Below are 67,179 nucleotides of genomic sequence, written 5' to 3'. Positions count from 1 at the left end.
CGGCACTTGAGATTTTATTCCTTGGAAACTGTCCAGAGCTGAATTCATTGCCAGAGAGTATCCAACATCTCACTTCTCTCCAATCTCTAATAATTAGGGGTTGTCCAAATTTGGAGAAAAGGTGTGAGAAAGATTTAGGAGAGGACTGGCCTAAGATAGCTCACATTCCTAAGATTAATATCAGTAAAAGTACTTACTATAAAAGATTTAGGAGAATAGTTGATATGCAAAATTTGTAATGAGAATAAAATATATATTTGTTCGTAGTTTTAATTTGTTGTAATTGTTTAAATAATTTTTTCAAATTGATTGTTGTTTTATTCTTGATATAAATGTGTAAAAATGATTGGTTCATTATTTGTTTTAATTGAGACTTGTTTTACTAGTACTGTAATAAGTTTTTTTTGTTACTTGAAAACAAAACTTGCATAAGAAAATCAACGGTTGAGGTTTCTCAACTAAAATATCAATCTCATAAACATCCTTTTAGCCTTTATGAAGACGTTATTAATTGAAACTAATAATATTTTGTGTGTTTTGCCATTCAAGATCGCCGTGAACAAATAAGGATTTATATAAAAAAAAATTTGAAAAAAAATCAATCAGATCACTAATTGAAAAAATAATATTACAATCCAATTAACAAAATCCCTTAACTTAAATAAAGGGCACATCACATTAAATCAATAATTGAAAAAAAACATAAAATCAATCAACAAAATAACCATCAACCAAAAAAACAATAACTAAAACTTAATATATATATATATATATATATATATATATATAAATAAAGGAAAATCCAGATTCATCTATATTTTTTATTTTTAAAAAATTATTTTTAACATTAGCATATCAAAACAATTTAAAAATATTAAAAAAAATTTGAAGTATAAAAAAATTTCAATTTAAATTTTTTTTTTTTTAAATACAAAAACAAATAGGGTATTAATCTTCGTACATTAACTTCTGGTTCCCTTCTTCTATTTTTCTTTGTTCAACATCTATGAAATTATAAATTATATTATGTTCAAGTTTTCCTGGTCAGATTATGTTCCTTAAACAGTGTTTAAAAGTTCATTAATGGTAATGTGCTAATGAAACTACAGGTGAAGTGGTCTATTTTCATAAAAGTACCCATTATATTGATAGTTTGAAACTAAATCCATTTCATCATCTTTTGCAATGTCTTGCAAAAGGAAACTTATCGTATTTCCATGGAAATATATTTTGATCTTTCCGCAATGAAAACTGCGTGTTTGTATAAAAAAAAAGTATTTTAATTTATATTATTTTTTAAAATATAGTTTTTATGATTAATTAATTTTAATTTGAACAGAAAATAAAAATAGTGAGATTTAATCTTTACATTAAAGCTTTAACTTAATATTAAATAATTATCTAAACAAAAGAATTTATACCATTAAATAATACTTTAAAATATTATTTATATTATTTTTTAAAATTTTTCAGCCACACGATCGAAAGCTTGCAATAGAAAATAATTCTAGTGGGCCACACATTACCCATCCATGTTCTAAAGGTTCTAGCCGCAAGTTTCATGTCTTGCAAGTTTCATTCTGAATTTCTTTTTAAAAAAGCTTTATTTTATTTTGTTTTTATTTTTTTAAGAAAAGATTATAATGTAAAACTTGATGGAACTTCTATTGGATAAAAAATAATAGGAAAAAACTTCATCCTTAATACAATTTTTATTTAATAAAATGTTGTTGTTTTGGGCAAGATTTCTGTAAAAAAAAAAAACAGAGAGTATATTTTGGATAGTAAATCAATTAAAGAATGCTGGGCACTTTAGTAACCTAATTGAAAAAGATATTTAGTTTCAGGTCCTGGGGTGGTTAAAATTGTGGTGTATAGTAATTTTTAAAGTATTTTTTTTGCTTGAAAATATATTAAAATAATATTTTTTATATTAACAAATAAAGTTAATAAAAAATACTAAAAAAATATTAAATTGAAGCTTTTAAAATAAATTTAAAATTTTTAAAAAGTTCTGTTCATCAATTGATAGGTGGTGAACTAATTAAAGCTAAGAAAATTCAAGTTCCAAATCCCTTTAATCTTAAAATAAAATATATTCTGGCTAAAATAAAATAAAATAAAATAAAATTCCTAGTCAATTCTACCATATAAGTAGGCCTTCAATGGAGAAGGACCACAGGCTTTGATGGTGGCTCCGTTTTCTCCCTTTTAAAATTGCTCGGCCCAGCCCAACTATCACCAACACCATGTAACTAACTTATTTCGCGCCAATCCTCAACATCAACGGCCCCCCTAGTCTCAGTTCCCGCCGTCCAGTTCTCCACACCAAATCTGTCCAAGGTCACTCGCTGTTCCCCTCAATCTCTCATGCACATTCATATGCTTGGATGGAATTAGGGTTTAGGCCGCTGTAACATTTTCGTTTTCAAGCTGAAATGTAAAAAAGACCGATTTGATTTCTCTTTCATGTATTAGAAACTCATTTGACTTGTACCTCTAAACTCATTTCTTCAGAATCAAATATATCCATTAAACTATCATAAAAGGAATCAATGCTAATAACCAAATCTTCGACAGCACATTGTGGGATCAACTTATAAAGCAAAGAAATCGCACACTTCAATTTCTCTTCAAAATCAGAATCAGAATCAGAACCAGAACCAATAGATACATAAACAAACTCAAGAAGCTCAGGCCATTCATTTCCAAGTCTTACTTCTTTAGTAGCAATGGTGACGACAAAATCGAGAATTTTATGCAAGATCTTTATTGAACTCTCTGTATTCAAACAATCAAGAAGTGCAGATTTGAGTTCTTTATTCATGAAGGAGGTTTTCTGCCAAAGACCATGCTCATTTTCTGTAAGAATCTGGCATAGGACATCAAAGGCACATTCCTTGCAATTCACAAATTCAATGGCGCAAAATTTTAAGTAAGAAACAAGGCAAAGACAGAAGGAAGTAAGGTAGTTCTTTTTAAGGTAATTCAAGAGTTTTCGAGCATTCATTAAATCAATGGAGTTTTCAGAGAAGTTAAGTTCATTAAGAAAAAAAGTAAGAGGTAAAGCATCTGGTGACTCCAGGATTTGTATGGCTTTACTTCTGAGATAATCCCTGGTTGAATACGGGGATGATCGCGACAGTGGAGAAACTAAGGGTAATGGTGACTCCTGTGAGCTCAATGATGATGGTCCTAGTCTTGATGGTGATGGCCGTGACCAGTTTCTTGATTTACTCGGGTTTCCGCGGCCTGGAAGTAGTTTGGCCTTGAAGCGCAAAGGCAGAAGGGAGCGTGATGGTGGCCTAGCTGAAACTCGACGCGGTGGTGGTGATGATGAAGTAGTGGATACCATTCTTGAAAACGGAGAGTTTCTTGAGGAAGAGGTGATGTGAATCTTTTGAGAGGGAGAGAAGGAAGGGAAGCACAGAAACTGGAAAGGCGGGCTTTCAGGTTTTAGTTAGTTGGTTATTGTATTTAACAGAAAGTGATTTCAGGGGTTAAACTAAAACATTTGCGTTAATGAGATGGTCAAATTAGAAAAATTAGAATAATTAGAGGGCTTCTCAGAGAATTGAGGCTTGTTTTTGTCCTGATGATTTGGTAAAGTCTCATGAATTCTATCAGAAATTTTAGTTGTTCAAGATACAAGCTTCATGTGGGAGACAGTCCTGTTAAAGGAAGATTTGAGATTGACTTTTTCTTTTTTTTCACTGTTTATTATAAATATTATAGTGATTTTACTTGAAAATATATTAAAATAATATATATATATTTAAAAATTTATTTTTGATATTTAACATATTAATATTAAAATGTTAAAAAAAATTTTAAATATAATTGGATCATAAAAATAAGGAGATGTATGAGAATCTGATAGTTGTTTTTTAAAATGATTTTTAATAAAAATATTTTAAAATAACTTTTTTTATTTTTTAAATTTTATTTTTAATAATATCATATTAAAATAATAATAAAAAATATATATAAAAATTAATCACGTATTTTGTTGTACCTAATTTTCAAAAGTAAAAGAACAAACAGTCAAAACACTTCCCAGGAGAATTTTAGCCTTATCAACGTCCTAAGGTCTAAAGCATGCCACGACTTCTTCTCATCCAAACATCATTTCCTCGCACAACATCCCTCTCCAAGAAATTATCGAACACGAACAGTAGCCAAATCCAAATATAAAACCACATATGGCTGAAAATCCAGTAAATTTTGGTATCCTAGGATGTGCCAAAATAGCAATTAAATTGGCAAGAGCCATAAACTTAGCACCCAATTCAATTCTTTATGCTATCGCAAGTCGCTCCCTAGAAAAGGCCAAGCAATTTGCCATACAAAATGGATTGCCAGAGACAATCAAGATTTATGGTAGCTATGAAGAATTACTTGATGATCCATCTATCGAAGTTGTTTACTTGCCATTGCCAACTAGTCTTCATGTTCAGTGGGCAGTCTTGGCTGCCCAAAAGAAGAAGCATGTGCTGTTAGAGAAGCCAGCTGCACTTGATGTGGGAGATTTGGACAAGATTCTGGAAGCTTGTGTATCAAATGGTGTGCAATTCTTGGACGGCTCAATGTGGTTGCATCATCCAAGAACTATGAAGATGAAGGAGCTACTCTTTGATTCCAATCTTGTTGGACAAGTGGACTTTGTAAGTTGTGTTCTTGTGTTCATCTCTTTCTTTTTTCTTGGACAACAATTTCTCAAAGAAAATGCTTTAGAGATTCCACTTTTTAGCTATAAGATATGTGACTTTTCCCAACAAGTTTGAACATAGGTTTGGGGTTTGGTGTAAAGTAAAAATTAATTACTCCATTTGTAGTTGTTCACTAGATATTCGACTCTAACTGTGTTTATGATACTGATCAGATTCATAGCACGTCAACAGCTAAAATGCCTCCTGAATTCTTCGAGAACAATATTAGAGTGAAGCAGGATATGGATGCTCTTGGTGTACTTGGTGATTTGGGTTGGTATTGCGTCGGAGCGGTCTTGTGGGCAAAAAATTACCGATTACCAAATGTTGTATCTGCTTTACCAGCTGGTGTGACCAAGAACTCAGCTGGAATCGTATTATCATGCACAGCCTGCTTGAACTACGATCAAGATCACAAGACAGTCGCAATCATTCACTGCTCTTTCTTCTCTTATACATCCATGGACTTGTCGATCACCGGTACTAAAGGATCCTTGCATCTCAAGGATTTTGTCATTCCTTATCAAGAGGGTTCTGCTTTTTTTGACCTGGGATCACCAGCAACGTTCATGGATGATCAAACTGAATGGAATGTGAAAACTGAAAAAGTGGTGGTGGATAATGAAACTCCTCAAGAGGCCTTGATGGTTCAAGAGCTTGCTAGGCTAGCGCAGGGCATTAAGAAATGCGGGTTCCCGCCGGATAACAGATGGCCTGAAATCAGCAGAAAGACTCAGATAGTGGTGGATGCAATTAAGAAATCTATTGATCTTAATTGCAAACCTGTGTACCTGTGATCATATATTCAAGTCTTAGATTAATTTTGGAGGCATGTTGAGTTTTGAGCCATCTTACTAGAAATGGTACTCTCCAATTATAACAATCAAATAAATTGTTACTAAAATTTGCAGGAAAACATGCTGGTTTTCCATTGGTTTGAGTAGCTTGAGTTCATCTTTTCTGATTGTAAAATATTTTATATTGATAAATTCCTCGAAATTTTAATCCGAGCAAATTACGGATGGTGATTCTTTAAGAGATTAAGGTCTATCTCTCGATCGACAAGTTTAGAGGTGAATTATTCTTTAGTCCCTAGATTTAGATTGAAGTTATAACTTAGCCCTTTATATTTCAAAGTATGTGAGTTAGTCCCTTAACTCTTGTTGATTGCTGTCATTTAAAAATATCAATTAGCTTTTCTCTAACCTCTAACCATGTTGGTTTAGCTCTAAGAATTTAAATGGTTAAATTGTATATTTTGGTTTAAGAAAAGCCAAAGAAATATTTTCAAACGACAATGTGTTCTATTAAAAAAGAGCAAAAGAAAAAATCATCATAATAAATAAATTTCATATTTCAATTAATTTTTATTTTATTTTTGGGTTTTTATCACTATTATAAAATGAGGACCCAAAATTTATATTAATTCGAGTTAAAAAAATTAATATGATCTGAATCAGTCAAAAATTTAGTTTCAACGTCGTGGTCATCCAAGATAAATCCCATTCACTCTTTTTTGAAAATAATTTTTTGTTCAAATAATATTGTTTTTTGATAAATATATTTTCTTTAAATAATTAACTTAGGTTAATCATAAACTATATTTTTTAGTTAAAAAGATTTTTGGGCTCGGCCTGAAATCACACTTTTATCCAAATTTCTAAACTCAAACCCATCTACTCATGGCCCAGCCTACCCTATATGATCTCTCTCTAAAAACTACACAGACTGGCCAAACGACAACTACCACCTTCCGATAATGATTCCCGCCATTTCCGTCTTAACTAACACCCCAATCCCAACCAACTTAACTGTCATTTCATGCCCTAAATCCCAAAAACCACCCTCCAAAAACCCTCAAAATCTCAATCAAACCCTCAAATATCTAACAAAATCTGGCAATCTCGACGAGGCGATTCGCTTGATAGAATCCTCGCCGTCCAAATTTACTGATCCTGAGACTTACAGTCAGCTCTTACATTCTTGTATTTCCCAAAAATCGTTACCTCATGGCCAAAGAGTATATAAACAGCTCCTTAAACAAGAATACAGCGAAAAATTTCTTGAAAATCATAACTTAAAAAGCAAGCTAATTACCCTTTTCTCTGTATGTGGCGAACTTGATGAGGCACGCGTAATTTTTGAAAATGCGGTTGAAAATGAAGGGGTGCCGGAGTCAGTTTGGGTGGCAATGGCAATTGGGTATTCAAAAAAGGGGTTCTTGAGAGAGGCTTTGCTTGTTTATGTTGAGATGTTGTGGAATTGTATGGAGCCGGGCAATTTTGCGTTCTCCACAGCGTTGAAAGCGTGTGCGGATTTGAGGGAATTGTGGGTTGGTAGAGGAGTTCATGCACAAGTGGTAAAGTCTAGTGAAGGGCCTGATCAAGTGGTGAATAACGGTCTGCTGAGGTTGTATACACAGTGCGAGTGTTTTGATGAAGTTTTGAAGGTGTTTGATCAAATGCCTGAAAGAAATGTTGCTTCTTGGAATTCTTTGATTTCTGGTTTTGTTAAAGAAGATAAATTGGGCGAGGCACTTGATGTGTTTAGAAGGATGCAAAGAGAGGGAATGGGGTTTAGTTGGGTTACACTAACTACAATTTTGCCAATTTGTGCGCGCGTGACAGCTCTTCTCAGTGGAAAAGAGATACATGCGCAAATTGTTAAATCAGCGAGAAGGCCAGATGTCCTAGTGCTAAATTCCCTTGTGGATATGTATGTGAAATGTGGAGTTGTTGATTATGGTAGGAGATTGTTTGATGGGATGAGAAGTAAAGACTTGACATCATGGAATACTATGTTGACTGGATATGCAATCAATGGTTATATGAGGGTGGCGATGGATTTTTTCAATGAGATGGCTTCATGTGGGATAAGGCCGGATGATGTCACATTTATTGCACTGCTATCAGGTTGTAGCCATGCTGGGCTAACAGAAGATGGGCAGAAATTGTTTCATAGAATGGAAATGGATTTTGGGGTCTCTCCAAGTTTAGAGCATTATGCTTGTTTGGTGGATATGTTAGGCAGAGCTGGAAGAATTGATGATGCATTGGTGGTGGTGAAAAACATGCCCATGAAGACAAGTGGTAGCATATGGGGATCATTGCTCAACTCATGCCGCCTACATAATGAGGTCCCTCTTGCAGAGGCTATTGCAAACCGGTTGTTTGAGCTTGAGCCATATAATCCTGGGAACTATGTGATGCTCTCAAACATTTATGCAAATGCAGGGATGTGGGACTCTGTAAATATGGTTAGAGAGATGATGCAAACAAGAAGAATCAGAAAAGAGGCTGGATGTAGTTGGATACAGGTAAAGAATAAAATCCACTCTTTTGTAGCTGGTGGAGGCTTCGAGTTTCGTAATTCTGATGAATATAAGAAGATATGGAACAAATTAAGGGAAGCCATGGAAGAATTTGGTTATATACCCAACACAGATGTGGTGCTTCATGATGTAAATGAAGAAACAAAGGCAATGTGGGTGTGTGGGCACAGTGAGCGCTTAGCAACTGTTTTTTCTCTCATACATTCTGCTGCCGGAATGCCAATCAGGATCACGAAGAACCTTCGTGTTTGTGTAGATTGTCACTCTTGGATCAAGATAGTTTCAAGAGTGACAGGGAGGGTCATTGTTTTGAGAGATACAAACCGCTTCCACCATTTCAAAGAAGGTGCATGCTCTTGTAATGATTACTGGTGAAACCATTATACCAGAGCATAATTCTTTGAACCTTTCTTTATTTCTTCTTTGATGAGTCCATCGCATGATTCATACTACAAATCCATTCTAGAATTACTTTAAGCATAGTGCTCCAAGTAATTTTGGTTTACATTTTATTAAGAACTATCCTCCCCTTAAGTACAAGCCCCAGACTATATTTATGCCATATTGAAACTTTACAGTAGGTTCAAAATGCTTGGATCAGAGTACTGATCAACTCTCTTGCTAGACATTGAAAGTTTAGATGAGAATCTTTTAGAACCATGCAAATTAGATAGAAATGAACTGCATTTTTAGAATCATGTAAAAGTGCACTCCTTGTCTTCAGAAGCACAGGAGAGCAATAATAATATTTTGAGTCCTCTGCTGTTGGTTTTATTCATTCATTCATTTTCGAAGAGTAACTTCTGGTGATGTCATGTAAAACGGACTTTCAGTTTGCTCTTTAGATGCAAGCAGAGCAAGAGTATGCCTATAAAATTCCATTTATGCATCTTCTTGCTCCACAGTAAGAAAAAAGTACCACTATCGGAGCTAATACTAACCAACAACTTCAAGAAACGTTAGCCATGTAAATCTGTGTTAAAAAAACAAGCATCTTAGTTAACAAAATAAAGTTAAATATGTTGCATTTGCAAACATAATTATACCATCTTTACAGAGATGTGTTCAAGTAAAGAAAAGGATAAAAATAACCAGGAATTGATGGGGAAGAAAACATTAGTCATGAACTATTAGTAGAAATCGAGAAATTTTCACCGACGCTGGCGGCAGCGAAGATCATACTTTCTTGTCATGGAAGCAGTAATTGAATTCTCTGCAACTTCTTCTGGAACCATAAAGTCAGGGTCTTCCAAATTGTCACCCCCTTCTGCTAACTCAGTTTGAATCCATGAAGACCAGTCAACATCACTATCTGTTTCCCATGATAACTCTCTAGTTTTTTGCATGACATTAATCTTATCCATTAGGTTTAATATCAAGTGATGATTCAAAACTTCATAATCCCTGCATAATTTGTAAAGGAATCTATTAGATGTGGGAAATCTAAATGCTGTTTAACCCAATTGATATAAATCTAACTTTTACCAACCTGTATGTGAAAATGGCATGTAGAAACTGAATAGAGGCAAGAATCCCATAGAGTAACCTGAACACATTGATTAGCCATGTTTGTCGTTCTATACTATTTGTTGTGAGCCGAAGCATTGCTACTTCTACCAGAAACGTGGCAGCAAGACCTGTGAACCAAAATCAGATTTAAACTAGTTATAGACCTATTTAAACCTTCAATACTTGATTTAAATACCAAAAAAACAGGAAGACAAAATAGAAAATAAGAGAAATACAAGACATACGTACCAACATAAAGCCTCGCTCTTATGGTATATGTTTGCTTTGTACTGGTGAACATGTAAACGATAAAGATTGATGCAGTGTAGAGGATGAAAGCTTTAATTATTCGTGATTCAAGCAACATAGCGTTTTGCAAAGCAAACAGCTTCTCCAGAGCAATGAACATGCTTGCTTGCTTTGATTCGAAAGCTTCCTGAAAAATGGGAAAACCATGTCTCATATAATCCTTGTCTCAACAAAAACTATCATGGAAATCATAAGCCTCAATGAAAACACTAACCTGAGTGGCCAATATTGAATTTGAATTTTCTACCAAATGGTCATGGACCTTTTGAAGTTGTTCTTGTTGCTGAAGAAGCTCTTCCTGCTGTTTATGGCCATATTCAGCAAAGTGTTGCAGCGTACTCCTGTAATTCGGTAATAATTTCAATTAAGCTCTCTAATTATTTACTTGTAATTACAGTAATTTTGTTTTCCTACTTACCTGCTCTCTTCTAGTGCTTCTGATTGAAATTGAGTTAGGAGTTGAAGACCCTTAAGTGCATTGGATTGCCCATCTAGAAGTTGTTTCTGTTTATCCAAGGACTTCCCAGCCATGTTCTCAATGTCATCAGCTGAGTTTTGTAAAGTTTCCATCTTTGAAGACATTGTGTCTCCAACTCTGCCAATCTGCTTCTCTATTTCCACAGCTTCGTTTCTCACATTGTCTACTTCTTGGCCCAGATTGGTGTAAGCATCATGAAGCATCGACATCCCTTCCTTCAAATTTTCATTCATTTTTGCTTGTCCCTCTTGCAGCTCTGATTGAGAATGTGCAATTTCCTTGGAATGTTTATAAACAGCTTCAGAGTGCTTAGATAAAACATCCATGTGATCCTTTGCATCTTTCGTTGTTTGAGCTACATTTTCAACCTGAATATCAATAGAAATCAATGAATCCTGAATTTGATTCGATCTCTGCAACAGGACATGTGTTTTTCCTTCAATAATTTCTAACTGTTCTTCCGTGTATTCTGCTGAATTTTTAAGATCATTCACCAGTCTCTCCATTTTATGGTTGAAGGCATGGGCCCTGTAGGCAATAGCACATAAAAAAATCCTTGTTAGTTTCTGTCACATCGTATAAAACAAGAGAAGAACGGTCAGAACAGTGAAAGAAACTATACTTAACTGTAACTGATAGCAGATAGAATTGGTTTCCAGTGAGAATTCAAGATAAACCTTGTGCTCATTGTCATTCAACCTTTCGAGACAATTAACCATGGCAGATTTTGTGTCACAATAAGGGAAAGCTGGCCGTCCAGAGTCCTTTTGAAAGCAATCACTAAGGTGCCAAGCAAATCTCCACCGCTTCTCCTCGACGGCGAGAATCTGCGAGCAGCCGGCAAAGAGATTCTGGTAAGCATTCTGCCAACAAGAATTCGTGCCAACCATTTTCCTTTCGGCTTTTTCGACCAGTTTCATCCCCTTCCCATCACTAAGACCATTCATAGAAAATTCCACCACAGAACCACGGGGCAAACCGTTTGTCTGTGAATTATCAGTGGAGAGAGTCTCTGTTGAAGAAGAGAACCAACCCCATGATTGACATCTTAATGTAAGTGAGATTAAAATTACGAGAAACAAAATCTGACTATAAGAAGCCATTAATTATATTTTCTTTTCTTCCTGATTTTGTTACTCTACTTTCTGTATCTTCCACCAGAAGACTGAAACCTGCAGTACACAGTTCAACAAAATTAGCAGATGCTTCCGATGCTAAAGAGCATACACACAAGCCTTATATTTATGTATAAACAAAGAGGTGGAGAAACTTGGAGTGCAAGAAAAGGAAAAGGGCATGATTTTTAGCATGAAAAGGACTGTTTGAAAGTGAAATTAAAAGAGAAGAAAATAGAAAAGAGACAGAGACTTCCGAAGATTAAAAAAAGAAAAGAGAAGAAAAGGTAGAAATGGTCAAATTGTCTCTTAAAACATTCTACGATATTCCAATAAATCAAAGATGAGATAACTTCAAGAATTCTAAGGAAATCAAAACAGGACATAGTTTCATCTTCCCATTAAAATTAGCAACATATCAACTATTTTAAGAAAATTAAGTCAAAATTAAGAAAATTCTTTAAAATCATAACCGTTTCAATTAACCGTTTCTTTGTTTTTTCTCTTTTTCTAATTTCCTTTTACAATTAATTACTTATATGATGGATTAAACAAATGGAAAGAAAGAAACCATAAGTAGCAAAAAGGGATCCTCTCTTTATCTTCTATCACTTGATTTCTTTTCTTAACTTCTTCTCCAGCTACCCCTCCCTCCTTTTCTCATATACAAAGCTTCTGCTGCCTTTTTTATCCTTTAAAAAAGCAAAAAACCGGGCCATGTTCATGTTTAGAGTTTTGACACGATTATCCTTGGAGCCTAAACCTGAATTATACGTAAAAAACGAAGAAAAGAAAATCCATGAATGAGAGAGAGAGAGAGAGAGAGATCATACATACTTGTTTGTGAATGATCACCGGGTGGGGTTGGGGGTGGTGGTGGTATTAAGAGGATATGTATTTATATATATATAAAGTGAATTGTGAAGAGACATGATGCTTTGATTAATTAGGAAAATTAATGATGTTTCGAAAAGTCACTTCTTCCATGACCGACATTAATCTTTCCTTTCCATGTTACACCAGGTTTTATATTTTTTCCTTTTACGTTTAATTCGTTTTCAAAATTAACCCAAGATTTCAGAACGTTGCAATATTAAACCTCAACGTCACAAATGATCTACTGTAATTTAATTTTAAGGCCTGATTAAATACCAAGTTATTAAAACACACTTGTTCCCAGCAGAACACAATGTTAAAGGGAGAGAGAGATCATCTTGCATGCATAAAATCGAAGACGTGAACTGTAACAAATATATTGTTGTGTTGCAAACAGATTTCATGGTTTTATATAAATCCAAGAACTTTTTACGAACCAGCTGATGATATAATTATAAGTTAGAGTAATTATTGAAACCCTCCCATAATTATTGGATTTTGTTCCTTCACTTCCACCTAACGGATTCATCATTCTGCTACTTCCAAATCCATTCAAGAAATCTCAAAAGTCCATTTGAAATGAACAAAGGATACATTAACCGGTTGAGATGAAAATCTCTCAACTAGAATGAAAAGATCCTTATACCTCCAAGGTCTGATACTCGGTTTATTCCTACCACCTGTATTACCAGAATGGAATGCGCTAGTTCTAAGATGCAGAGTCTGTGTTCGAACAATGATTTATGGAAGCATAGGTACGTGGAGGAGATTGGAAATGCGTCCGAAACACAAAGTTTTGGCAACTGGAAAACTAGATCAATTCTCTAGATATCGATGTTTTCTGCTAAATCTTATGGCAGCATGAAGTCCACTAATTTTGTCTGTGATTGTAACTATTTGGATTGTTAATTTTTTTTAAATAGTTTATGTTCATAAAACGCCGGTCTTGCAAATTGATAAACTTTTGTTTGAATGATATCGTAGATTAAAAGGCTTGAAGGAAATCTTTGTTTGTGTTGCATATATTAAGAGAGTTCTTGATGCCGGACAAAGAGAGATTTGAGGAGAAGGCGAGAAGGGAGAGAAAGAACGAAGAGAAGAAGAAGAAAAAGAAAAAGAAAAAGAAAGAAAAGCTAGGGAAGAAGGGGGAAGAAGAAGAAGCTGGGAAGAAGAAGAGGAGAGGAGAGAAGGGAAGGGAAGAGGAGAATTGAACACTACAATTTTTCTTTAATTCATCTATAAACTGTTAAATCAAATAAAGCCCAATCACATAGGTTTAAAGCCAAAACAGAGGGGTGGAACTGGAGTGTCTTATGAAAGAAAACTCTATAAGGTAGCGTGGAATGCTCTTTCAAAGCCAAGACAGATGGATGGAACTGGTTTGGGTTCTCGCAGAAGGTTTCGGTCTTGGGGTGATTGCTTTTCCAAATTTGGACCAATCAGCTCTGCATCAGCTAGCAATGATTTCGAAAATGGGAGCTTGACAAGCTTCAGAGCGGACCAGGGCTTTATCCATGAGAGAAAGAGGATGAAACTCGTCCTCAGTCAATGCTTTCAGCACCATATTTACACCAAGATAGGGATGATAAACTAATATGGATGCTTGACAGTAGGGGTGGTTATACTGTGAAATCTTGTAGCGCAGCTGTGGCTGGGTTTTTGCTTCCATGTCAGACCATGAACATCCCCAATGTATGGAAACCTACCGCTCTCCCAAAGGTAGAATTCTTCACTTGGCTGGCTGTTCTTGATAGACTGAACACTAAAGAGTTTTTTGCAGCACCATGGAATAATTACACCAGTAGAAAATGTATGTTGCTGCTGTCAAACTGAGGAAGAATCACTCCACCATCAACTACAACACTGCCAGCAAGTTGGAATCATGCATGTGTTCAGTTGGCGAGGATCAACTTGGACCCTTCCTAAATCAGTAAGTGGTTTGTTTCAGCAATGAAGGTTCTTTGCAAGAGGTGGAAAACAAGGTATTTCCCACATCATTTTCTCTCTTTCTTCATTTTGATATTTCAATTATTAAAATAAAGTAAGTAATAATATTACTCACACAATACCATAAAATTCCTCGGAATTTTAAATTTTTTATTTAGAAATTTTGGCCATGCATGATCTACAACCGTGAAACAGGTCCCAGAAAAACACAAGTCCAAAGCTAGTTGGACTTCTCCATAAATCAAAAGGAAAATTGATAGATCAGCAGGAAAACTAACGTAGCATTTCGTTAAAAATAAACTCTATTTTCGGCTATTCCTCAAACAGTGTTTTAAGATTGTAAGGCTTCGCGATGTCAAGACTTCCACTCCACATTAGCTTCGCAAATTGATTGTTGGCACTCTCAGTTGGATGAGCCGAATCAAAGAAGAAATATTCACTTGCATTGTCGCATAATTGATATCCTTTCTGACCACAAGTAGGGAAGCTTCTGTAAGGACCACTGCCACAACATGCCTCTTGAACCTCCTTGAAACCTTCATATATGGAGAAATCACATTTAAATTCATAACAAGGATAGGAAATCTATATAGGGACCTTGATTTTTAATTATTTAATGCTTATAGACAGGAATTACCATATTTTGAAGGGTTATTAATTCTCTCCCTTCCTGCAACGTAGGCATCAAAAATTGAGTATCTAAATCCTTCTAGCTGTCCCTCAAGCTCTTTGAGTGCTTTAGGGAGTGCTCTGTTGTGTAGCTTTGCAAACATTGTAGCTTCATCCAAGCAGCCTGACACACCTGTTCTTTCCTGTTTAGCTGCTCTCAAGGATGGTAGACAACCCAAAGCAATCAACGTTGACAATCCAAATCTCCTTCCTCCTATCTTGTATATTTCCTGGAACAGTACAATTACGCAATCATAATCCTTGATCAACTTGGAAAGAAGAGAAAGAATGGTTCTTTAGCATGCTAAATTACTTGGATCACTGTTGTTATATTGCCAATGACCATCCCAACATACTCTTCTCTTGAATAGAATTGAAGCAAACTGTGCGTTGGTGTTAGAGCTGCAAAGTAGTCATTGCCTCCAATGCTGAAAATGTAAACCGCTGTGGACAGCAATTTTTTAGCTTCTGCTTCACCTAGTTGAAGCCTTAACTGCCTTTTCATATGCTTGAAATAGCTTAGTTGAGTGCTAAGGTTTATCACCTTCCAAGAAATGGGAAAAAAATGAAAAACCAAAAAAAAAAGTTATGGAACATATCTAAGACAGTAAACTTTGTATTCTTGACATACCCATCCATGATGAGTTTCAACAAGAGCACCAGCTCCAGATGATGCAAAGTTCACTCCATTTATAAATCGATGACTACTGGATTGTAGATGTTGTATTTCAGAGCTTATCACCTTGAAAAAAATCATTGAATCTCATTATTCCTTTAGAAGATTTAAGAGAGATCTCGAGTTTAATTAATTTATAAAAAGACGAAAAGTGGTGGGGATCAATAACATTGAAGACCCCACCAAGAAAAAAACAACATGATGACAGACATACCATTCCTTGGAGATTTTCAGCGAGAACAAGATCCCCTTTTGACTCAAAGTTTTCTCCATCCATAAATTGATGGTCACCAGGTTGTAGATATGGCGGAATTAAAGGTAGATTTGCAGATTGAGCTGTCACAAAACATTTCATAAAAATAAGAAAAGAAAGAACAAAAAAGAATGAATTAAGGTGCTCTTAACTGTAATGAACTTACCAATAAAATCTGGAATTAATCGACCATCACAAGGCCTTCCTGTGGGATGCTTAAAGAAGGTTTCTCCATATGGCCAGAAATCTGAAAAGATAGGAGCATCTTCGATGTACTTATTGTTTCCAGCATCATATAATGAATCTCCAAAGATAAATAAGGCAACATGCTTAGAACCATGGCAGCTTCTTGCAACCAGAAGGCTTGCACAAAATACCAAGAAACAATTCTTAATATTGGACCTTGAAATTCTCATCTCTCCAGGAGCTCACCTTCTGTTGATTCTCTCAGCGCTCTCCTTTACAGGTAAGAACAAGATGAGCAATGCTAACCAAACTGATAAAGACCACCCCAGATGCTTATTTCTTGTCGTTATCAGACGTCACTGTTGATGACATGGCTAGCACTGAAGTTAGTGTGTCTGAGTTTGTGGGAGAACAACAAGTAGTTTAACAGGTTGACTTTAAGGTGGTAGGAGACTATAATGATTGTCCAACCGATCCGATACAGCATGTATACACTGTCTTTATGATAATAAAAAAATATTAGTGGCCGGTGCTTTATGAAATAGTACCCGAGCTCCTACATGCTATACTAAAAAATTTATATTTAAAAAAAATTGTATAAGGATTGATAATATATTTTTTAGTTAGAAAGAAAAATTTATTTGAAAATTTAAAATTTAATGTATATATTTAATAAAATAAATTAAAAATTATAAGTGCTAATAAATATTAAAAAATAAGTTGTCAAGCTGGAAACAAATACAAATTAATATATTCGATTTTATATTACAAAGAACCCTTTAATTATTTATATTTAATTATATAACAATATTTTAATTATAAGAAATAATAATTTAAATTTTGTTTAAACAAACTAATTTTCTATTATATTTCCTTCTTTTATTAATATTTTTAATTTCAGTAAAAAAAACATTAACTTTTTGTTGCATGTCTTTCATTTAATAAAAGTTAAAAGAAATTAGAATACATATCCAAAAGAATTTGAATGATTTAAAATAAAGAAAAAAATATCTCTAATTAGAATCTCTTTGCCTAGCTGACACGCTCATTTAAAAAAAATAAAAGTCTTTATCAGAATATTTAGTTTTTAGGCAACACTTTATTATTATTCTAAAAGCAAGTTTGAATTATATATATATAAAAAATATTTTAATAACTTAGACACGAATGTATTAAAAAAATATAACAATAACGCAGTGTTTGGATATTGTCACAAAGAACTCTTTGATAATATTATTAAATTTGGCCCATACAATTCAATTTAAAAATCTTCCAACCTAACTTTTTATCTATCTAAAATTTTTAATATAATTATGTGTAGGTTGATATGATATAACCTAGATGACTTGATGGGATTATCAACCGTAAAACTTAGTTTGACTTCAATAAAAATTTCAAAATAATATTTTTTTTTTAATATTGAGTCGAGGACATCTCAGATCGGAACTATCTAACCATGATTAACATACTAAACTAGCGATCCAAGTCATGAATCTAATTAAATTTAATAATTTTATTTTTTTGTAATTTTATATAATTATACGATAAAAAATACACTCTCACAATAAAAACAACATATTAATTTTGCTTAAGAAAAAAATATATGATAGGTGTATAAAAAGAATGCTTGCTAATAAAATAAAATAAAAGAGTACAATGTCATTCGAAAACATGATAAAAAATGATCGACTTACAACTAAAATAATATCTAAATATATACTTAATCATTTTAAGAATCTAATAAAATAATATAACTAATAAATATTTGATTAATTAAAATTTAAGAAATCACAGTAAAAGTATTTGAAATTGTTTTTTAAAAAAAATGTGAGGCACACAGGACCCGTGCACCTCGAGGTGTTTTTTTTTTTTTTTTTACACTTGTCATCTTTCTAATTTTTTTTAAGAAACAAATGATGTGTCGCTTCCACATCTAAATTCTAGTAAAAATGACTAAAAATTGAGAGATGTTCTTTTATTTAAAATTTTATTTTCATAATTTTCACTAATTGTTTTTTTAATAAACACCCTTAAAACTTACAAAAAATAATAATTTATTAGCCCAAAAAAACCTAAAAAAATTATCCAAAAATACAAAACTAAAATGAAAATAAATTATTTCTCGACTGCAACCTACTTTTTTTTTTGTACAAGATAATGGTATTTAGTTCTCATTGGTGCAATAACTCTTGTTATAAGTTTTTAAGTTAATTTTTAAAGCAAGTAAAAAAATATAGAGAGAACTTTGTTTAATTGAAAAACAAAAGGAAGTTATTTACGTTAAACACTAGCAGAAAATTAAGGAATGCTAAAAGAGTATTTAGAGAGAATTTTGTTATTATTAGAAATTATTGATGGAATTGCTAATGGAAAATCATCTTTCGAAAGTTGCTCATTGGCTTTTTTTGTTCTGTTGGTGATTTCTAATACCAATAAAAATATCAATGGAATTACTAATGAAATATTATCTTTAAAAAGTTGCTCATTTAATTTTTTTTTTATCCCGTTAATGATTTCTAATACCTATAAAAGTATCAATGAAATATATATTTTGCTAGCATTAAAAATTGTTGTCGGAATAAAAATAATCTAAAAAATTCGAGCCATCTTTACTGTAAAAAAAACTAGCAGATTCCATTAATGATCTTTAATTTATAATAATAATAAAAACTAATAGTAAGAACACCGGCCTTCTTTATTGTAAAAAAAAAAACATATGATGTATCTGCCACCGCCGGCATTGTGTAAACAAGAGTCGGGGGTATTAGAAATATTGAGGATAACTTAATCAGATTTTAAATTTAATTTTTTAATAATTATGAGTTGAATTCACATGATTATTTACTTTAAAGCTTATAAAATAAAATTAATTAAAATATATATAAACCGATTCAAAAACCCGTATTAACTTAAAAAAAATGAAATTTTTAAGATAAAGTCAGGGTCATAGGTCTCCCATACATTGGCTTCACTGCAGCGAAGAACTTTGTCTGTATATGTCTGCAGAGAAAAATATATTACTTCTCTTTTGGTGGTTGGATGAAGTATATAGCATCCATGGAGAGAAATGGCTGCCTTCGTCTATATATGTCTTCTACCACTACAAAGGAAAAAATGAGAATCAATCAATTAATTACTTGGTGAATGCAGCGATTGAAATGCTCTTCACAGTAATTTTGTAACCATGCGGACAGCCAGTGGAGGGTTAAAGAGAAGCATGACTTCATATTTCGTTTTATATCATTGAAAACCAAATTATTTCCGGTTAACCGGATACTCCAAGCAATACCCATAAAGGAGGAGCTGCCATGTCTTTCTCTGAAACCTAGCCATTGACAGCAACTCATCAAGTATAGCTTATTTGTTATGTAGTTTAGATGTGATTGTGTATTTATTATTAGCATACAATCTTAGCAATAATCATGGGAGAAAATATACACAAGATTGTCTTTTGCAAGTTTTTTTCACTTTATATATACACATGTACATCATAAGAAAGAGGTATGAATAAATAATTCTGTTTCGCTACTGCATTGTCTCACGTCTCTTTATTACTCTGCTTCAAATTTCTACAGGAACACTCCAAAAAACACCCCACCGGCACCATAAAATAAATTTTATCCATAGAAAAATTGCATTGTAGCAACATATGATCTAATGACTCTAATTTAGAAATGATTATAATTAAAGTAGTTGAGGAATGAAATTGATATAAAAATAGTTTAAATATAAATTCAATATTGTCCTAATAGCTTGAAGTTTATTATAGAATTAAACCATAAAAAATGAGGGAGGGAGGGAGGTTTCTCGGCGATGGAAGCTTATATTTTTTTTTATGTGAGTTATGGAGCTTGTCTCATGCCTAGTTTTTTTTTTTCTAATGCTTGAGTGAGATGTTGGAGGTTGATGGTGACTAGATCACTTGGAGCAGCTGATATAGCTTTTTTATAATGTATAAATATGAGCGTTACTTGCTTTCATATTTTTTTTTTTTTTTTTGAAATTGGAATTGTTCGTTGCATCCTAATGTTTAAGTTAATTTTGAATGTTTGTTTATTTAAGGATAAACAAGTAAAAATCATGAAAAGAAGTTTTCTTCCTTTTTTGAGTGGTTTTTAATATCTTGAGCTATGCCTCACTTGTCTCTGATGATTATTTATTATAAAAATTTTATATGGCTCACAATTTCCAAGATTATAGTCTGAGGCGACAATGCAAGTGGCTGTGTTTTTTCAAAAATACCAGTAAGACACGTTTATGCTGAAAAAATTCTTGTGGTATGCTTTGGTTAGTTTAGAAAAATATACTTATTCACCACGTTTCTCCACCCATTTAATAATTATTATTAACATATATTAAAAAAAACTTTGATATTTTATTATAGCAATAAACAATTAAATGTGAAATGTGTTAGTCTTTTATAATTTGAACCTCAAAGTTTACTAAAAGAACTTACCATTTCATTATTTACTCAACTTTTTTTTTGTTCTTTTTTAAAAAAATTCAACTTCATCCTTCAGTATTGAGTTGATTGAGAATTTGATTTGATTTTTTCTATTTGCTTTCTATAGGGTTATCATGGTCTCGTGACCAAGATCGCAAATTTTACGGGTTAGCCAATTTGATTCGAATTTTTTTAGGTCCTTTGTTCTTTTTAATTGATTTTTTTCAATTTCATTATCCAAATTAAAAATTTGACTTCATAATTTTTTTTATTTCTATAGAGTTATCTCGGTCTCATGATTCAAGTTTTACAAGTTAACCGAGTTTGAATCAAGATTTTTTTTGTTTCTTTAATTGATTTTTTTTTTCAAATTAATCCTTCAACATTGGGTTAATTGAGAATTGTGCTTCATAATTTGTTTTCATTTATTTTTTATGGGTTATCATGGTTTCATGACCCAAGTTGTGAGTTGCCTGATTGCCTCGAGTTTTTTTTCTATTTTTTCAATTTCATCATTCAATATTGAGTTGATTAAGTATTATATTTCATAATTTATTTCGGTTTGTTTACATGAAGTTATGCCAGCCTCATGACTCAAGTCACAAGTTTGGTAGGTTAACTCGATTTGACTCGAATGGTTTTTTCGTGTTCTTTTTTTAATTGATTTTTTATTCAATTTCATCCTTTAAAATTGGATTGATTGAGAATTGAGTTTCATAATTTATTTCAAATTTTTTCTATGTGGTTATATCGGTATCATGACTAAGTTTTTACAGGTTAACTAGGGTTTACTCGACCTATTTTTCTAATTGATTTTTTTTTCAATTTCATTATTCAATATTGGATTGATTGAAAAATAAATTTAATAATTTTTTTTATTTACTTCTACAGGTTAGCAAGGTCTTATGACATGAATTGGAGATTTGACAGGATAACCTTAGTTGATTCGAGGGAATCCAAATAGATTTGAGTAAATTTAAGTAGATCCAATATATTATCATCTTACTATTAAAAAAATAATATCGTCTTAAGTAAATCTAAGTAGATCCAATATATTATCATCTTACTATTTAAAAAATAATATTGTCTTAATTTTTTTTATGAAGCTATATTTTTACCTGTTATTTAAGTTGTTTTTAGACCTATAAAATTGACTATGTTTAGCTTCCAAATAATTTAATTTTTTTTGGTTAGAAAATATAAAGTGAATGACAGCCAATAAAAATAAAAACATGATAGGTTCGAATCATTTTCCATTTATTAAAGTGTTTAGATATGTGAATGACCTCATCAACTTTGCTATTAAAAACATAATACGGGTAACCGTGTGATTATGGTTTGGATCGAGGTCGGGACAAGTGCTGGAGTTCATGATCGTGACCACCTAGCTTGTTCGAATAATTCTCTTCTATCACCCTTTTTTTTTTAATGTTTGTTTCGAACAAGTTTTTGAGATTAGTTGTGATTATGATGTCATTCTACTGTCATTAAGAATAAATTAACTCTAACCGAGGATTAAAACACATTTATCTAAAACTTTTTGCACTGTGTCTAGCTAATGGAGAATATATTGAAAAGAAAAATACCCTTGAGAATTCACAGCCAAAAGCGTTAATCACGTTTCTGTTACAAATATAGGAAGGATTCTCAGTAGGTCCAGGTTTCATACAGGAAAAGGCATGCAATAATTGACAAATGTTGCTTGAAATCACAGCTATGTTCCTCCTCTGAAACTTCAATTGCTTTATTATATTATTATAGGCATAGCCAAGTCAAGCCTGCACCGTGTGGAGCCTAATCAAAATAATCAGAGACTGCTGTTTGCCTTATCCATTTTTCATCTCATACTGCTGTCTTCTCAATATTTACTTGCCATTTCTTTCTCACCTCCCCTGCTTTTAGTTTTCCTTGCACCTTTTCTACTTCTTCTTTTCCATTCCAAAACAAGCCATGGCTGATGCAATTCTTTCTGCTCTCGCGAGTACAATCATGGGGAACTTGAATTCCCCAATTCTTCAAGAGCTTGGACTTGCTGGGGGCCTAACGACCGAGCTTGAAAATCTCAAGCGCACGTTCAGAACCATTCAAGCTGTGCTGCAAGATGCAGAGGAGAAGCAGTGGAAGAGTGAGCCTATCAAGGTGTGGCTCAGCGACCTCAAGGATGCAGCTTATGTTGTTGATGATGTACTGGATGACTTTGCAATTGAAGCTAAGTTGCTTCTGCAGCGAAGAGATCTCAAAAATCGAGTAAGATCCTTCTTTTCTAGCAAACATAATCCACTTGTTTTTCGACAAAGGATGGCTCATAAATTGATGAATGTTAGAGAAAAACTGGATGCCATTGCCAAGGAGAGACAAAATTTCCACCTAACAGAGGGGGCTGTGGAGATGGAAGCAGATGGTTTTGTTCAGCGTCAGACTTGGTCTTCGGTGAATGAATCAGAAATTTATGGAAGAGGCAAGGAGAAAGAGGAACTAATCAACTTGCTGCTCACTACTTCAGGTGATCTCCCTATTTATGCTATATGGGGGATGGGGGGGCTGGGTAAAACAACACTTGTTCAACTGGTCTTCAATGAAGAAAGTGTTAAACAGCAATTCAGTTTGAGGATCTGGGTGTGTGTATCTACTGATTTCGATCTCAGAAGATTAACAAGAGCCATCATAGAGTCCATTGATGGTTCCCCTTGTGGTCTTCAAGAATTGGATCCCTTGCAACAATGCCTCCAACAGAAGTTAAATAGAAAGAAGTTTTTGCTTGTATTGGATGATGTGTGGGATGATTATGGTGATAGGTGGAATAAATTGAAGGAGGTATTAAGGTGTGGAGCTAAAGATAGTGCTGTCATAGTAACTACGCGTATTGAGATGATTGCTCTTAGAATGGCAACAGCTTTTGTCAAGCACATGGGGAGATTGTCTGAAGAAGATTCTTGGCAGTTGTTTCAACAGCTTGCATTCGGGATGAGAAGGAAAGAGGAGAGGGCACGCCTGGAAGCCATTGGAGTATCAATAGTGAAGAAGTGTGGTGGTGTTCCTTTAGCTATAAAGGCACTAGGGAACCTAATGCGGTTAAAAGAAAGTGAAGATCAGTGGATAGCTGTCAAAGAAAGTGAGATTTGGGATCTAAGAGAAGAAGCAAACGAGATCTTACCTGCTTTGAGGTTGAGTTACACTAATCTATCACCACATTTGAAGCAATGCTTTGCGTATTGCGCTATATTTCCAAAAGATGAGGTGATGAGGAGGGAGGAGCTGATTGCTTTGTGGATGGCAAATGGCTTTATTTCTTGCAGAAGAGAAATGGATTTGCACGTCATGGGCATTGAGATATTCAATGAACTAGTGGGAAGGTCATTTCTGCAAGAGGTCGAGGATGATGGATTTGGCAACATAAAATGTAAAATGCATGATCTTATGCATGATCTTGCGCAATCCATTGCAGTACAAGAATGCTATATGAGTACAGAAGGCGATGGGAGGTTGGAAATTCCTAAAACTGTCCGTCATGTAGCTTTTTACAACAAAGAAGTAGCTCCATCCTCTGAAGTTCTCAAGGTCCTATCACTTCGCTCACTTCTTTTGAGGAATGAACAGTATTGGAATGGATGGGGAAAGATTCCTGGTCGAAAACATCGAGCCTTGAGTTTAAGAAATGTCCTGGTGGAGAAATTGCCGAAGTCAATTTGTGATTTGAAACATCTAAGGTATCTAGATGTGTCAGGCTCCAGTATCAGAACACTGCCTGAAAGTACAACCTCTCTCCCAAACCTACAGACACTAGATCTGAGAGATTGCGATGAACTCATCCAATTACCAAAAGGTATGAAGCACATGAAAAGTCTTGTCTATCTTGACATCACGGATTGTGGTTCACTTCGAGATATGCCTGCTGGAATGGGGCAATTGATAGGCCTGCGAAAACTTACCCTGTTCATTGTGGGTGGGGAGAATGGTCGTCGCATAAGCGAGCTGGAAAGGCTGAATAATCTTGCTGGTGAATTGAGTATCGCAGATCTTGTGAATGTTAAGAATTTAAAAGATGCCACAAGTGCCAATTTGAAGTTGAAGACAGCTCTTTTATCACTGACTTTATCTTGGCATGGGAATGGAGCACCACAACAAAGAAAGAGTGTTATTCAAGAAAATAACGAGGAGGTCCTTGAAGGGCTTCAGCCTCATTCAAATCTGAAGAAGTTGAAGATATGGGGATACGGAGGTTCAAGATTTCCTAATTGGATGATGAACTTGAACATGACGCTACCAAATCTGGTAGAGATGGAGCTATCAGCATGTGACCACTGTGAACAACTTCCACCGTTGGGGAAACTACAGTTCCTCAAGAATCTTAAATTACAAGGAATGGATGGTGTGAAGAGTATTGACAGCAATGTGTATGGAGATGGGCAAAATCCATTCCCATCTTTGGAGACGCTGAATTTTGAGTCCATGAAGGGATTAGAGCAATGGGCTGCGTGTCGTTTTCCTCGCCTTCGAGAATTGAAGATAGACGGTTGCCCTCTGTTGAACGAAATGCCAATTATACCCTCTGTCAAAACAGTACAAATCTTTGGAGTGAATACTTCGTTGCTGATGTCAGTTAGGAATTTCACTTCAATCACCTCCCTTCATATAGGAAACATTCCAAATGTGAGGGAGCTTCCCGACGGGTTTTTGCAAAATCATTCCCTCCTTGAAAGCTTAGAAATTAGATGGATGTCAGATCTGGAGTCTTTGTCAAATAGGGTATTAGATAACCTTTCTGCTCTTAAAAGCTTGAGTATTTGGGGTTGCGGGAAACTTGAAAGCTTGCCAGAGGAAGGTCTTCGTAACCTCAATTCCTTGGAGGATTTAAGGATAGCTGATTGTGGAAGATTAAATTGTCTGCCAATGGATGGGCTGTGTGGCTTATCTTCTCTTTGGATATTAGTTGTTAGACATTGTGATAAATTCACATCTTTATCAGAGGGAGTGCGACATCTGACGGCACTTGAGGATTTGTGGCTTTATGGATGTCCAGAGCTGAATTCATTGCCAGAGAGTATCCAACATCTCACTTCTCTCCGATCTCTAACCATTTGGGATTGTCCAAATTTGAAGAAAAGGTGTGAGAAAGATTTAGGAGAGGACTGGCATAAGATAGCTCACATTCCTAAGATTAGTTTCAATTAAAATTGATATGCAAAATTTGTAATGAGAATAAAATATATATTTTTCGTAGTTTTAATTTGTTGTAATTGTTTAAATAATTTTCTCAAATTGATTGTTGTTTTATTCTTGATATAAATGTGTAAAAATGATTGGTTCATTATTCGTTTTAATTGAAACTTGTTTTACTAGTACTGTAATAAGTATTTTTTGTTACTTGAAAACAAAACTTGAATAAGAAAATCAACTGTTGAGGTTTCTCAACTAAAATATCAATCTCATAAACATCCTTTATGAAGACGTAATTTTACTTAATTAATTGAAACTAATAATATTTAAACAAGAGGTGCTGATTGATTGAGTATTGGATCGAGAAGTAATGTTACTTAATTCTGAATCAATTGGTAATATATATGTACTTAATTTGCTTGTTTGTATCACTAATTACTACTGCCTCCCGGCGTAAATCTCCAGGAATTGAAAATGTTTGGATTTGCGTGTTCTGTCATTCAAGATCGCTAGCTGTGCGCTTCACGTGGAAAAATATTCGCTCGATTGCCTTTTATCCAATTTATTTTATTTCGATAAAAACAATCTTCTCACGTAAAACTTTTTAAACTCAAAATTAAATACACATCAATCGCACCATAAAAATATAATTCTTTATATTAAATATATTCTGGTCATTAATTTTTAAAATATATTTTAATCAAGTCATATTTAATTAAATTATCTCAGTTTAATTTTTACCTAAAAAATTTTAATGTATGTGACCTATTAAGTTTCTAATATATTGGTCCAAATATAAATTATAATTAAATAAAATTAAATAAAATAAATAATTTAATTTATTATCAATTCAACAATTGATTAATTTATATTTGAAAACAAGATGTATCATCTATTAACATGTCTTGATTTTTTAAATATTAAAAAAATCATTAGTGGTTTAACTTAACCTTCTAGTAACTAGTTTCTCAGTGTCATTAATATCATTTTATCAATAATGTTTTGATTTTACATTAAAGCATGGAGTATGTTTGTCATGTTAAATCATGTTTATTCTCTACATGATAGTCATTGATTGTTTAAATAAGATTTGGAACTCATCTCAAATCTTATTCCACCTTAATTAAGAATTTCTCAGTCAATACTATTTGATAACAGATAAAATATATATTTTTTAATTTATCTAGGGTAATGAATCCTCTTTTTACAACTTAAGTATTTTTTTATTTTAATTTTAAGAGTAGTGAAGTGATAGAATTGTTTTTAAAATAAAAACATATGATAGAACTAGCACCGTCGGCATTGTATGTAAACAAGAGTCAGGGTAATAGAAATTATTTTGATTATTTTGATGGTAATTGAATTAGTTAGATTTTAGATTTATATTTTAATAATTATGAGTTATGAGTTTGAATTCTCTTAATATTAGATTTATATATTCGTTATTTTTACAGTCCCTAAGATGAAATTAATTGAAATGCATTTAAATACGCATGTTAATTAAAAAAAAAAAATCAGGGGTCACAGGTCTCCCATACATTGGCTTCACTGCAGAGAAGAACCTTGTCTGTATATGCATGCAGAGAAAAATATATTACTTCTCTTTTGTTGGTTGGATGAAGTATATATATAGCATCCATGGAGAGAAATGGTTGCCTTCATCTATAGATGTCTTCTACCACTACAAAGGAAAAAATGAGAATCAATCAACTTGGTGAATGCAGCGATTGAAATGCTCTTCACAGTAATTTTTGTAACCATGCGGACAGCCAGTGAAGGGTTAAAGAGAAGCAGGACTTCATATTTCGTTATATATCATTGAAAACCAAATTATCTCCGGTTAACCGGATACTCCAAGCAATACCCATAAAGGAGGAGCTGCCATGGCTTTCTCTGAAACCTAACCATTAGCAACAACTCATCAAGTATAACTAATTTGTTATCTAGTTTAGATATGATTGTGTATTTATTATTAGCATATAATCTTAGCAATAAACATGGGAAAAAATATACGCAAGATTGTCTTTCCTTGCTGCAAGTTTTTCCCACTCTATACGTCTCTTCATTATTCTGCTTCAAATTTCTACAGGAACACTCCAAAAGACACCCCACCGGCACCATAAAATAAATTTTGTCCATAGAAAAATTGCATTGTAGCAACATATGATCTGATGACTCTAATTTAGGAATGATTATAATTAAAATGGTTTAGGAATGAAATTGATATAAAAATAGTTTAAATATAAATTCAATATTGTCATAATAGCTTGAAGTTTATTATAGAATTAAACCATAAAAAATGAGGGAGGGAGGGAGGGAGGTTTCTGGGCGATGGAAGCTTAAATATTTTTTTTTATGTGAGTTATGGAGCTTGTCTCATGTCTAGTTTTTTTTTCTAATGCTTGAGTGAGATGTTGGAGGTTGATGGTGACTAGATCATTCGGCGTCGTTCATGCAAGAGTGATGGGTATAGCTTTTTCAGAATGTATAAATATGATCATTTGTCTCATGCCTAGTTTTTTGTCTAAAACAAGATTATGCTGAAAAAATTCTTATGGTAAGCTTTGGTTAGTTTAGAAAAATATACTTATTCACCACGTTTCTCCACCAATAAAAACAAGTAGAATTTATGGGATCGTGTAATGAAAAATATAGAAAATATTTGCATAATAAAAAAAAATAGAATAAAAAATATATAAAACATACAAAAAATTAAAAAAAATTAAGTTTTTTTCATAGCTGGGCTGGGCTTGAGATCATGCCCCACTGCTGGATGCAATAGTTTTTTATTGTGGCTCATATGATAATTATAATTGTAAGAAATTGTTTGATAAGAATTATTATTTTATATAAGATTTAAAAATTTAAAATCTTTATTTTATAACTTCTAAGTTTTGAGTACATTATTATTATTATTATTATATGAAATGAATGACTATTAAAGTTATTAATTAGATGTTAGACTGGTGACGGAAATCGTAATGGCGGCTAATATTTCAAGTCGGCTTGAATATTACTGCTCGACGGCTTAGCTAGGTAGATAGCTCAAGCTCAACTCAAGCGGGTGGAATATGACTGTTACAGTTTGTAACAGCTAAATCCAGCTACATCTGGTAGATAGCTAGATAGATAGAGTAGGAATCCAGAAAACAAACAATCAACGGCTAGGATTGGGTTGGGTATTTGAGAATGGGTCCCGCTTCCTGTCCTGGAGAGAGGGGGGAAGAAGACTTGGTCAGTTTTCTTTCTCTCTCCACAAGGCACAGGGGAAAGTGAAATAAAATGATGTTGGTTTTGTGGGACCCATGTGTCCACTGAAATTGAAAGACCATACGACCACGTGTTGCAGGTAAGGTCACTTCCAATATTCATCCTCATCCTCAATCCTGTCCTAATCCTCAATAGTCACGCGGAGATGACTCACCCTTGGAGTCCAAGGTTTCCACTTCATCCCTGTGGTCTAAATTATAAAACTAAGTCTTTTTAGTTTTGAGAAATGAATTAATTAGTTATTTTTAAAAAAAAATAAATTATTTAGTCCTTTCTGTTCATTTACGTTTTTTATTTTTAAAAAAATAGAAGAAAGGAAATGAATAAATAAATATTATAAAAAAAGTAACCTGGTCAATGAACTAGGTATTTTATTTTTTTAAAAAAAAAGATTAATTAATTTATCTTTTAAAAATAGAGGAACTGTTTTTTATGAGTATTCACATTTTTTATATCCAATATGTATATTTATGCTCTAAAACAGACATCGGTTTTGAGAAGATTTGACAAAAATACCGACAACGTTGACAAAAAAAAAAAAAAACACTAATTGAGAATATTTTGAAATGTTTGGAACCTAATTGAAAAAATTCATAGGTTTTAAATGTAATTGAGAATGGATATACAAGTTGGAGAGTACCATGAGGGTTTCCTATAATAGCATGTTTTAAATTATACTAGTTACATGACACGCGTGATACTGGGGTCATTTTTTTACATAAAAAATATATAAAAAAACTAAGATTTAAAAGTCTTAGGTCTTTCTACAAAGTTATACCCAAGAGTCTTGAGTTTGGCTTCAACGTCTGACCTAAAAGTAATATTTATAATATTAATAATAACATTAAACTTGCATGACCCAAGTTTAAGTGGGTTTGGTTGCAATACCAGATCCAATAGCCTTGGATGTAGGTCTGACTGCAAGGTCGTGTCATAAAAGTGTGATAATTAAATAGATTAATTAAATAGAAAAAAACAAAGAAAAAAACCAGCAGAAAGAAAAAAATTAATAAAGAAAACAAAAAAAATTATGAATTAATTGAGTTAACTCTTCAAAGCAGGTTAACTCGTCAAACTTTGGATTTGTGTCGTGAAAGTTTGATAATTAAATAGAAAAAAAAATTGACGGGTTACCCAGAATTAATTGGGCTAACCCGTCAAACCAGGTTAACCCGTCAAACCCGGAATCCGTGTCATGAAAGTTTGATAACTGAATAGGAAAAAATTGAACATTAACAAACTAAAATTAAACGAAAAAATTACTTAAAAAGGAAAAAAAAGACAAACAAAACGCATCAGCCTTTTCACTGTGGATTGCACTGTGCAATCCATAGTCAAAGGCATAAAAACAAAAAGAAAAAAAAATTCTTCAATTAGCCAAACCTAAGATAACTAAATAGAAAAAAAGGCATTAACCAATAACTAAATAGAAAAAAATCATATTAATGAACTAAATTAAATAAAAAAATATTAATTCAAAAGAAAAAATAACAGAAAAAAAAAACTTATAAGAAGAAAAAAACTAATGAAGAAAAAGAAAAAATAATCTAAATTAATTGGGTTAACCAGTCAAACCTAAGATCCGTGTCATGAAAATTTGATAACTAAATAGAAAAACATTTAATATCAACAAACTAAAAAAAATTAATTAAAAAAAAAAAGAAGGCATCAGCCTTTTCACCGTGGACTGCACTGTGCAGTCCACGGTGAAAGGCATAAAAAGAAAATAAAAAAGCAAAAAAAACAACTAAAAGCATCATCCTTTTCACTGTGGACTGCATAGAATATTAAAAGATGAAATCGGAAAAAAAAAACTAATAAGAAAAAAGAAAAAAAAATCTGAATCAGCTGAGTTAACTCGTCAAATCAGGTTAACCCGTCAAACCTGAGATTCGTATCATGAAAGTATGATAACTAAATAGAAAAAAAAATTTAATATTAATGAACTAAATTAAAAAAATTAATTAAAAAGAAAAAAGCAAAGAGAAAAAAACTTACAGGAAGAAAAAAACTATTGAAGAAAAAGAAAAAAAATCTGAATCAACTGGGTTAAACCATTAAACCTGGGATCCGTGTCATGACAGCCTAATAATTAAATAGAAAAAAATTTAATATTAAGAAACTATAGAAAAAAAAATTAAACTAAAGACATAAGTTTTTTCACAGTGGACTGCACCGTGCAGTTCACAATAAAAGGCTTAGAAAGGAAAAAAAAAGTCATACGCTATGGGTTAATTTTTTTTTCTTGCATAAAAAATATCAAAAGAAGCTAAGATCTAAGAGTGTTAGGTCTTTCTGTAAAGATATACCCAAAAGCCTTGAGTCTAGCTGCAACGCTTGATCCAAAAATAATATTTATAATATTAATAATAATATTAAACTTACATGACTTAATTTTAAATGAACTTGGTTGCAATACCGGATCCAAAAACATTGAATACGAGTCTGATTATAAGTCACGTGGAGATGACTCACCCTTGGAGTCCAAGGTTTCCAATGCATCCCTGTGTTCTAAATTATAAAACTAAGTCCTCTTAGTTTTGATAAATGAATTAATTAGTTATTTTTTTAAAAAATGAATTATTTAGTCCTTTCTGTTCATTTACGTTTTTTATTTTTAAAAAAAAATAAAAGAAAGGAAATGAATAAATAAATATTATAAAAAAAGTAACCTGGTCAATGAACTAGGTATTTTATTTTATTTTAAAAAAGATTAATTAATTTATCTTTTAAAAATAGAGGAACTGTTTTTTATGAGTATTCACATTTTTTATATCCAATATGTATATTTATGCTCTAAAACAGACATCGGTTTTGAGAAGATTTGACAAAAATACCGACAACGTTGACAAAAAAAAAAAAAACACTAATTGAGAATATTTTGAAATGTTTGGAACCTAATTGAAAAAATTCATAGGTTTTAAATGCAATTGAGAATGGATATACAAGTTGGAGAGTAACATGAGGGTTTCCTATAATAGCATGTTTTAAATTATATATACATATAGTTTTTAAATTTTAATTTCATCGTTTGATTTTTAAACAAATAAATTATGTATAATTGAATTAGGTGGGCTGTTTATTTCTGTATTTTAAAAGTATTTTTAAAAAAATTTAAATTTATTTTATTTTTTTATTAACTTCAAATTAATATATTTTTAGTGTTTTTAAATTATTTTGATATATTAATATTAAAAATAATTTTAAAAAAATAAAAAAATATTATTAATATATATTTTAGCACGAAAAATTTAATACAAGAAACTATTTGAAATACAGTATAACCATACTTTCAAATAAGTTCCTGAGATGGGATCAAACCAATAAGAAGCCTGAGAAAGTCCACGACTTGTTTCAACAGTTAGAATGACAAAAAAACCAGCTAACATCGGCAAATATAGGTTCAAATTACCAGTTTACATACCTGACGTCCACTGTGCATAAAAATATCTTTATTTAAAATGATTTTTATATTTGATCCTATTATTACATACCTAACGTCCACTGTGCATAAAAAAATTACCTGGAACTATTAAAATATGTTTTTATTTATAATTTTTTTTAAATATAAAAACATGTTAAAAAAGTTGTGTATATACATATTATTGCCGAAAAAATATCTTTATTTAAAATGATTTTTGTATTTTATCCTATTATTTTCTATCGTTAGAGAAGACAACACAATAAAATTATATAGGTGATGAGACAAAGGGATAAAATGGGGATCCAAAAACATTTTAAATATTTGTTAGTAAACTAAAAACATCATACCATAAAAGAACCAATAAATTATAGTGTTGATTATAAAAATAAAGGTAACATTTTAAATATTTGAGTTATAATTTTGTTTAAAATGCAAGGGATAAGTTTGTGTTACACCCATTTAATAATTATTATTAACATATATTAAAAAAATTTGATATTTTATTATAGCAATAAACATTGAAATGTGAAATGTCTTAGCTTTTTATAATTTGGTCCTCAAGTTTACTAAAAGATTTTAGCATTTCACTATTGCAATGAACATTGAAATGCTTTGACTTTTTACAATTTGATTCTAATAATTTTTTATTTTATTTTTATTTTTTTGTAATTTCATCCTCTAATATTGAGTTTAATAGGTATTGGACTTCATAGTTTATTTTAATTTATTTTCTATGAAGTTATCTTAGTTTTGTGATCTAGGTTCTGACAAGTTAACACGAATTTACTCAACTTTTTATTTTGTATTTTTAAAAAATATTTTGTGGTTATGTCGGTCTCATGACTAAGTTTTTGCTAGTTAACCCGGGTTTACTCGACCTATTTTTCTAATTGATTTTTTTTTAATTTCATTATTCAATATTGAATTAATTGAAAAATAAGTTTAATGATTTTTTTTATTTACTTCTACAGGGTTATCAGGGTCTTATGACATGAATTGGAGATTTGACAGGATAACCTGAGTTGATTCGAGGAAATTCAAATAGATTTGAGTAAATCCAAGTAGATCCAATATATTAATATCTTACTATTTAAAAAATAATATTGTCTTGATTTTTTTTGTGAAGTTATATTTTTACCTGTTGTTATTTAAATTGTTTTTAGACCTATAAAATTGACTATGATTTAGCTTCCAAGTAATTTTTTTTCTAGAAAATATAAAGTGAATGACAGCCAATAAAAACATGATATGTTCGAATCATTTTCCATTTATAATAGTGTTTAGATAAGTGAATGACCTCATCAACTTTGCTATTAAAAACATAATACGGGCAACCGTGTAATTATGGTTTGGATCGAGGTCGGGACAAGTGCTGGAGTTCATGATCGTGCTTGTTCGAATAATTCTCTTCTATCACCTTTTTTTTTTAATGTTTGTTTCGAATAAGTTTTTGAGATTAGTTGTGATTATGATGTCATTCTACTGTCATTAAGAATAAATTAACTCTAACCGAGGATTAAAACACATTTATCAAAAACTTTTTGCACTGTGTCTGTCTAGCTAATGGAGAATATATTGAAAAGAAAAATACCCTTGAGAATTCACAGCCAAAAGCGTTGATCACGTTTCTGTTACAGATATAGGAAGGATTCTCAGTAGGTCCAGGTTTCAAACAGGAAAAGGCATGCAATAATTGACAAAAGTTGCTTGAAATCACAGCTATGTTCCTTCTCTGAAACTTCAATTGCTTTATTATACTATTATAGGCATAGCCAAGTCAACCCTGCACCGTGTGGAGCCTAATCAATATAATCAGAGACTGCTGTTTGCCTTTTCCATTTTTCATCTCATACTGCTCAGTCTTCTCAATATTTACTTGCCATTTCTTTCTCACCTCCCCTGCTTTTAGTTTTCCTTGCACCTTTTCTACTTCTTCTTTTCCATTCCAAAACAAGCTATGGCTGATGCAATTCTTTCTGCTCTCGCGAGTACAATCATGGGGAACTTGAATTCCCCAATTCTTCAAGAGCTTGGACTTGCTGGGGGCCTAACGACCGAGCTTGAAAATCTCAAGCGCACGTTCAGAACCATTCAAGCTGTGCTGCAAGATGCAGAGGAGAAGCAGTGGAAGAGTGAGCCTATCAAGGTGTGGCTCAGCGACCTCAAGGATGCAGCTTATGTTGTTGATGATGTACTGGATGACTTTGCAATTGAAGCTCAGTGGCTTCTGCAGCGAAGAGATCTCAAAAATCGAGTAAGATCCTTCTTTTCTTTTGGTCATAATCCACTAGTTTTTCGACAAAGGATGGCTCATAAATTGAAGAATGTTAGAGAAAAACTAGATGCCATTGCCAAGGAGAGACAGAATTTCCACCTAACAGGGGGGGCCGTGGAGATGGAAACAGATAGTTTTGTTCAGCGTCAGACTTGGTCTTCGGTGAATGAATCAGAAATTTATGGAAGAGGCAAGGAGAAAGAGGAACTAATCAACGTGCTGCTCACTACTTCAGGTGATCTCCCTATTCATGCTATAAGGGGGATGGGGGGGATGGGTAAAACAACACTTGTTCAACTGGTCTTCAATGAAGAAAGTGTTAAACAACAATTCGGTTTGAGGATCTGGGTGTGTGTATCTACTGATTTCGATCTAATAAGATTAACAAGAGCCATCATAGAGTCCATTGATGGTGCCCCTTGTGGTCTTCAAGAATTGGATCCCTTGCAACAACGCCTCCAACAGAAGTTAAATGGAAAGAAGTTTTTGCTTGTATTGGATGATGTGTGGGATGATTATGGTGATAGGTGGAATAAATTGAAGGAGGTATTAAGGTGTGGAGCTAAAGGTAGTGCTGTCATAGTAACTACGCGTATTGAGATGGTTGCTCTTAGAATGGCAGCAGCTTTTGTCAAGCACATGGGGAGATTGTCTGAAGAAGATTCTTGGCAGTTGTTTCAAAAGCTTGCATTCGGGATGAGAAGGAAAGAGGAGCGGGCACGCCTGGAAGCCATTGGAGTATCAATAGTGAAGAAGTGTGGTGGTGTTCCTTTAGCTATAAAGGCACTAGGGAACCTAATGCGGTTAAAAGAAAGTGAAGATCAGTGGATAGCTGTCAAAGAAAGTGAGATTTGGGATCTAAGAGAAGAAGCAAACGAGATCTTACCTGCTTTGAGGTTGAGTTACACTAATCTATCACCACATTTGAAGCAATGCTTTGCGTATTGCGCTATATTTCCAAAAGATGAGGTGATGAGGAGGGAGAAGCTGATTGCTTTGTGGATGGCAAATGGCTTTATTTCTTGCAGAAGAGAAATGGATTTGCACGTCATGGGTATTGAGATATTCAATGAACTAGTGGGAAGGTCATTTCTGCAAGAGGTCGAGGATGATGGATTTGGCAACATAACATGTAAAATGCATGATCTTATGCATGATCTTGCACAATCCATTGCAGTACAAGAATGCTATATGAGTACAGGAGGCGATGGGCAGTTGGAAATTCCTAAAACTGCCCGTCATGTAGCTTTTTATAACAAATCAGGAGCTTCGTCTTCTGAAGTTCTTAAGGTCCTATCACTTCGCTCACTTCTTTTGAGGATTGATGCTCTTCGGATTGAATGGGGAAAGTTTCCTAGTCGAAAACATCGAACCTTGAGATTAATAAATGTCCGGGTGGAGAATTTTCCGAAGTCAATTTGTGATTTGAAACATCTAAGGTATCTAGATGTATCAGGCTCCGAGTTCAAAACACTGCCTGAAAGTATAACCTCACTCCAAAACCTCCAGACACTAGATTTGAGATATTGCAGAGAACTCATCCAATTACCAGAAGGTATGAAGCACATGAAAAGTCTTGTCTATCTTGACGTCACGGGTTGTGGTTCACTTCGATATATGCCTGCTGGAATGGGGCAATTGATATGCCTGCGAAAACTTACCCTGTTCATTGTGGGCGGGGAGAATGGTCGTGGCATAAGTGAGCTGGAAAGGCTGAATAATCTTGCTGGTGAATTGAGTATCGCAGATCTTGTAAATGTTAAGAATTTAAAAGATGCCAAAAGTGCCAATTTGAAGTTGAAGACAGCTCTTTTATCACTGACTTTATCTTGGCATGGGAATGGAGCACCACAACAAAGAAAGAGTGTTATTCAAGAAAATAACGAGGAGGTCCTTGAAGGGCTTCAGCCTCATTCAAATCTGAAGAAGTTGAAGATATGGGGATACGGAGGTTCAAGATTTCCTAATTGGATGATGAACTTGAACATGACGCTACCAAATCTGGTAAAGATGGAGCTATCAGCCTGCGACCACTGTGAACAACTTCCACCATTGGGGAAACTGCAGTTCCTCAAGAGTCTTGTATTACATGGAATGGATGGTGTGAAGAGTATTGACAGCAATGTGGATGGAGATGGGCAGAATCCATTCCCATCTTTGGAGACGCTGGCTTTTGAGAAGATGGAGGGATTAGAGCAATGGGCTGCGTGTACTTTTCCTCGCCTTCGAGAGTTGAAGATAGAGTTTTGCCGTGTGTTGAACGAAATACCAATTATACCCTCCGTCAAATCAGTACACATTAGGGGAGGTAAGGATTCATTACTGAGGTCAGTTAGGAATCTCACTTCCATCACTTCTCTTCATATTGATGGGATTGACGATGTGAGGGAGCTTCCCGATGGGTTTTTGCAAAATCATACCCTCCTTGAAAGCTTAGAAATTTGGGAGATGCCAGATCTGGAGTCTTTGTCAAATAGGGTATTAGATAACCTTTCTGCTCTTAAAAGCTTGGAGATTTTTTATTGCGGGAAACTTGAAAGCTTGCCAGAGGAAGGTCTTCGTAACCTCAATTCCTTGGAGGTTTTAAAGATATTGTTTTGTGGAAGATTAAATTGTCTGCCAATGGATGGGCTGCGTGGCTTATCTTCTCTTCGCAGGTTATCTGTTATGGGATGTGATAAATTCACATCTCTATCAGAGGGAGTGCGGCATCTGACGGCACTTGAGTATTTGGGGCTTTATAAATGTCCAGAGCTGAATTCATTGCCAGAGAGTATCCAACATCTCACTTCTCTCCAATCTCTATTCATTTCAGGATGTCCAAATTTGAAGAAAAGGTGTGAGAAAGATTTAGGAGAGGACTGGCCTAAGATAGCTCACATTCCTAACATTAGAATCAATTAAAATTGATATGCAAAATTTGTAATGAGAATAAAATATATTTTTTTCGTAGTTTTAATTTGTTGTGATTGTTTAAATAATTTTTTCAAATTGATTGTTCATATATAAATGTGTAAAAAAGATTGGTGCATTATTTGTTTTAATTGAAACTTGTTTTTTTTTTGTCAATTAAGTATTTTTTGTTACTTGAAAACAAAAACTTGTATAAGAAAATATCAAAATCTCATAAACATCCTTTTAGCCTTTTATGAAGACGTAATTAATTGAAACTAATAATATTTTGCGTGTTTTGTCATTCAAGATCGCCGTGAACAAATAAGGGTTTATCAGCAAACAAAAAAAAACTCAACAGATTTCAAACTCAAAATAATATTACAATCCAATTAACAAAATCCCTTAACTTAAATAAAGGGCACATCACATCAAATCAATAATTGAAAAAAAAACATAAAAATATATTGCAAAAGGAAACTTATCTTATTTCCATGGAAATATATTTTGATCTTTCCCCACAATGAAAACTGCGTGTTTGTAAAAAAAAAAAAAATTTTAATTTAAAAATTTAAATTGTTATATGAAATTTTAAAATATAATTTATATTATTTTTTAAAATATATTTTTTATAATTAATTATTTTTAATTAAAATAGCAAATAAAAATAATGAGATTTAAATCTCATTCTTGAACATTAAAGTATTAAGTCAATATTAAATAATTATCTAAACAAAAAAATTTATACCATTATATAATACTTTAAAATATTATTTATATCATTTTTTAAACTTTTCAGCCACATGATCGAAAGCTCGCAATAGGAAATGATTCTAGTGGGCCACCCATTACCCATCCATGTTCTAAAAGTTCTAGCCGCAAGTTTAATGAGGATATATTCTGAATTTGTTTTAGAAAAGCTTTATTTTATTTTGTTTTTATTTTTTGAAGAAAAGGTTATAATGTAAAACTTGATGGAACTTCTATTGGATAAAAAATAATAGGAAAAAACTTCATCCTTAATACAATTTTTATTTAATAAAATGTTGTTGTTTTGGGCAAGATTTCTGTAAAATAAAAAAAAAAACAGAAATTATATTTTGGATAATAAATCAATTAAAGAATGCTGGGCACTTTAGTAACCTAATTGAAAAAGATATTTAGTTTCAGGTATTGGGGTGGTTAAAATTGTGGTGTATATTATTTTTTAAAGTTTTTTTTTCTTGAAAATATATTAAAATAATATTTTTTATATTAACAAATAAAATTAATAAAAAAATACTAAAAAATATTAAATTAAAGCTTTTAAAATAAATTTTTAAAAGTGCTGTTCATCAATTGATAGGTGGTGAACTAATTAAAGCTAAGGAAATTCAAGTTCCGAATCCCTTTAGGCCCCGCTTGTTTGCTGGAAAGTAGTTTTTTTTTTAAATGAATTTCGGGAAAGTATTTTCTGATATTTGGTAGTATAATGGAAAATAAGTTGGAAAACACTTTCCAATGTTTGGTTATGTCATGGAAAATGAGCTGGAAAATAACTTATTAATGTTTTATTTTTTTCAAGTTTATTAAAATAATGAAGAACAAATCTTACAAATTAAAAGGTTGAATGAGAATGAAATTGAAAAAAAAATATAATTTCATAAATTATCTAAAAAAAAAATAATCAAAATAATAGAGATCAAATCTAAAAAATTTAAAAAAATGAAAGATGAAGAAATTAAAATAATAATAATTAACATTTCATAAATTATTTCAAATAAAATAAGTAACAATCAAAAGAATGAGGACCAAATTTGATAGATAAAAAATTTCAATAAAAAAATGATAAGGAAAAAGCAAATAGCAATTATAAAAATAAGGACCAAAATTAATGTAAAGATTAAATTTTAAGAGATGAAATTGAAAAATAAATATTCAAAACAAATTATATATAGTAATCAAAAGTTTGAGGATCAAATTTGATATAATTAGAAAATAATGATATTTTTAAATTTTTCACAACTTTCGGAAAGTGTTTTCCGCCCAAATTTTTCAGGGAAACACTTTCCTGAAACCAAACCAAATTTTCCTTTGACTGAAAAGTGTTTTCCGTTGACCAACTTTTATAATGGCAAACAAACACAGGAAAGTTGACGTGTGCAACTCACGTGTTAGCACATGCAAGGTTGTCCGGTGACCAAAATCAGTCATCTACGATGATGTTTGGAGTGGCGCATTGTCCGCTTCGTATTGGCGAGATGTGTGTTAATGGTAGAGGTGCTATTGAGCTCTAATGAGCTTTTTTTTCTTTTCCTTTCTCTTTTTTTCTCTTAACTTAGAAATTTAAGTCAGTCCTTCCAAATATTAATTGTGTCCTCTAGTTTCTATTCTATCCATTTTAATTCTTGTTTTTTTTATTAATTGTTTTGCTTTCAATACTTTTTAAAGTTTTTTTTTTAAATTCATACCTAGACATTTTGTTTTATTTAGTTTTTGTATCCAATTTGATTCTCATTCTTTTGATTGTTTTTTTTTTGTTTTACCTTTTTTTTGTTTTTTCCCTCATTATTTTATTTCCTTTAATTTTTTTTATTCAAGTTTAATCCTCGTTCTTTTGATTTCTGTTTTCTTATCATTTTGATTTATTTATTTTTATTATTATTTTTAACCCTCAACATTTTATTTCTTTATCAAAAATTGGTTCTCAAATAAAATATAATTTCTTTTATCCCAATCTTATATTGTGGATGATAAGTTAATCGAGTTAATCCAAATTGATTCGGGGCATTTTTTTATATTACTTTTTTTAAAATTATTCTTTTTAATTTTATCATTTAATATTAATTTATACTGCTATATCGAGTCTTTATATCTATTATCAGGCATGGAATTAGAAATTGTCGATGGGAAGCAACACTACTTTATTCCACCCTCTTGATTATTATTTTTGTCCTGTACTTGAAAATTCTTCACATTTTCAGTACTACGTCAATGAGAAATGAAATAGGCTATGAAGTCATCATGTGCGATTGACAGGGTGTTGCTAGCTAATCGCAGGCTGCCTTTCATGTTTGCCGCAACACAAAGAAGGAAGGAAAGGGGTGCTTTGAGGACAGAAGGCATGCTTCAAACATGGATCCATATGTTGTGACTTCCATGATTGCAGAAACCACCATCCTTCGGATGCCAAGAGAACATCAACCAACCCCTCATATGAAATATTGTTTTTAGTAGTCTGTCCAAGGAACCATAGAAAGATCTCTGTCATCAGGATGGATATCTTTCAGTTTGTTTCCCTTTGTATTTGAAGCAGCAACTGATGTTATTGCTTTGTTTGCTTGCCTTATGATTCTGCATTCTGTGTCGAATAATATAACCCTAGAGTTAAGGAAAGATGGTAAAAAGGATTCCATTATGAATGTGAGAACCATGCAGTGTCTTTACTTATTTCAACTTTACTTTTACCTCCATACAAACGAGTATAAAGACATTCAGTCCTTGTCTTTCAAGGGTTTTAACTAAACAGCTGAAAACAAAGGCAAAAATGCAAAGTTTTCTTCTAACAACATTGTATACATCATCCACTCACTCATCAATCATGGTGTAAATGTGATTCTGATGAAACGCAATGAGCCCAACAATGTAATGCCTATTACCAAAACAGATTACATAAAACCAACATCATCAAGAGCATCATAGGGATTAACCACCAAATCATCGTCGGGCTTATCAACATGAAGCTGTTTTTTCTTCCCAGCTGCAAGGAACGAATAAAAAGCAAGGTGTTATATTCATCAACATTCTAAATTGTAATATCTTCAGTACAACCGGTGAGAATTCAGTATCTGGTGGTTGCATATGGGTTTCCTCAAAAAGAGTAATGAAATCTTAGCAGAAGGCGCACGTACAACAGGAGTACTGAAAATTTTTCCCTTTTCTGAACCAATGAATTCCATTTAACTAGCTTTTCAAAATCCATGACTCAAAAGAAACATAAAGTTTCAAAATGTCTAAGAATCTTACTGATGCTTAGTATGAAAAATAAGTGGAATCATGTACCTTGCTTCTTTTTGCTAACGGTGGCTTCTTTCTCAGCTTTTATCTTTTCATTTGCAATTGCACTAACAGAGGCCGAAACTTCTTTTGCATCTGCAGCTTTCATGGCAGTCATGGACAGTCTCATTATTGCCTTAAGTAAACCGATATAATGGTAACTTTTCTGCATTAGAGAATGTTTTTTTTTTTTGGCCAGGTCAAAAACTGCACCAACCTTTTACTATCAACATACTAAAGCTAATTCAACACACCTCAAATGAGCGAAGCTTATGTGAAATAAGTTCTGCATATTCCAAGAAGTCACTTTCAGATTTTGGTATGAAACTATCAAGCGATTTCACATCACCTTTCTTAGCAAACAGTTCTGTAGTGGATCTGAAATCAGCTTCTTCCACCAGCCTATAATTGAGTAAATCTTTACGAAACCATTGCTTAAAGGAAAAGGCAAACAAAAAACTTATAAATTGAAACAAGTCAAAACAAAACATGCGTACTGCAAAATTTCACAAGACTCGTAACTAAATTGCCTGAAAAGTTTCAGCACATAGAACTACAAATCAACATAATTAAAATCATGCTGCCAAACAACATTTAACCAAACCCAACATGATCAGAACAAAACCTCAAGGACACTATTAGCTGAAACAGGTTTTGTTAAGAAATCATACTATCATATTAATAAAAAAAAATCATCATCTAAATGGTTAAGCACTGAGAAAGATGTCTTGCATTAATTTCATTACATCTTGTGCGATTGACAGGGTGTTGCTAGCTAATCGCAGGCTGCCTTTCATGTTTGCCGCAACACAAAGAAGGAAGGAAAGGGGTGCTTTGAGGACAGAAGGCATGCTTCAAACATGGATCCATATGTTGTGACTTCCATGATTGCAGAAACCACCATCCTTCGGATGCCAAGAGAACATCAACCAACCCCTCATATGAAATATTGTTTTTAGTAGTCTGTCCAAGGAACCATAGAAAGATCTCTGTCATCAGGATGGATATCTTTCAGTTTGTTTCCCTTTGTATTTGAAGCAGCAACTGATGTTATTGCTTTGTTTGCTTGCCTTATGATTCTGCATTCTGTGTCGAATAATATAACCCTAGAGTTAAGGAAAGATGGTAAAAAGGATTCCATTATGAATGTGAGAACCATGCAGTGTCTTTACTTATTTCAACTTTACTTTTACCTTAATTAAGAATTTCTCAGTCAATACTATTTGAGAACAGATAAAATATATATTTTTTAATTTATCTAGGGTGATGAATCTTCTTTTCACAACTTAAATATTTTTTTATTTTAATTTTAAGAGTAGTGAAGTGACAGAATTGTTTTTAAAATAAAAACATATGATAGAACTAGCACCGTCAACATTCTATGTAAACAAGAGTCAGGGTAACAGAAATTATTTTGATGGTAATTGAATTAGTTAGATTTATATTTTAATAATTATGAGTTATGAGTTTGAGTTCTCCTAATATTAGATTTATATATTCGTTACTTTTACCGTCCCTAAGATGAAATTAATTGAAATGCATTTAAATACGCATGTTAATTAAAAAAAAAAAATCAGGGGTCACAGGTCTCCCATACATTGGCTTCACTGCAGAGAAGAACCTTGTCTGTATATGCATGCAGAGAAAAATATATTACTTCTCTTTTGTTGGTTGGATGAAGTATATATATAGCATCCATGGAGAGAAATGGTTGCCTTCATCTATAGATGTCTTCTACCACTACAAAGGAAAAAATGAGAATCAATCAACTTGGTGAATGCAGCGATTGAAATGCTCTTCACAGTAATTTTTGTAACCATGCGGACAGCCAGTGAAGGGTTAAAGAGAAGCAGGACTTCATATTTCGTTATATATCATTGAAAACCAAATTATCTCCGGTTAACCGGATACTCCAAGCAATACCCATAAAGGAGGAGCTGCCATGGCTTTCTCTGAAACCTAACCATTAGCAACAACTCATCAAGTATAACTAATTTGTTATCTAGTTTAGATATGATTGTGTATTTATTATTAGCATATAATCTTAGCAATAAACATGGGAAAAAATATACGCAAGATTGTCTTTCCTTGCTGCAAGTTTTTCCCACTCTATACGTCTCTTCATTATTCTGCTTCAAATTTCTACAGGAACACTCCAAAAGACACCCCACCGGCACCATAAAATAAATTTTGTCCATAGAAAAATTGCATTGTAGCAACATATGATCTGATGACTCTAATTTAGGAATGATTATAATTAAAATGGTTTAGGAATGAAATTGATATAAAAATAGTTTAAATATAAATTCAATATTGTCATAATAGCTTGAAGTTTATTATAGAATTAAACCATAAAAAATGAGGGAGGGAGGGAGGGAGGTTTCTGGGCGATGGAAGCTTAAATATTTTTTTTTATGTGAGTTATGGAGCTTGTCTCATGTCTAGTTTTTTTTTCTAATGCTTGAGTGAGATGTTGGAGGTTGATGGTGACTAGATCATTCGGCGTCGTTCATGCAAGAGTGATGGGTATAGCTTTTTCAGAATGTATAAATATGATCATTTGTCTCATGCCTAGTTTTTTGTCTAAAACAAGATTATGCTGAAAAAATTCTTATGGTAAGCTTTGGTTAGTTTAGAAAAATATACTTATTCACCACGTTTCTCCACCAATAAAAACAAGTAGAATTTATGGGATCGTGTAATGAAAAATATAGAAAATATTTGCATAATAAAAAAAAATAGAATAAAAAATATATAAAACATACAAAAAATTAAAAAAAATTAAGTTTTTTTCATAGCTGGGCTGGGCTTGAGATCATGCCCCACTGCTGGATGCAATAGTTTTTTATTGTGGCTCATATGATAATTATAATTGTAAGAAATTGTTTGATAAGAATTATTATTTTATATAAGATTTAAAAATTTAAAATCTTTATTTTATAACTTCTAAGTTTTGAGTACATTATTATTATTATTATTATATGAAATGAATGACTATTAAAGTTATTAATTAGATCTCTACGCATATCGCACTGCAAGGGATTAGCTTCTTTGCCAAATCAGATTGGATATCTCACTTCTCTCCAATCTCTAACCATTTCGGGTTGTCCAAATTTGGAGAAAAGGTGTGAGAAAGATTTAGGAGAGGACTGGCCTAAGATAGCTCACATTCCTAAGATTAATATCAGTAAAAGTACTTACTATAAAAGATTTAGGAGAATAGTTGATATGCAAAATTTGTAATGAGAATAAAATATATATTTGTTCGTAGTTTTAATTTGTTGTAATTGTTTAAATAAGTTTCTCAAATTGATTGTTGTTTTATTCTTGATATAAATGTGTAAAAATGATTGGTTCATTATTTGTTTTAATTGAGACTTGTTTTACTAGTACTGTAATAAGTTTTTTTTGTTACTTGAAAACAAAACTTGTATAAGAAAATCAACGGTTGAGGTTTCTCAACTAAAATATCAATCTCATAAACATCCTTTTAGCCTTTATGAAGACGTAATTAATTAAACTAGGATGATCGCCGTGGAAAAATATTTGCTCGATTGCCTTTTATCCATTTTATTTTATTTCGATAAAAACCATCTTCTCACGTAAAACTTTTTAAATTTAAAATTAATTAAATACACATCGCTCGCAACATAAAATTACACATTGATTTTGTTTCTTTAATTAATATCTATATATTAATTTTAAAAAAAATTAACTTAATTAAGTGTTTATTTGATTTTTCGAGATCTAGAAATATAATCCTTGTATTAATTATATTCTAGTCGTTAATTTTTAAAATATATTTTAATCAACTCATACTTAATTAAATCATCCTAGTTTAATTTCTATTTAAATATTTTTAATGTGTGTGACCTATTAAGTTTCTAATATATTGGTCCAAATATAATTTATAATTAAAAAAAATAAATTAATTAAATAATTTAATTCATTATCAATTCAACAATTAATTAATTTATATTTGAAAACAAGGTGTATCATCTATTAACGTGTCTTGATTTTCTAAATATTAGAAAAATCATTAGTGGTTTGACTTAACCTTCTAGTGACTAGTTTCTCAGTGTAATTAATATCATTTCATCAATAATATTTTGATTTAACATTAAAGCATGGAGTATGTTTGTCATGTTAAATCATGTTTATTCTCTACATAATAGTCATTGATCGTTTAAATAAGATTTGGAACTCTTTTCAAATCTCATTCCACCTTAATTAAGAATTTCTCAGTCAGTACTATTTGAGAACAGATATATATATATTAATTCATTTAGGGTGATGAATCCTCTCTTTACAACTTAAGTATCTTTTTATTTTAATTTTAAGAATAGTGAAGTGACAAAATTGTTTTTAAAATAAAAAAATATATAAATACGGTTCCAAAGGGGGGGTTTGTTATTTTTCTTATTTTATTTTTATTTTTAGGTTGACCTAGGGGCTGTTTGGTAATTTTAAAAAATAAATACTATAAAAAAACTGTTGACGTGTGCAACTCACGTGTTAGCACATGCAAGATCGTCCGGTAACCAAAATCAGTTATCTACGATGATGTTTGGAGTGGCGCATTGTCCGCTTCGTATTGGCGAGATGTGTGTTAACGGTAGAGGTGTGATTGGGCTCTAATGAGCTTTTTTTTCTTTTCCTCTTTTTTTTTTCTTAACTTAGAAATTCATGTCAGTCCTTTCAAAAATTGATTGTGTCCTCTAGTTTTTATTTCTATTAATTTTAGTTCTTATTCTTTTGATTACTATTTGTTTTGCTTGTAATACTTTTTGAAGTTGTTTTTTTTAATTTCATACCTAAAAATTTTGTTTCATATAGTTTTTGTATTCAATTTAGTCCTCATTCTTTTAATTTTTATTTTCTTATTATTTTCTTGGTTTTTTTTTATTTTTAACCCTCAACATTTTTTTTTATTTTATTTCTTTACTTATCTTATTTTATTTCTTTACTTATCCTTGTAAGTTGCAAGAACGAGAGACCACATGAACCAAACTGGAAAAAAAAAATCTTGGCATTAAAAAAAATATCATGAGACAGCAAACATATTTAAAAAAACAAGAAAATGTTGGGATCTGCATCATTAACTCGGTTAGGCTACATCAAATAATTTTCTCCTATCTCACAACATCTTATGCACCAAATAAAGAAATCAAGATGAGTGACCATGTTAAAAATAAAATACATTTCAATCTAACAAAGATGTCATAAAAATAAATTGAGAATAAAAAAAAAATAACCCAAATAAATCTGAGTGCGTTTATCAGCCTGCAACCCATGCCCAAGGTAGTTATAATTTTTTAAAAAACCTTAAAAAAATAAAATACAAAGCGTATAAAGATTAAAAAAAAAATGTTGTCATCTTTCTAACACTATCTTTAATGAATGAGCAATTTCATCATCTTCTCTGCACGCGCCACCCGTGAACAAAATGCACCAACAATAATTCTTCTTTAAATATTATTTTTTAAATATCAAATTGCCCATGTCTTAACCCATGATTACAAAATAACTGAATTAAAAAGACAAATAAGCCCTTTAACCCTAGTTTAAAAAATCTTTTGACTTGAAAGATAATTAAATAAATAAATTGTTCATTTCAAAAGTAGAAAACGAACCCGCCCATGTCTTGACCCAATGATTACCAAAAGACCAAAATAAAAATACGAATAAGCCTTAACATCATAGTTAAAATATATTTGTTTTAAAGGGCAACAAAGTCAATTCAGTATGTTTTCTAAATTAAAAAATTGAACTCGCCCCTCAATTGAAGCCATTTTTATTGCATGTAAAGGGCATCCAAGTCATTACACTATATAATAAAAAAAAAATACATTCTAGATCCTAATTAAATTGATAATGAACGAGATGTCTAATTACCATTGGACCCCCGAAAATAATGTAAATGAGTTTTTAAGGTTAAAATAATAAATACACTATTGTCGTCCACATTTTTCTGAGTTTGTGCGCAGTGAATTCCAAATCTGTTTTAGGTTTTTTTATATTATATTTTTTTTTGGTTAATTTTTAAATATTTTTGAATTCACACCTCTTTTATTTAATGAAACAGGCCGCATTCTATTTTCAGAGATCCGTTTAAGAAGGGCAATAGCATCCTTGTGAGTGCAATTTTGTTCCCTTGTATCTTTCCACTTGATATCGCCGCCACAGCTTGATCTCATTCTCTCCGATGTTGATGTTTATTGGATTAGTCATGTGAAGCTTAAACTCCAGATGTTGTTGCTGAAGGGCTTTGGTATTTTATTTTAATTTTATCCTAATCCACCCTTACTTTCTTCATTCTTTTTTCTTATAAGATAACTGCAAAGTGTTTTATAATTATGATTAATGAGCAATATGATAAAAAAACCAGGAATGACCTTGAGAAAGAATACATCTTGCTGCAGAACTATGTTAAATGGCCTATTGGTTGGTCTCTTGGTGGTTATCCTGGTCCTCGGGGACCATACTACTGTGGTGCTGGTGTTGACGAAGCCTTCGGCATTGTTGATGCACAGTAGACGGCATGCCTGTATGCCGGTATGAACATTAGTGGTATGAACGGAGAAGTGATGTCGTGCGAGGTAAAATAAAAGAACGAGCATATCCCTTCTACCATTTTGATCTTACAGTTCTAGTTTAGAACCATTCTAATCTTGTTCTGTTTTACAACGTTAAACCATTTTCATTTTCATGCAGTGGAAATTTCAAGCTGACCTTCACTCGGTATCTCTGTTGGAGATGAATTATGGGCTGCAGCTCGGTACATTCTGGAGGTACTTGAATACAGAAGATGGTACAACAATTCCAATTTCTATTGTTTTCTGAAATGTCTATATTTATGTTAACAGAGGATTACTGAGGTTGCTGGAGTTGTGCTTTCATTCGATCCTAAAGCCAATTCAGGTCAATTTTTATTTCATCTACCCTACTGGATGCTGCCAGTGTGCATGTTTTCAGTACTTTTATCGTCTGAGCTCTCAGGAAATTGGACTTCTGTTTTGTCAAAAAGATTGGAAAGGAGCGGGGCACACAAAAATTACAGGTTCAAATTTGTATCGTTGATTGAAGCTTAATTTATTTGCTTCTTTATTCCACACTTGATATTATTTTTTATCTTATACTTGAAAATTCTTTACTTTTTCAGTGCTTTGTCTATGAGAAATGAAGGAGGCTGTGAAGTCATCAAGAAAGCAATTGAAAAGCTTGGTCTGAGGCATAAAGAACATATTGCAGTCTATGGAGAAAGGGATTGAGCAGAGACCGGACGGCGGCACGAAACAGAGGATATTAGTACTTTCAATTGGGTAAGAGGGAAAAGAAACAATTTCCTTACTGCTTAAGTTCTCTTATTATAAGATGTCTTAACATTAGTTTCTTTACATCTTGTCCGATTGACAGGGTTTGCTAATCGCAAAGCTTCCATGTGTTGGCCGTGACATAGAGAAAGAAGGAAAGGGGTATTATGAGGACACAAGGCCTGCTTCAAACATGGATCTATATGTTGCGACTTCCATGATTGTAGAAACCACCATCCTGTGGAAGCCATGGGAATCTCAAGCAATACCTCAAACAAAATAATGTTGTTAGTAGTTGTACATACAAGGAACCTGGAAAGATTTGTCAGTAGGATGGATATCTTTCAATTTGTTTCCATTTGTATTTGAGGCTGCAAGGTATGTTATTCCTTTGCTTGCTTGTCTTATGATTGTTTCTGCATTTTGTGTTGAATAATGGAATCTTAACTTCAATCACCTTCATGGATACCCAGATTTCCAGTGCCTGGAAATGGTTTAAAAAGATTTTGTTTTGAGGTAATGCAGATCACATCTCTAGTTGTGACTGGATTTAATAAAGTTACTTTATACACTTGAAATTACTCCATGCTTTTCTCTTGAATCTTTAATCCTAAATGATTAATCATGGATAGTTTAATATATCAGTGAAACTAGATCATTGACCGAGCTCGTACAGGCTATACTAAAAATTTTATAAACAAAAAATTATGTAAGGATTGATAATGTATTTTTCAGTCAAACCGAAATGTAAAACCAAAGGGGAAAAAAATAAAAAAATTTATTCATTTTTCTTCCTATGACGTTGATCACCCTTAAAGTAATCTGCAATTGTCAAAGAACTTGAAGGCATAATATGATTTAAGAACTCGTATCTTTGTCCCATGAACCCATGGTTATAAATTTCAACACTAGCAAAAATTATATTCAATTTTTATTTCTTAAATATATAAGTTTGATAGTGATTTTATATTTTATACAACACTAGCAGGCGGGTTTGGCAAGCGCCGAAAAAATCAAGGTGCTTCTCAGAAACTTCAATGCTTTAATACAGACACAGACAGCCATGGCTAGTCAAGTCTGCACCGTGTGGAGCCTAATCAGTATAGTTAAAGAGACTGCAGTTTTAATATTTTGATAAAATTGAACCACCACACTAAAATCAGTAATAAAAAGAGATCGATAGCAGAAGTAAATCCCATCACGAAACACTTTCACCCTTTCCATTTCTCATATTTACTTACCATTTCTTGCTCACATCCCCTGCTTTTAGTTGTCCTTGCACCTTTTCTACTTCTTCTTCTCAACAATCTATGGCTGATGCAATTCTTTCTGCTCTCGCGAGTACAATCATGGGGAACTTGAGTTCCCCAATTCTTCAAGATCTTGGACTTGCTGGGGGCCTAAGGACCGAGCTTGAAAATCTCAAGCGCACGTTCAGAACCATTCAAGCTGTGCTGCAAGATGCAGAGGAGAAGCAGTGGAAGAGTGAGCCTATCAAGGTGTGGCTCAGCGACCTCAAGGATGCAGCTTATGTTGTTGATGATGTACTGGATGAGTTTGCAATTGAAGCTCAGTGGCTTCTGCAGCGAAGAGATCTCAAAAATCGAGTAAGATCCTTCTTTTCTTTCGGTCATAATCCACTAGTTTTTCGATTGAAAATGGGGCTTAAATTGAAAAATGTGAGAGAAAAACTGGATGCCATTGCCAATGAGAAAAACAAGTTCAATTTAACACCACGAGTTGGGGACACAGCAGCTGATACCTACGATTGGCGGCTTACCAGCTCACTCGTGAATGAATCAGAAATTTATGGAAGAGGCAAGGAGAAAGAAGAACTAGTCAACATCCTGCTCGCAAATGCAGACAATCTCCCTATTTATGCTATATGGGGAATGGGGGGACTCGGGAAAACAACACTTTCTCAAATGGTCTACAATGAAGAAAGGGTTAAACAACATTTCATTTTGAGGATCTGGGTGTGCGTATCTACTGATTTCGATGTAAGAAGATTAACAAGAGCCATCATAGAGTCCATTGATGGTGCTTCATGTGATATTCAAGAATTGGATCCCTTGCAACAACGCCTCCAACAAAAGTTAACTGGAAAAAAGTTTTTGCTTGTATTAGATGATGTGTGGGATGATTATGATGATAGGTGGAATAAATTGAAAGAGGTATTAAGGTCCGGAGCTAAAGGTAGTGCTGTGTTAGTAACTACGCGTATTGAGATGGTTGCTCGTAGAATGGCGACAGCTTTTGTCCTGCAAATGGGGAGATTGTCTGAAGAAGATTCATGGCATTTGTTTCAACGGCTTGCATTTTGGATGAGAAGGACAGAGGAGTGGGCACACCTGGAAGCCATTGGAGTATCAATAGTGAAGAAGTGTGGTGGTGTTCCTTTAGCTATAAAGGCACTCGGGAACCTAATGCGGCTTAAAGATAATGAAGATCAGTGGATAGCTGTCAAAGAAAGTGAGATTTGGGATCTAAGAGAAGAAGCAAGCAAGATTTTACCTGCTTTGAGGTTGAGTTACACTAATCTATCACCACATTTGAAGCAATGCTTTGCGTATTGCGCTATATTTCCAAAAGATCACGTGATGAGGAGGGAGGAGGTGGTTGCTTTGTGGATGGCAAATGGTTTTATTTCTTGCAAAAAAGAAATGGATTTGCACGTCATGGGTATTGAGATATTCAATGAACTAGTGGGAAGGTCATTTCTGCAAGAGGTCGAGGATGATGGATTTGGCAACATAACATGTAAAATGCATGATCTCATGCATGATCTCGCACAATCCATTGCAGCACAAGAATGCTATACGATAGAAGGCGATGGGGAGTTGGAAATTCCTAAAACTGTTCGTCATGTAGCTTTTAACCACAGACAAGAAGTTCCTCCGGAAGAAAAACTTCTCAAAGTCCATTCACTGCGCTCATGTCTTTTGGTGGATTATGATTGGATTCAAAAGCGATGGGGAAAGAGCCTTAATATGTATTCTTCTAGTCAAAAATATCGAGCCTTGAGTTTAAGAAATGTCCGGGTGAAGAAATTGCCAAAGTCAATTTGTGATTTGAAACATCTAAGGTATCTAGATGTGTCAGGCTCCTGGATCATAACACTGCCTGATTGTATAACCTTTCTCCAAAACCTCCAGACACTAGATCTGAGAGATTGCAGAGAACTCATCCAATTACCGAAAGGTATGAAGCAGATGAAAAGTCTCGTATATCTTGACATCACGGGTTGCCATTCACTTCGATTTATGCCTTGTGGAATGGGGCAATTGATATGCCTGCGAAAACTTACCTTGTTCATTGTGGGCAAGGAGGATGGTCGTTCCATAGGGGAGCTGGAAAGGCTGAATAATCTTGCTGGTGAATTGAGTATCACAGATCTTGATAATGTTAAGAATTCAACAGATGCCAGAACTGCCAATTTGAAGTTGAAGGCAGCTCTTCTATCATTGACTTTATCATGGCAAGTGCATGGAGCTTACATTATGCGTTCACTACCAAATAATGAGCAGGAGGTCCTTGAAGGGCTTCAGCCTCATTCAAATCTGAAGAAGTTGAGGTTAGTTGGATATGGTGGTTCAAAATTTCCAAATAATTGGATGATGAACTTGAACTTGATGCTACCAAATCTAGTGGAGATGGAGCTAAAAGCATGTCATAACTGTGAACAACTTCCACCATTCGGGAAACTGCAGTTCCTCAAGAATCTTAAGTTACATGCAATGGATGGTGTGAAGTGTATTGACAACAATGTGTATGGAGATGAGCAAGATCCATTCCCATCTTTGGAGACGCTGACTTTCGATTCAATGGAGAGATTAGAGCAATGGGCTGCGTGTACTTTTCCTCGCCTTCGAGAATTGAACATAGTTGATTGCCCTGTGTTGAACGAAATACCAACTATACCCTCTATCAAAAAATTAGATATCCAGGGAGGGAATGTTTCATTGCTGATGTCAGTTCGGAATCTCGTTTCTATCACTTCTCTTCATATTTCATGGATTCCCAACGTCAGGGAGCTTCCAGATGGGTTATTGCAAAATCATACACTCCTTGAGGATTTACGAATTTTTTGTCTGCAAAATCTACAATCCTTGTCAAATAAGGTATTAGATAACCTTTCTGCTCTTAAAAGTTTGTCGATTCAGTGGTGTGATGAACTTGAAAGCTTGCCAGAGGAAGGTCTTCGGAACCTCACTTCTCTGGAGGTTTTACACATAGCTGATTGTGGAAGATTAAATTCTTTGCCAATGAATGGGTTGCGTGGCTTATCTTCTCTTCGTCGCTTTTTGATTCAAGGTTGTAATCAATTTGCATACCTAACTGAGGGAGTGCGACATCTGACAGCACTTGAGTATTTGGGGCTTTATCGATGTCCAGAGCTGAATTCATTGCCGGATAGCATCCAACATCTCACTTCTCTCCTATCTCTAGTGATCTACGATTGTCCAAATTTAGAGAAAAGGTGCGAGAAAGAGAGAGGAAAGGACTGGCCTAAGATAGCTCACATCCCTGACATTGAAATCAACTGAAAAGCGATCCAAGAATCCTTGGATGGATTAGACGCATCAACATTGGAATGACGGGGACATTGGGGATTGTAATAGATTACAGCAATTGGACTTTTTGGCATTGCATTTATGGGTATAAAGATTTCATCGTAATTTCCTTCCCCGCGTATTTTCTTTAGTGAAATTGTTGTTCATGCCTTTTCTTTCTTTACTTAGCCTTGTAAATTACAGGAGCGAGACCACATGAACCTTGAGTTACCATTACCTTGTACTTGCAATTCTACTTCATACTATCTTTGTTTGTCTTATTTTATAAATCATAAATATCTTGTGTTCTTGATAACATTTAGCTAGAACTCTGAATTCTGATTTTCCTAGTTGAGGCATCGACATTGAAATCAGGTTGCTAGAACTCTGAATGCATGTCCTGAGAAGTAGAACACCAAGTAGTCATCTGCCAGACATTACTCCAGAAGCCACTTCAGGGCATTCTGAAAGTTCTTTGCAGGAACCGATCTTTAATCAGATTCTCCTTTCTGAAAATCCTTTATGGTTTTCATTATCAAAGGAAATGATAGTAATGTCATCGATCCATAGCCATAGAAGGAAAGGAATCGAGTAGGAAATTATACTGATGATGTAATTCTCGTTTTCTCACTGATGAAATAATGGTGAGAACAAGACGTTCTGTTTCCAGAATTGATGTTACTAATCAGCAAAAGTGCAGGCTTCCTTGGTTTAGCGTCAGAGGATGACATAGAAGTGGCCAAAGGAGGGGATGACAATTCAAAGATATTATGGTACTAGACTTTAGATGGTGAGTAGTCAACTGATGACCATTTGCTGGCACCTATTGGAATTACAGGATCCTCTCTGTTATGCATAATCACCCCTGCTAATCTGGCTGTAACATCAGCATGCATAACCTTGATGAAACCTTCAATTATGAGATGAAAACATAAAGATCAGGTAAATGCTCTATGAAAAAAAAAAACAAGATTGACTTGCATTTTTAATTAATCAATGCACTTAAAAGACAGTGCTTAGAACTAGACTAATCAACAAGTCTTGAGCTTGATTCTCCCTGATTTACAAGAAACAATAAAGAAATGCCTTAAGAGATGCCAATGGCTCCTCCTTTTAGATTTTATAGGTAAACAGTGCTGGTAACATCATGGAAAATCTTTCTAACCTCATGTCCAACCCCCATCATCCAATCAGTTTGACTAACACCAGTTGTTACTGCAACAACTGGTGTTAGTCATGGAGCCACTTTTAGCACGCTTCAATTTAGTAGATGCTGTAATAATATTATGAAAATTTGTTGTGGAAATGCTGATTCTGCTTCTCAAGACGATACCAGGTCTGCTCATGAAGTTGACAGAGTCACAGGAAACTGATATTACTGGCCATGGAACTTGTAGAAATAATGCTTCTGATCGTCTATGAGCAACACCATCAATTTTAGATGAATTTAAGGAGCAAAATAAATAATTACTAGTTTTATGAGATGTTTCCATGATCAATGTGCAACACAACGTGCTTCAAATATCTCCAATTGTTTTCTTTTTTGTTGTTTTCAAATATCTTCAAATACCAAGTCTGCTACTCAACAGCCCCTTTTAATTTGATGTAAAATCCAATGAATCTTGCAATGCATGAAGGAGGTAGGCATTCCTTCTTAATAGCTAGATTGTCCCTAACTGCCAAAGTAACACCTTATAGTTTGATAAAGTGGGACAAATTGGAGTCCATACCGCATAGCAAATGGGTTGAGATCATGACAAGATGCTTAAAGGCTAAGAAGCTACAGAAGCTTGCAATGGAGATGGCAAAATGCACTCGTGGAGGGTTAGAGACCAAACAGTGAGCTACTTGAAACTTGCTAAAAGGAAACTCCTTGAATATGGTTTTCAACAGTTGTGAACAAAGAGCTTATCAAGTAATGAGGAGACAACCTGCTTTTATAATTAACACACTAGCCCACCATGAATAAGAATTAACTAAAAAGATAACTTCACTCCACGAGGATGTTTCTTTATTAAATAGAATTGGTGAACAAAAGCAGATGCTGCCGCAAACTGGAGCATCTTATAAGATCGAGCCAAAAAAAACCTGGGAAGTTCAGTGTCTTACACACAAAAAGGTTACAGGGAAATGCTATTACATTGGACATGTTACAGTGAAATAAACAGAATCCAAAAGTAACCTTATTGGATGTACTTCCAAAGTTCCACAAGCTTGTCCCTTTGCCAAACAAGGCCTTGCACGGCTTGAATGATTATACAACTAAAAGTGAATTTGCAAGTTTTTTGGAAAGATAAAACAAATCAAGAACTCACTTCTTTAGCAGCAGTGAACTGCATTGAGCCATTATCTTTGATGCCCTGGTAATAGAATCAGTCATATAGAAATTCTCTATAGCAGCCTGGAAAGGAGTTGAATTCATCTTCTGATTAACCTCAGGCTTCAATGAAGCCCAAAAGGTAGCTGGCTCTCTCTCGTCCATGCTCAAGAGGTTTGGTGCAACAGTCCTAATCCGAGATCGGACAGCCCCAATTGTATCATAGGGCAACTGCACCCCTGCTACCTCAGAAAGAGCACGAATTATCTTCCAATCATCCCTGGAATCACCAACTGTTGGAACTGCAGGCAAAGTCTGCTGCGCACACCCTTCTGTGTTTTCATATGTCCCTTCTTTCTCACTGAATGCTGATGCTGGGAGAATTACATTGGCACGGTACACGCCTCGGTCCCCATGGTGCCCCTGATAAACAACAAAGGCATCACTTGGAAGCTTTTCCAAATCCACATCATCAGCACCCATCAGATACAAAAATTTGGCGCTCTCAATACTTTGGATAGATTCTGGCACAAGTCCAAGGTCAAGTGCTGCAGCTTGGGCAGCATTGAGAAGCAACACATTGAAACCATTCCAATCAGGTCTTACAACATTTCCATTTTTCACAATGGTTTCAACAGCAGAGAAAATTGCATCCTTGTCTGATCTCTCAAAGAGTCCAGCACCAACAACGATGGCAGGGTTTTTGGCATTTGAAAGTGTTGAGCAAAATGGGTGGCGACCCTCTGCAATTTCAGTAAGAGTTTCAGGACCAGTGCCTAGATGCTCACAATCATAGTTGAATTCTGTCGGAGGGCCAACATAAGCAACCTTAGCATTGCTTCCTCGAACTGTCTTGCGGATTCTGGCATTAACCATGGCAGCTTCTACCCTTGGCTGACAATTCAGCAAACAATATATGAGATAATGACAAAATCTCAATCAACCCAAATGCCTAGGAAACAAGATTATTTCGAAGTCAATGTGGCAAGGAAAAAGTGTAAAACAGTGGTACAAGTGCAAAGAACAAATTCAAGACGTCATACAAACAGAAGACAAATTAATGGCTGTGAAGTCATAAACAAAGAAATAGCACAAAGCACAGCTGAAATCTAAGAGTTCCATTCTATAAATGACTAAAAATGTCCTTACGATTACCTGGGTGCCAACCAAGAGGAAAACATCTGCATTCTCAAGACCACTAATGCCACAGTTCATAATATATCCAGATCGAAGATCAGCATTTGGGCTAGGTCCATTTCCTTCACACCACACATTATTTGACCCCATTTTGTTTAAGAAATCTTTCAGCGCCATCATGGATTCAGCATCAGATAGTTTACCAGCAATCCCCACTATTTCCTCTGGTTTAACTTGATGAGCAATCTCAGCAACCACAGCTAAGGCATCATGCCAGCTCACGACCTTGAAGCGCCCATCTGAGCCACGAATCATAGGATCATTTAGCCTCTGCCTCTTTAGACCATCATAGCAAAACCGAGTCTTGTCTGATATCCATTCTTCATTTATATCCTGAAATAGGCCAGTCCAAAATCATGAACAGGCCTTGCAGTCTTGTACACCAAAAAACAATTAAAAATCCATGACATAAAAGCAGAAATTATTGATATTTTTTTCTTCACCTTTTTAATCTATTATAATCATAGTAGGATATTTAAAACGGAGTATATTGAAGTGCTTTGCCCCATAATTAATTTATGTAAAATACACAACAAAAGAGCCAGAATTAATCAGCTTGATTGTCTTCTAAGTAATTCACTTGAAAGAAATCAAAGCAATAAGATCATAAATCAATCTGTTGAAAGAAACAAGTTAAGAGGACCCAGTAGTTCTTCACAAACTGAAACAGCGGGTCTAACATCACTGAACAATAACTTATTTTGCATAACATAAAACTAGAATAAACACAGCGGCCTACTTTTAGAATGCTACAATTAAGCTGTTGATCTATTCATACCCTCTCAAGCAAAGAATCTACTAGTAAATTGATGGATTTTGTATAGTTTAACATTTATTGAACTCATAAAATCCTTGTCAACACCAGAACGAACATAAAATGCAATGCCACTTGGTAAACCTAATTGCCAAATATAAAACAATAGCCTTATTTCCTATTCACAAAAAATTCTAAGCCCTTCAAAGAACAAGACAAATTTGTTTTAGAAGGAAGCAAGTTGACGTTTTGGTTAGCCCAACCAAAACAATATCTGAAAAATAATGAAAATAACACACTGCAGTGCAGGGAATCTACCTCATTTAACCGTGGAGTGATGCGCAGGACCTCTGGACCTCTGCTATCAATCCGGATGTTGGATCCAACTGCATCAGAGACATCAATGGTCTCTGTACCTTTCAACTCCCAATTTCGAGCTTTAAATGCAAAAGGTTTTGAGGTAAGGGCTCCCACAGGACAGATATCTATCACATTTCCAGATAGTTCACTTGTCATAAGTTTTTCAACATAAGTTCCAATTTCTTCTCCGCTGCCACGACCTAACATGCCAAGATCCTGAACCCCAGCAACTTCTGTTGCAAACCTCACACACCTGGGCCCCAAAAGAATATTTGAGTTCACATCATAAGATAGCACAGTGTGCACAAAACTATAATCAAGATGTATAAATGCTGACAGAAAACAAGAACAAGTTGATGGCAAATTCCAAAGACATCAACTGCAACTGCAACTGCAACTTCAACCATTAGCAAAGCTTACAGATCAACTAATATTGCAAAACTGCATTCACATGCAATTACATCAAAGATTTATTACAAGTTTATGGCAAATTACAAAGACATCAACTGCATCTTCAACCATTAGCAAAGCTTACAGATCAAATAATTTGGCAAAGCTGCGTTCACATGCAATTACATCAAAGATTCATTTTTATGCAGTAACCCACAGCACATGACCTAACTTCATCACATCACATCACATCACATCACTAGAGTGAAAAAAAATCAATGAAACAACATATGAAATGCTAAAATGGATTAACCAAGAAAGTAAAAGGAAGATTATCCAAGACCAAATAAGTTGGTTAAAAAGAAAAACACTAAAACCTGTTGGCTTCTGAACAAGTTAATCATAAAAGGGGGTAAAGGATAAAAGTTTTTCCATTGTATGCAGAACTAATTTAGGAATTATTCTATTCATCAATGTGGGACATGCCACATAAATTTCTTTCAAATGTATTTAGAACAGGGAGAGGTGACAAAAGCATGAAAATGCAAACTACTAGATGTCAAAGGTGAACGCATCTAAGAAACAGAACAATAAAAGAATATTATCATATTGAATAGAGATTGGATTTCTTGATAAGTCAGAACAATGGCAAGGATTACACTAGCTTCCTTAAGTGGAAGACTGAAAACAGAGATAAAAAATCAAGTATGAAATGAGCAGTGGAGTCTAACCCAATTTGCACCAAGTAATCTCTTAAAACCTTAATCATGGGGTCAAAGTCCAGGATTCAAACCCTAACAAGGTCTCAGTGTATCATTCATCAAAAACAGAAAAGAAAAATCAACCACAATGGGGAATAATAGAAAATGACTCACAGACAAGATCTGGTAACTCTTTGCAGCATGAAGATTTTTGTCCAAAGTATGAAATTTATCCTAATTGAAAAGGCTAAACAGAAGTAATTGCATTGCACTCCTAAAGTCAAATTATTGCTTTAAAGACTATGCACATATATGCTGTCATATTCAACGCTGCTTGCACAAAACAAATGTTTGATGATTCAAAATAATCATGTTCGTATAATAGATAACATGAACAAGTGGTTTCAGAATCAAACCTTGTACACTGAATGCAACGAGTCATCACAGTCTTCACCAAAGGGCCAAGATTCTTATCAACAACTGATCGCTTCACTTCAGTGAACCTGCCACGATCAGATCCAAATGCCATAGACTGATCCTGAAGATCACACTCTCCACCTTGATCACAAATTGGACAATCTAATGGGTGATTCATCAGCAAAAATTCCATAACCCCTTCTCGTGCTTTCTTTGCCACAGGTGTGTCTGTCTTAATCTTCATTCCTACAATATAAACCCTCAGATAAATGAAACATCATTAAGAAACAAAACAGATGCTAAAGAGAATACATATTCTTAAACTATGCAATCCTGAAACTTCAATCAACAAATTAAGAAACCAAAAGATCCTAAAAAAAAAAGATTATGAAACAAAAGGGAAAAACTAAGGATACATGCAAATTCATACAAAGAGCTTGCATCATAAAATAGCCATTTCTTATAATTATATAAGCAAATAAAAATGCATTTGCATATACAATGCATGCCATAAATCAAATCTGAGATGAATCATATATGTGTGTGTGTGATGAAGCTTTTAAAGTAGCAAATAAATCAGAAACATTGACAGCAAAAACAAACCAAAAAACTAGAAACATTAAATCAATCATAATAAAATAAAAACAAAATTTTCTGCTGAGAACATGGCAAGAAACTAAAACCAACTAGTTTCTCAGTCACAAAACCAGAAAACAAGGAAAAAAATCAAAAGAGCAAAAGAGATCACCTGCAAACTTGAAAAGGTGAACTAAACAAAAATGAGACAAAATAATACACATCTAAATGAACCTCTAGGGAAAGAAAAAAAAAGCAACGAGAAAAACAATAGCTTTAAGAACAACATCCAACTAAATACGAATTACCCATCATGACTTGTTTGGGAGAAAGCAAAAATCATAAATAATAGAATGTTCAATATATCAAACAATTAAAGCACACCATAATCTAGACCCCCAAATGTACCACATTGTTGCATTGCATTTCATACTCAAGGCATCAAAGACACAAATCTATTATAACAAATGAGCAAACAGATGCCTAATTAAATCTTATCCTTTTTAATGAAATGATCCATAAGATTCCAATTTCCAAAAAAATAACACCATATATAAAAAATTAAATCCCATTTTCGATTGGTAAATGGATATCCAGAACTAAATTGAAAACCCAGTTAAACCACATGAACACCAATTACCACTTAAGCCCATCAAGATCACACGATCACCATCAAAAGTTAGCAGCCATTTCTACCAATAGAGTAATTAGAGAAATAAGAACCCAAATCACAAAAAGCCAAAAGCCTAAACCATCGATTATCAAAAATGTTCTGTTCTTCAATCAATAATCATACAAATTGCACTCATTTTTACCAAATTAAACACCAAATAAACCAGTTAAAAAATCAAACCCCAAAGAAGTCATAAAAACCCAAAATACAAGTTACAAATAAACAACAAAAATTTCCAATCTTTACTCAACATCCACGCAAATTACACTCATTTCCACCAAATTCACCATCCAGCTCAAAAACCCAAAAAAGAACAGTCCAACACTCCAAATTCTAATTAAAATCACCAAAATCAGCCAAATCACAGACATAAATTATCATTCATTTCTACCTACAAAACAAATTAAAAACTAATCACTTCAACAAAAAAAAATCACAAAAGGGAAAAATCCTAACCATAAATTACCAAGAATTTCCAATCTTTACTCACAATTAAAACAAATTCCACTCATAATTAAAAAGAAAAAAAACTAATCATTTCAAGGAAAAAAAAAACACAAAAGGGGAAAATCCTAACAATAAATTACCAAAAAATTCCGATCTTTACTCACGATTAAAACAAATTCCACCAATTCCACCAATTCCACCAAATTGACAATCCAAATTAAAAAGCCAGATAAAAAAAGTAAAAAAACCTACCAGGAAGAGCAGGCATAGCGCAAGAAGCAACAGGCTTAGGACTCTTCTCCACTTCCACAAGACACATACGACAGTTCCCAGCAATCGACAACCGACTATGATAACAAAACCTCGGAATATCAACACCAGCAACTTCACAAGCTTGTAACACAGTCATCCCTTTCGGGATTTTCACTGGGTACCCATCAACAAACACTTCGATTGCATCTTCCGGGTTCGGAAAGTGAACTCGGGCACCACCCAATGGTGTTCGCGGCGGAAGACCAGGTGTTGGGTCGGGTTGTGGGGCGGTTGCCGGTTCGGGTGATTGAAGCTCCGGTTTGGTCACGATGGAGCGTAGAAGAAGGGTTCGGGCAGCAGTTTGAGGTCTTATGAGCCTTGAAGCTAATAAGCCTAACCCCATTTTGTGTTACTTTTTGGTGCCAAGGTTTGAGATCTCGAGTGTTACTGAGAAAGAAATGGTGGAGAGGAAGAAGGCGTGTGTTAAGTGTCAGCAATGGTTTATGAAGGAGGATTGTTTACGTGGAGGATGATATGACCGACCCGGATCTGTTTGGGGTGGATCAATGAAATCTGATCATACTTGGTTTTTCATTAATGGGGTTCGAGGTAAAAGTTTGTTTTTGCTTTTGAAAGAGAGTACGAGGGAATTTAAAAAATGTTTTTTTTTTGAAAAATTATTATTTTTAATATTTTTTTTATAATTTTGATATTAAAAATAAAAAAATTAATATAGTTTTAATTAAAAATATTTAAAAAAAAATATTATCATGCATCCATCACAATACTAAATACTTAGAACTTAGTTGATTCATCTTTTGAGCAAAGTTAAGTTTTAAAAATATTAATTCAAAATTGATTGATGGTTTAGTCGAACTAATTAAAATTATTATTTTTTTTAAGAAATATTTGTTTTAAAAAAAATGAAATAAAATTGTTTTAAATAATTAGTATTATTTTACCAAAGATGATTATTTAAAAAGTATGTAATTAAAGGTATGGAATTTACTAGATGATTTGCAAGAGTTAAGATTAAAAGGAAAATATTAGACTTTATTCTAAGATTGTTTAATTTTTACAAAATATATTAATTTGATTAAATGGATAATACATGCACATTATTAGGATTTAGCGTGCAATCAAGTATAAGGATGATGGGTCAATAATTTGCTAGACCTATACTTAATTGGCTTGGTGTGCAACCAAGCTCAAGAGTGCTTAGCCTGACGGCTCGTTAAACATATGTTCATGTTTAATTAAGCTCTACATGTAACCAAATTCAAGAGGTGTTGAGTCTAATAATTTATCAAATCTATGTTCACTTAGACTCAATATATAATCACGCTCAAAATTATTAAACTTGAAAGCGAGCTAGATTCATATTATCTGTTTGATATTTATGAAGCCTAGAAATATTGAGTATAGAATAAACCCCCACCCACTTATCAATGAGTTTTGACCTTGGATTTTCTAAACAGGAAATGAGTCTCGAAAATCATTTTTCATAGAGCACCAAAAATACAATCAATTACCCACAGAGTCGATGTTTTCTAAACAGGAAATTAGGTTTAAAATTCATTTTTCATGGAGCACTAAAAATACAATCAATCACTCACAGACAGGGGCGGAAGCAAAGGGGAGCAAGCAGGGGCCCGGGCCCCCCTGCAATACTTGCCCCTACAATACTCTTTTTTTTTTTTTCTATATTGGGTAATTAGGTAATTAAATAGGAGGAAGTGTTATATTTTTTATTTTAAAAAGGTAGCCCTCCTAAATTAAGTGTGATTTTATTTTTGATTTTCTTTGAATTTACTCTTGACCTACATGGAAAAAAAATATATAAAGATATTATTTTGTGAAATAAAAAACAGAGCCACCAATTTACCCTAATATCCTGCAATCAATCAAAAACATAAATCATGAGCAAAGTTTTTCTACAAAAAGATTGAAGCAGAGCTATTAATTAATTTATGTTTCATCAAATAAAATAAGGTAACTTAAATTTAAAATATATTTTTGTTTTGTTTTGAGATGTTTGTTAATAATTTGATAAGGTTTTTTTAATAATTCTATCATTTTCCTTTTTTTTCTTAGATCTTCTAGTTCTATCAATTGTTTTTTGAATTCTTGTTATATTGATTTTTTTTAATTAATTAGATATATTTTATTGGTTTGTTTTGATTATGCTTGGATTTTTTTATGTTATGTTTTTAGCAAAACCGTCAAAATTATCAATTTTTTCTTACAATATATGTTTTGATTTTAGGTTGAACCATGAACAAAATAAGAAGAATTAATTCTTTTTTTTTTTAAAAAAGAAAAAATATTGATAACTCACAGCTTACTGAACGAGCTTTTTCAGCGATTAAGATTGTTAAAACAAGACTTCGCAATCGGATGGAAGATGATTTTCTTGCAAATTATTTGATTGTCTATATAGAAAAAGAAATTGCTGAAAGATTCACAATTGGTATGATAATCGATAAATTCTATTATATGAAAGAATGACGAGCACAATTAAAATAAATATGTAAGAATTATTTTTTATTATTTTTTGCTTTATTTCAAAGTTTATCAAACATAAATAATGTCTTGTTGACCAACAACATTAAAGTGATGAATATATTATGAAAATGAAATTAATTTTATTACTTTGACTCAATTTGGTATTGCTCCAAACCTTTTACCTTATACAAAGGTTATTATATATTTGTAATAAGTTATTTGAATAAAACTAAATTATGTAGGTTTTGTTTTACAACTCATGTATAATAAATTAAAACAAATATTATATCTTATTATATTAATTTTGACCCTCCTAATAAATAATCCTAGATCCATCCCTGTCTATAGAGTTGATGTATTTTCCCAAATCCTAAAATCCCAACAAGAAAGAGTGTGTTCCAAGAGGAAGGAAGTTGTAATTTGACTCTTATCATGATCAAAATTCAGAAGGATAACCTACTTGATTAGCTTTGCATAACTGGAAAACATTGACTTGAAGAACAATCCATTCGTAAGGATCGAATTCGATGACAAGAGTTCCCTGTATGATAAGAGGATGCAAGTCAAATAATGCAGCATCCAAGCCAAAGTTAAAATAAACACTAGTGATTTCTATAATGGATTGTGATTGAGAAAAAGTTTTTTAGCTTTGATCCTACCATTTTTAGGTAGTGTAATTCATAAAATCAACCTAAACTAGGATCAACAATCAATCCTGCTTCAGGGCCTTTGCCATATAAGCTCTTGTATGAATAATTGCAAGGTAAGCCTCTGTTATGGCAAAACTAGACGATCAGAAACTGCATCCTGCACAATGTAGGCCCGGAGCCGGGTTGTGCGCCAGTTGCTTTGTGTCCAGATTGTTAGGATACTGGCATGCAAACCCGACAAGATAAAAGGCAAGAGATAGGATAAAATGAGAAATGAGACACACAAGAATTTACGTGGTTCACCCAATTTGGCTACGTCCACGGGCAAGTATAGAAGGATTTTACTAAGTAATGTGGGAATTACAACCTCTCTCAAATAATAGGAGAACAACTAAGAATCTCTCTATTATTAGGAGAAAACACCTCACTTACTCTCTCACAAATACCTCACAATTTTGTGGGATTACTCTCTCTTCACTCTCCTCTTCTTCTTCTCTAACTTGGTGTGCATATAGGCTTGAATGCATTGCCTATTTATAGGCAAGAGTGAGGGTATAATGGTCATAAATTTAGGAGGAATATATGCCTAACAACTCATCCTCCACTCATACTCCACCAATTATACCAACTCATCCTCCACTCACACTCCACCAATTACAACTCATCTCCCACTCAAATCCCATCAATTATGCCAACTAATTAAAGTGGCTTTACATTCTCCCACTTGAAGACTTTGATGATTTAATCAAGTCTTCACACTTGATTATCTGTGATTCTTCTTCTATCCTTTCTATACTTGCCATCTTCATGCTGCTTACGTTTCTGCTAGGCCATAAGAGGATCTACACCATATATACTTATCAGTGTTGACCGGTTTAGTCAAAGCATCTGCTGGGTTTTCCTTTGTATGAACCTTCTGAAAATCCACACTTCCATCTTCCACCACTTCGCGAACAAAGTGATATTGAACATCTATATGTTTTGTTCTTGAATGAAATGCTGGATTCCTTGCAATATGCAAGGCACTTTGACTATCACAATACAAAAGAATCTTCTCTTGTTTGTGCCCGAGCTCCTCCATAAGTTTCTTCATCCATATTGCTTCTTTGCAAGCTTGTGTAGCTGCCATGTACTCAGCTTCTGTTGTGGACAATGCTACAACAGTCTGAAGTTTAGAGACCCAGCTCACAGCTCCTCCTGCAATTATGAACACATAACCTGTAGTGGATTTTCTTTTCTCAAGGTCACCGGCAAAATCTGAGTCAACATAACCTCTGACAGTAAATTCTGATCCTCCATAACATAATGCAACATCTGAGGTACCCTTGATGTATCTCAAGATCCTCTTAATAGTATTCCAATGCTCTCTACCAGGATTTGCCATGTATCGACTAGCTGCTCCCACTGCTTGTGCAATGTCTGGTCTTGTACATATCATGGCAAACATTAAACTTCCCACTGCTGATGCATACGGTACTCGAGACATCTCCATCCTCTCTGCTTCATTGCTAGGAGACATACTTGAGGATAATTTGAAGTTAACAGGAAGTGGGGTAGAAATTGGCTTACAATCTTGCATGTTGAAGCATCGCAAGATCTTCTTCAAATAATTCTTCTGAGAAAGCCAAATCTTCCTCTTACTTCTGTCTCGGTGAATTTGCATCCCTAGAATCTTGTTTGCTGGTCCCAAGTCCTTCATATCAAACTCCCTAGCCAACTGTGCCTTCAATTCTTGGACTCGATCTTTGTTGGGGCCTATCACCAACATGTCATCCACGTACAACAACAAAATGATGAAATCTTCTTCAAACCTCTTGTAATACGTACAATGGTCTGAACTGAGTCTGTTGTACCCAAGGCTAATTATGAAGGAATCAAATCTCTTGTACCAACACCTCGGCGCCTGTTTGAGACCGTATAGAGATTTGTTCAACCTGCAAACCAAGTTCTCCTTGCCTGTTTCAGCAAAACCCTCTGGTTGGAGCATATAAATTTCTTCTTCAAGTTCTCCATGAAGAAATGCAGTTTTCACATCTAACTGCTCTAAGTGAAGATCAAATATAGCACACATTGCCAAGACTACTCTGATTGTAGTAAGTCGTACCACCGGAGAAAATATCTCATTGAAGTCTATTCCTTCTTTCTGAGCATATCCTTTCACTACCAATCTTGCACGATACCGCTCCACTTGATCATTGCCATCACGTTTTATCTTGTAAACCCATTTGTTGCCAATGGCCTTTCTTCCTTGTGGTAGCGGAACAAGATCCCAAGTGTTATTCTTGTGCAGAGCTTCAATCTCCTCTTGCATTGCTGTCATCCACATAGATACATCTGTGCTTTTGATAGCCTCATGGAAAGTTGATGGCTCTCCATCCTCTGTTAGAAGACAATATGCAATATTGCTCTCAGTACTATATTCTGAGTGCCAAGCCGGTGGTCTTCTTTCACGAGTCGACCGCCGAACTTCAGGAGTTTCAGACTCTATTTGTTCTTTCTCTTCATGCTCTGGTGCAGCT

At 33.5% G+C, this 67,179-nt stretch overlaps 10 protein-coding genes and 1 pseudogene across 10 annotated transcripts in view; 7 read left to right on the top strand and 4 right to left on the bottom strand.

Annotated features, from left to right (window-relative positions):
* Window positions 1–389, top strand: part of LOC133670681 (putative disease resistance protein RGA1) — a 3,803-nt gene extending 3,414 nt beyond the window's left edge. The window contains exon 1 of the mRNA XM_062091251.1: window positions 1–389. This exon is cut by the window's left edge and continues 3,414 nt beyond it. Coding sequence (XP_061947235.1) covers window positions 1–239 — 239 coding nt within the window. The 3' untranslated portion in view covers window positions 240–389.
* Window positions 390–4,075: 3,686 nt separating this feature from the next.
* On the top strand, window positions 4,076–5,745 carry LOC133670883 (uncharacterized oxidoreductase At4g09670-like). Its single transcript, XM_062091476.1, has 2 exons — window positions 4,076–4,664; window positions 4,883–5,745. Exons 1-2 carry the CDS (start codon window positions 4,203–4,205, stop codon window positions 5,504–5,506), a joined length of 1,086 nt encoding a protein of 361 aa, XP_061947460.1. The 5' UTR covers window positions 4,076–4,202; the 3' UTR covers window positions 5,507–5,745.
* Window positions 5,746–6,422: 677 nt separating this feature from the next.
* On the top strand, window positions 6,423–8,496 carry LOC133671051 (pentatricopeptide repeat-containing protein At3g14330-like). Its single transcript, XM_062091672.1, has one exon. It carries the CDS (start codon window positions 6,469–6,471, stop codon window positions 8,413–8,415), a length of 1,947 nt encoding a protein of 648 aa, XP_061947656.1. The 5' UTR covers window positions 6,423–6,468; the 3' UTR covers window positions 8,416–8,496.
* Window positions 8,497–9,049: 553 nt separating this feature from the next.
* LOC133670423 (protein GAMETE EXPRESSED 1-like) lies at window positions 9,050–11,530 on the bottom strand. Its single transcript, XM_062090910.1, has 6 exons — window positions 10,964–11,530; window positions 10,277–10,864; window positions 10,073–10,199; window positions 9,799–9,985; window positions 9,530–9,677; window positions 9,050–9,444 (listed from the first exon to the last, which is right to left on the bottom strand). Exons 1-6 carry the CDS (start codon window positions 11,437–11,439, stop codon window positions 9,192–9,194), a joined length of 1,779 nt encoding a protein of 592 aa, XP_061946894.1. The 5' UTR covers window positions 11,440–11,530; the 3' UTR covers window positions 9,050–9,191.
* Window positions 11,531–14,393: 2,863 nt separating this feature from the next.
* Window positions 14,394–16,492, bottom strand: LOC133670893 (GDSL esterase/lipase 1-like). The gene is made up of 6 exons (XM_062091490.1): window positions 16,039–16,492; window positions 15,834–15,955; window positions 15,575–15,685; window positions 15,257–15,487; window positions 14,912–15,173; window positions 14,394–14,810 (listed from the first exon to the last, which is right to left on the bottom strand). Exons 1-6 carry the CDS (start codon window positions 16,286–16,288, stop codon window positions 14,587–14,589), a joined length of 1,200 nt encoding a protein of 399 aa, XP_061947474.1. The 5' UTR covers window positions 16,289–16,492; the 3' UTR covers window positions 14,394–14,586.
* Window positions 16,493–22,294: 5,802 nt separating this feature from the next.
* Window positions 22,295–25,810, top strand: LOC133671573 (putative disease resistance protein RGA1). Its single transcript, XM_062092354.1, has one exon. The coding sequence runs from the start codon at window positions 22,453–22,455 to the stop codon at window positions 25,672–25,674; it is 3,222 nt and encodes a 1,073-aa protein (XP_061948338.1). The 5' UTR covers window positions 22,295–22,452; the 3' UTR covers window positions 25,675–25,810.
* An 8,167-nt stretch (window positions 25,811–33,977) lies between these two features.
* LOC133670495 (putative disease resistance protein RGA1) lies at window positions 33,978–37,672 on the top strand. Its single transcript, XM_062090996.1, has one exon. The coding sequence runs from the start codon at window positions 34,311–34,313 to the stop codon at window positions 37,530–37,532; it is 3,222 nt and encodes a 1,073-aa protein (XP_061946980.1). The 5' UTR covers window positions 33,978–34,310; the 3' UTR covers window positions 37,533–37,672.
* A 3,249-nt stretch (window positions 37,673–40,921) lies between these two features.
* Window positions 40,922–42,270, bottom strand: LOC133671027 (uncharacterized). Its single transcript, XM_062091643.1, has 3 exons — window positions 41,810–42,270; window positions 41,562–41,721; window positions 40,922–41,259 (listed from the first exon to the last, which is right to left on the bottom strand). Exons 1-3 carry the CDS (start codon window positions 42,044–42,046, stop codon window positions 41,168–41,170), a joined length of 489 nt encoding a protein of 162 aa, XP_061947627.1. The 5' UTR covers window positions 42,047–42,270; the 3' UTR covers window positions 40,922–41,167.
* Window positions 42,271–47,911: 5,641 nt separating this feature from the next.
* Window positions 47,912–49,336, top strand: LOC133670845 (glutamine synthetase cytosolic isozyme 2-like; annotated as a pseudogene).
* A 68-nt stretch (window positions 49,337–49,404) lies between these two features.
* On the top strand, window positions 49,405–53,737 carry LOC133670690 (putative disease resistance protein RGA1). Its single transcript, XM_062091258.1, has one exon. It carries the CDS (start codon window positions 50,179–50,181, stop codon window positions 53,413–53,415), a length of 3,237 nt encoding a protein of 1,078 aa, XP_061947242.1. The 5' UTR covers window positions 49,405–50,178; the 3' UTR covers window positions 53,416–53,737.
* A 1,656-nt stretch (window positions 53,738–55,393) lies between these two features.
* On the bottom strand, window positions 55,394–62,096 carry LOC133671018 (NADH dehydrogenase [ubiquinone] iron-sulfur protein 1, mitochondrial-like). The gene is made up of 5 exons (XM_062091633.1): window positions 61,506–62,096; window positions 59,557–59,803; window positions 58,008–58,302; window positions 56,894–57,268; window positions 55,394–56,632 (listed from the first exon to the last, which is right to left on the bottom strand). The coding sequence occupies exons 1-5, from the start codon at window positions 61,906–61,908 to the stop codon at window positions 55,733–55,735; spliced, it is 2,220 nt and encodes a 739-aa protein (XP_061947617.1). The 5' UTR covers window positions 61,909–62,096; the 3' UTR covers window positions 55,394–55,732.
* Window positions 62,097–67,179: the final 5,083 nt, after the last annotated feature.

Source organism: Populus nigra, chromosome 13 (assembly GCF_951802175.1).
Source record: "Populus nigra chromosome 13, ddPopNigr1.1, whole genome shotgun sequence".
Lineage (NCBI taxonomy): Eukaryota > Viridiplantae > Streptophyta > Magnoliopsida > Malpighiales > Salicaceae > Populus > Populus nigra.
This window is presented reverse-complemented; position numbering and strand designations above follow the sequence as displayed.

Excerpts from the sequence above, each read along its gene's own strand:
- LOC133670883 (XM_062091476.1), top strand. The coding sequence starts at position 4,203 with ATGGCTGAAAATCCAGTAAATTTTGGTATCCTAGGATGTGCCAAAATA. Across the intron at positions 4,665-4,882 it reads TTGTTGGACAAGTGGACTTT|ATTCATAGCACGTCAACAGC; the intron begins GTAAGTTGTGTT and ends GATACTGATCAG.
- LOC133671051 (XM_062091672.1), top strand. The coding sequence starts at position 6,469 with ATGATTCCCGCCATTTCCGTCTTAACTAACACCCCAATCCCAACCAAC.
- LOC133670423 (XM_062090910.1), bottom strand. The coding sequence starts at position 11,439 with ATGGCTTCTTATAGTCAGATTTTGTTTCTCGTAATTTTAATCTCACTT. Across the intron at positions 10,865-10,963 it reads TCTATCTGCTATCAGTTACA|GGCCCATGCCTTCAACCATA; the intron begins GTTAAGTATAGT and ends TATTGCCTACAG. Across the intron at positions 9,678-9,798 it reads AAGAGCGAGGCTTTATGTTG|GTCTTGCTGCCACGTTTCTG; the intron begins GTACGTATGTCT and ends TTTGGTTCACAG.
- LOC133670893 (XM_062091490.1), bottom strand. The coding sequence starts at position 16,288 with ATGAGAATTTCAAGGTCCAATATTAAGAATTGTTTCTTGGTATTTTGT. Across the intron at positions 15,956-16,038 it reads ATTAATTCCAGATTTTATTG|CTCAATCTGCAAATCTACCT; the intron begins GTAAGTTCATTA and ends GTTTTGTGACAG. Across the intron at positions 15,488-15,574 it reads TTGAAACTCATCATGGATGG|GTGATAAACCTTAGCACTCA; the intron begins GTATGTCAAGAA and ends ATTTCTTGGAAG.
- LOC133671573 (XM_062092354.1), top strand. The coding sequence starts at position 22,453 with ATGGCTGATGCAATTCTTTCTGCTCTCGCGAGTACAATCATGGGGAAC.
- LOC133670495 (XM_062090996.1), top strand. The coding sequence starts at position 34,311 with ATGGCTGATGCAATTCTTTCTGCTCTCGCGAGTACAATCATGGGGAAC.
- LOC133671027 (XM_062091643.1), bottom strand. The coding sequence starts at position 42,046 with ATGTTTTGTTTTGACTTGTTTCAATTTATAAGTTTTTTGTTTGCCTTT. Across the intron at positions 41,722-41,809 it reads ATAAGCTTCGCTCATTTGAG|AAAAGTTACCATTATATCGG; the intron begins GTGTGTTGAATT and ends TCTCTAATGCAG. Across the intron at positions 41,260-41,561 it reads CGTTAGCAAAAAGAAGCAAG|CTGGGAAGAAAAAACAGCTT; the intron begins GTACATGATTCC and ends CGTTCCTTGCAG.
- LOC133670690 (XM_062091258.1), top strand. The coding sequence starts at position 50,179 with ATGGCTGATGCAATTCTTTCTGCTCTCGCGAGTACAATCATGGGGAAC.
- LOC133671018 (XM_062091633.1), bottom strand. The coding sequence starts at position 61,908 with ATGGGGTTAGGCTTATTAGCTTCAAGGCTCATAAGACCTCAAACTGCT. Across the intron at positions 59,804-61,505 it reads CGCTATGCCTGCTCTTCCTG|GAATGAAGATTAAGACAGAC; the intron begins GTAGGTTTTTTT and ends TTTATATTGTAG. Across the intron at positions 57,269-58,007 it reads TCACTCCACGGTTAAATGAG|GATATAAATGAAGAATGGAT; the intron begins GTAGATTCCCTG and ends GGCCTATTTCAG.